This window comes from Chionomys nivalis, chromosome 22 (genome assembly GCF_950005125.1).
Source record: "Chionomys nivalis chromosome 22, mChiNiv1.1, whole genome shotgun sequence".
NCBI lineage: Eukaryota > Metazoa > Chordata > Mammalia > Rodentia > Cricetidae > Chionomys > Chionomys nivalis.
Genome location: NC_080107.1, coordinates 21582193 through 21654281, shown reverse-complemented (window position 1 = coordinate 21654281; position 72089 = coordinate 21582193). Strand labels below are relative to the sequence as shown.

At 44.3% G+C, this 72089-nt stretch overlaps 1 protein-coding gene across 1 annotated transcript; it reads left to right on the top strand.

Annotated features, from left to right (window-relative positions):
- The first annotated feature begins 20416 nt into the window (after positions 1-20416).
- Dapl1 (death associated protein like 1) lies at positions 20417-40834 on the top strand. The gene is made up of 4 exons (XM_057755774.1): positions 20417-20511; positions 30623-30710; positions 34151-34211; positions 40562-40834. The coding sequence occupies exons 1-4, from the start codon at positions 20454-20456 to the stop codon at positions 40673-40675; spliced, it is 321 nt and encodes a 106-aa protein (XP_057611757.1). The 5' UTR covers positions 20417-20453; the 3' UTR covers positions 40676-40834.
- The last annotated feature ends 31255 nt before the right edge of the window (positions 40835-72089 follow it).

The following is a 72089-nucleotide window of genomic DNA, read 5'->3' as shown; positions in this document are numbered from 1 at the left end:
TGGCAGATGCTGGTCGGGCTGGTCTTGCTGAGGCTGGCATCCCCATCCTGACTAAACCACTGAGATGCTGTTCATGTTTGCCAGATCCCAGAATTAGAAAGCTCGGCCTGGGCTCTGGCTGTCCAGTGAATTTAATGATTCAAATGCTTAGATTCAAATGCCTCAGCACTCAAGAATGCCGTGGGGAGAAGAGGCTCTCACTGTCAGAGATGGGATTTCCCATTTTCATTACAAGCTGTAGGTGAAATGTATTTACCCTCTTGCAAATGATTAACAAATTTAGATCTTAATTTTCATTCTACAATGGGATGCAGGTGAGAACTGGGATAACTGGTCCTCCCAGATTGTCACATTTGCATCTTTGAAGTGCTCCTGGGGTCCGGAGGCCAGAAGCCAGAATCACTTCTCAGGACGGCTATTCATTTGATACATGGTATTCATTTGCTATATTTATTCATATATAAAATTCTTGAAATTTTACAGAAAATGACCTTTGAATTGATCATAAAAAATAATGGCAGCCAGGCTATGTCTAATACAACAGAAGCTGAACACATTTTACAAACCAAACAAGCTGCAGCTTATTCATGAACACAAATACAAAAATGCCTGCATTGGGAAAAAAAAGATCTCTGTCCAATACACCTAAGGCTCATGAATAAATCAGATGTTGACCTCACAGTACACAGTTGGCATGGCAAGCACTTCGGTGTAACTCAGAAAGAGGGAAAGGAGAGAGTGACAGTGGGGGCATTATTTTGCCAAGGTCTCAGGAAAAACATTTCCTTATTGGGAAAAAGGCAACTCAAGGCATATGGCTTGCTGTGGTGCCTCTTCTACCCTCAGCCAACCACAGGCTCAGCCCATGGATGAGCCTGCAGTTTTTCTCTTTCTCTCTCTCTCTTTCTCTCTCCCTCTCTCTCTTCTTTCCTTTTTCTTTCCTTCTTTTCTTTCTTCCTAAGATTCATTTTTATTTTATGTATATGAGTGTCTGATGTAGACCCATATTTCTACATGCTGTGACAGCCAGGCTCTCAGGCCATAGTTCATACCTGAAATGGTCACATACCCTTCCAGACAGGCTGTCGCTAACCTAACAAACAGTCAGGATGTTGTTTTGCTCCTCCTCTGTAATTTGGAGGATGCCTGAATAAAGATGCTAATTCAAGCCTACGTGACTGAGCCCACATACAGACCAGGAAGACGTGACAGAGGAGACATAGGTAGATGTGGGTGTGTCTAGAGCCATTCACCTGGTTACCTAGGAAACAGAATGCTAATGTATTTCCCCCTTCAATTTACATCTTGGTATAAAAGCTGTTTGGAGAATAAACGAGAGAAATTTCTCAGGATGTGAACTCAGGATTTCATGAGGGATCACAGAGAATCTCCCTCCCAATAAAGCCATGTGAGTTGTGTCTTTATTCCTGTGCTTCCACACTGGTCCAGAGAAATAATTTAGGGTCGGGGCTGCCACCAGACCATCACAATTTGCCCCCATTTGAATATGCCTGCATCCACCACATGCATCATTGGTACCCATGGAGGCCAGATGATATTGTCAGATCCCCTGGAAACAGAGTTATAAATGGTTATGAGTCACCCTGTGGTTGCTGGAAAACAGAACCTGGTCCTCTGCAAAGAGCAGCCAGTGCTCTTAACTACTGAGCCATCTCTCCAGGCCAAGATCAGTCTCCTGATGAGATTTTCTTGTTCTTTTCTGGCAGATGAGTGTGAAGATTGAAGACCACGGAACTATTTGGGTTTGAATTGTGTTGCCAGCACCTACAGATGTGACCTAAGTTGATAATAATGAGAAAATTAAGATGAGCTCCAACCCTCTCTGCCTGCATCCTCAAACAAAGGGAATTTGGACACAGAGGGAGATGCACAGAGAAAGTGGATGATACAAGGACATTCAGGAAATGGCCAACTGCAAGCCAAGAACTCTTGATGTCCCCAGAAGCTAGGAGAGCACTTGGAGCAAACCATTCTCTCTCCCCATCAGAGAGATCACAGCTCTACTGCCAGGCTGGGTTCACACTTCTAGCCTCAGGAGACAACAGATTTCTATTGTATAAGCCATTCGGTGTGTGACACTTTCTTAGGGAAGCTTCAGAAAAAATAATATGGCAAGTAACACTAGGGTCCAGCCGAAGGCAATACCTCCAGGCACTACCTTGGCCAGAAGGTCAGGATTCAACAAAGGTCGCCATTGGTCCAGAGCTGTGGCCATAGAAACTGCGAGCTGAGGCAAAAAGTAGCGTAGGGAAGGGCTTAGGCCGTCAGAGTTGTGAAGTTCACATTGGAGGAAGGTGAAGGATACAAAAAGAACTGATACAAAAAGAAGGGCTGGAGAGATGGCTCAGTGGTTAAGAGCACAGGCTGCTCTTTCAGAGGTCCTGAGTTCAATTCCCATCAACCACATGGTGGCTCACAACCATCCGTAATGAGATCTGGTACTCTATTCTGGCCTTGTAGGGATATATACAGGCAGAACACTGTCTAAATAAATCTTTAAAAATAGGAAAAGGAAAGATACAAAAAGAACTGATGGAAAGAATTGATGGGAGTTGGGGTCTGCAGGCTTGAAGCCTTTGAAGAGAGCATTAAGAAGACACTGCACTAACACCATGAAACCTTTACAGAATAAAAGGGACAGGGTCTAAAGATAAGGATCAGAGTTAAGAAAACCATGTTTAGAGCCAATGGGAGTGAGCCAGTAAGAGATGAAAAAGATGGCAATGGCACTAAAGGAAAGCAGAAACATAGTTCTTCAAACATTAAAATATATTAATTTATATATAAGTATATATAAATTATATATTATATAATAATTATAAAAATAATTATATATTATTTATTATATATAAATATATAAACATTAAAATATATTAATGCTATATTAACTTTATTGTGCAAAAATAAGCAAAAGGCAGAAAACTAAAAAGCTGCAGGCTGGAGAGAGAGTTTCGGGGTGAAGAGAACTGGCTACTCTGTCAGAAGACTCAGGTTCCGTGTCCAGCACCCACATGGCCGCTCACAACTGTCTGTAACTCCAGTTCCAGGGGATCTGATTCCTTCTTCCGACTTCCATAGGATCTGGACAGACATATGATTCATAGACATACACGCAGGCAAAACTTTCATATACATTAATTAGAAAAAAAAAAACCTGCAAAAGTGTTACTGGCCATTCCAGTAGGGGAATAGTTTCTTTACTATGTACAGAAACCAGCAGAATGTTGGAGGCCACTGGAGGATCTCCAACGCAAGGCAGATGGATACAGGGACATGGTGTTTTTATATATTGTGTAACACAAAGATTTAATTGGCTCCTTTGGGCAACATTACCGAATGTTTTCTAGTTCCTCTGGATAAACCAAACCATAAACCCCATGCTTGATGTGAACTACCCAGGCCATTGCTGGCTGAGGAAGAATCGTCAGATGGCCTAAGAGTGAATACATTGAGTCTTATGTTTGTGGAAGAAGAAATGAACTGAGCCTACAAGTGAAACGGAAATAGGTTTCAGAACAGAAAAGGAACCATGATGCAGGGGCTCTGCCCACCGCTATCACATCCGTGGAGAAGCAGAGGCTCTGGGTATATTTCTGTTTGTCATTCTTGACTCCCCATGCATAAATAACTGGCTAACTGAGCTATAACCACAGAGTCCCAAGTGGGTCCATTTTCCTAGACAGCTTCAAATCTTCTCATAACCGCATTAGGTTGAAATGGGCTTTTCCTAAAACCCATGAAAGGGATGTCACATTCCTCTGTCACACAGAAGGTGAATATTACCCAGGCCTCTGCATGCTCAGCACTGCCCAGCTGTTTATCATTCCAAATTCTCCACGTCGAGGCAACATGGTCTTCTTTGTCTTTTAGAGAAAAATCGACTCTGACTATTCAAAGGGAGGATTATAAATACACCACACGCTCTAACAACACCACCTACAAAATCACCGCCAAAGCAGAGAAAGACAAGAAAAGCTATTTTTCAGCATCGCTTTTGACCACAGTAGAGATCTGACGGGCATGCAACATTTATCTTCTCCTCTGTGGTACATAGGAAATATGTCTCGTCGCTACACGCCAAGAGTCTCTGAAGGGTTTTACCTGGGATTTTTATTATTTCTCAGGAATCTTAAGTAGGAAACCAAGGTCACTAAAACCTATGGAGGATGGTAAATACCTTGTCATGTTGTTTTGGTAGATAAAAAGTGCTTTACAAATCACGCCATGACTGTGTTGGAATACCAAATCATTCAGCTGGGGAACATTTTAAATACTAACCAAAATCAGCTAGGGGACAAGTTTGACCTTGGTAATGAAAATAATAGAACTGTTTAATTGAACATTTTTTTTATCTGTTAATTCTCTACCATGTAGACATGAAAAGAGTTGCACAAACCACACACACACACACACAACCTAACCGAACCAGTGAGACAATGGGATCAAAAGACCTCTGTCTAATAAAGAATACAGGGACATGGTGACAGCTTCCAGCGAGATGTAGAGAACAGGATCAGGCATTTGGGTTCACAGCCACCATTTCTTTCTGCCCCCAGACTCTGAAGGGTGGATGTTCTTTGTGCTTTACAGTTCAAGGAATGAAAATGTCTACCACACTGCTCTCCGACAGAACTGCGAGGGGTCCGAGGTTTTACCGTAGCACGCTGAGAGTAACCACCTGTGGCTTCATACACGTCTGCAAAAGACATGAGGCTGACTCCGAGATAAAGATGCTCAGCAGCCAATGTGAGCGCTGCACACAAGTCAGTTTCCCAGCCAACCAGTGTGCTCAGGACCTCTTCAGTTGGAACCCTGAAAGGCCTCAGCATTCTACAGCATCCTACAGCAGCTAATCATTTGAGTGTGTCTCACGAAGGAACCAGGGAGCAACTCTAGAGGATGATGCTCGCACAGCAGGCCTGGCTCACAGCTTAGACATCTGAGATTAGGGGACCCCAACTTTATAAAGTTTTGCAAATAAACACAAGCAGTTTTTGCCCCAAAGAGGACCCTAAAAATTTATTTATTAATCCATCCATTCATTCATTTACGCAGTACTTGTTCTTGTCCCTGTTGTTGTTGTTTGTGAGTGTGTGTGTGTGTGTGTGTGTGTGTGTGTGTACTTGGATGTCAGAGGACAACTTTTGGAGCTGGTTCTCTCCTTCTGGCTTAAGTTCCAGGAACTGGACTCAAGGCATCGGTCTTGGTGGAAAGTTCTCTTACTTAGTGAGCCATCTCACAGGCATGGGAGATATTATCTGTAATGTCTTGACTCACAAAGAAATCTTCCCGCTGCTATGAAACAAGATGCTCTACCTCCTAAGACTGTCTACGCTGCAAGCACACGTGAACAGACACAACTGTGACAAGAAGGGACAGAATGGGGGCCTCATGGAGAGTTTACTCCCAACACTTCCGCCAGTTAATCAGTGATGAAGACCGTGTGTCATTCAAAATTCTTCAGCTTCGTAATCACACTTGCTACTCCACCTTTTAAATTATGCGTGGGATTTATGACATCAAAGTCAGATAAAGAAGGCTTCCGTTTTTGTTGTTTATTTTTTGAGGAAGGTCTTTTTATTTTCATTCTAACTTTGAACTTTTAGTCGTATGTTTGATGTATAATACTGTCTGTATCATCTGTGCTTATGGAATAAAAGTTTGAAAGTTTGGCAGGATAGTACTATAAAATAAAATAAAGATGGGTCAGGCTAATTGACTCCTAAATGTCCTACCATTCTCCTTTAGCCTTGTTACTACCTGGAATTTGATTTCTATTTGAGTTGAAATGGTAATGTGTGGTCGTGCGTGTGGTGTGTATGTGTGTGTGGTGTGTATGTGTGTGTGGTGTGTATGTGTATGTGTGGTGTGTGTATGGTGTGTTTGTGTGTGTGGTGTGTATTTGTGTGTGTGGTGTGTGTTTGTATGGTGTGTGGTGTGTATATGTGTATGTGTGTGGTATGTGTGTGGTATATATGTGTATGTGTGTGTGTGATGTGTATGTATGTGTGTGTGGTGTGTGTGTGGTATATGTGTGTGTATGTGTATGTGGTGTGTGTGTGGTATATGTATGTGTGTGTGATGTGTGTGTATGTGTATGGTGTGTGTATGTATGTGTGGTGTGTGTGTATGTGTGTATGGTGTGTGTATGTATGTGTGGTGTGTGTGTGGTGTGTATGTGTGTATGTGTGTGGTGTGTGTGTGGTGTGTGTGTATGTGAGTGCGTGTGTGTGTTTGTGTGTGACTTGAAACTGGAGTGCTGTACATACTAAGCGAGTACTTTAACCCTGAATGGTAGCCCTGGCCATCCTGACTCATTTTTTAATCCAGGCAAAATTCCAAAAGCAAACCTGGGGTATGAATTTTAGTACTATGTTTATTTTTTTAAAACATGTTCCATCATTTAAAAAGAAAGTAGCTAAGATTGTTGCACAGAAACCCTATTTTTCACAAATTTTCACAATTTTGCACAGTTGTTGACCACAGAATCAAATGTATATGATTATTTTAGGCAGATTTTTAAAGTCTTTTTTTTCCCCCTGTAGTATTCAGATCAAATTTCCTTTTCCTTTTTCTGTTTAACACAAGATGCCAGCAGGGGCGGATATAACAGCATGTTTTTAAAAAATTTATTTTAATTTCCTTTTGGGTGGAACTAGTTCTTTTTATCTGTTGCTCTCTAAAGACCAAAAGGACAATGAACTGAAAAAAGAAATGAGCATCCAGAGACAGAAGGTGAATAATGAGTTTCTATACGGACTGGGTGAAAGTTGCCTTTAAGAACATCGTGGCCCAAATAACTGTCCAGGAGTCAGAACAAAGTATAAAAACATGATTGACACAGTTGACCCTCTGAGAGACGTTTGGTGTTGAGATGCCCTTTGGACCTGAACACTCTGACAGAAGCCACATGGAGATGCTCTTGTGACCCCGCCTCCCATCCTGAAGCTACCAGACTGATATGAGAAGTGATTCAGAGGTGTGGAAACACAAACTCTCTCCTCCAGTGGATGCCTTTAGGAGCCCTTCATCTCAGTGCAGGAAGTAGAAAGAGCTCTACAGGAGACAATGACCTTTGACAAGCGACAGCACAAATATCCCACCTAAACATGATCAAACTCAGTTTCAGCAAAAGATTGTGACCTGAGGTGGCCCCCAGATTACCTCAGACTCCAAGCTGCTGGCTGGAATTCTATCAGAAGTCAGGAAATCCCCAGGCAAACTTGACTTTAGATATTTGATTAAGAAGCGTGGAAAAAATTTCTTGATCTCCGGTGCAGTTGAGCTGACAGAATCTTTCAAAACGGGGACTCTGTGGAATAGCAAACAGTGGGAAAGATGCTTAGCATGGCGCTGTTTTTCTCTCCAAATGAGTCAGAACCTGGCATGCGAGGAGAAAAACCAGAATGCATTTGGATCAGGCAAGAATTTAATAAAACCTGATTTTCAGCAGGCTATTTTCTTTTAGAAGAAATGTTCCTTTGAGGCTTGGAGGCTCTGTTTTCTACTGCCTGACTCAAAGCAAGACGTTCCCCTGCCTTGGAAGCACAGACACACAAGGGTTATTGACATTTCCAGTTTAAACTGAAAGGGTGCAGACATTGCACGACACAGGCCATGGCCGCCTTTTAAAAATTTCCCACTGGCTCCGAAGCACAGGAAGCTGTGATTTCCAGAGGGCCCACCGTTCTGGGCAGTTTGTTCTTGAAACCAGCTCGCCTCTCCTCCCCATTCTGTGCTCCTCCCAATCTCCACATTCTATAAAGTGTTCTTAGTTGCTGTTGCTTCTTCCGACTCCCTTTTCTCCTGCCCAGTTTCTGACATTTCCATTCTTTGCTTTCCACCCTATAGCCAACCTTTTCCATGGTTTGCAAACTGAATATTCCTTTTCTCGGCATTTCTATTTCCTTGGAATACATTCTGACGGCAACAAACCCTTAAAATGATTGTCAATCACAACCGGTTGCCATTGGGCCTTTCACTGCCCTCAGTAAGACTGGTCAGTGACCAGCATGGGTCACCCTCCCTTTCTCAAGGGGATTTCAGAAGTGGGTGCAGCTGGCTGTCCTGCTGACTGCTGCTTCTCCCACACAGCTAAGATTGGGATGCTTCCCATGACTGTCTATCCTGGAATTCTCGGCACTGTCAATGACACACATTGATTTTGGGCCAACCACGTGCCCTGTGCTCTGAATAGAAAACATCCTGCTCCCATGAGTCCCAGTCCTGGAAGACAGAAACGGACATGCTGACATGGCAGGCTAGCTGGCGCTGAGTCCATTGAGGGGCTGACAGAGCAGAGCTGAAACTCTTTTCATGATTGTCATACATCTTAAGACCCGTGGCTTCTGATTTCTGCCCATAGACCAGGAAAATCCAAGTCCCCTCTTGGGGTTCTTAGTCTCATTAATAGAAGAATTTAAGAATGGACTCAAATGGAAACGAGAGGACAATTTTATTAGCGTTTAAAAGAAAAAGAATCCCAGGTCAGACAAGCTGTGAATCTCAGCAGCTGCCCAGAGGAGGAAGACGTGATCAGACACATGGTGGACAAGCAGCCATGGGGAAGGGAGGGGAGCCCTAAGAAAACCTAAAGTACCAGGAAAAGGCACACTGAGGCTCCAGCAGCATCCAGAAGATGGCAGAACAGAAGAGAATACACATCTTTGTGAGTCAGGAAGGCAAGCTGACCAACCCAATCGAACCTTATAACAACAGTTGGGACCTCGCAAAGAAGCAGGAATTCTGGGAAAAAATATGTAGTATCTCATTAAAAGTATACTTATTCCCACCTATGTCTTTAACATGGCTTAGGTAAGCCTGCCTCCCAAAATCTCAAGAGCAGAGAAAATAGCCCAGAGTGTCAGGGAAAACTTAAACTTCTGGTATCAGGCAAAAGGAAAAACAGGAACAAATTAATGAGTTTCTTCAAGCCGTGGAATCTGAGTTCACAAGGCACCCACATCCAGGCTCCTCTGTCTCAGGACAAAGGATTGCACCAGGGAAACATGGTTAGAAATAAGGACATCCTATAAAGCCAGGCAAACACTCCCAAGAGTGAGTGAGCTAAGGAAGAACCCTGAATGCACTAAGCTCCCAGCAGCTGGACCTGGTAGGACGTTTATAGAGCACCCTGCTCTCCCAAGCTTGTATAACTCTGGCTTTCCTTATGCATATTGCATTCGTTAGAAGCTCAAGGCTTCCGGTCTTCCTTTGCAAACTAGCCCGTGCAAGCTGCATTTGTCCTATGAAGCCCAGATGGGGAAAGGTTTCCAGTCTTTCTCTGCCACCTGGATTCTTGCATATGGTAACTCTGAGGTAGCTTTCGTTGCAAAAAAGGGCACTGAGTAAAAAGACTGTTTACTCATCTCTGTTCAGCTGGTGGTTGTGACCGTACGAGAAAGAAGGCAACGTTTGATCATTATCTATGTTTGAAAGCTTTTGTTTTTTTAATCCCAGAAATCAGATTCTTGGGTGGTAGACTTCAGTAGCTTTATTAATAATGGGATATAAAAACTTAAAGCTGGGAGGCGGGAGAAGCGGCTCCATGGTTACGACCACCGGCTCTTTTCCCAGAAGACCCAGCTTCGACTCCCTGTCATGCACCTGATAGCACACATCTGTAACTCCGGTTTCCTTTTCTGACCTCCACGGGCACCAGGCATGCACGGGTTCATAGACATGCATGCAAGCAAATACACATACACACACTTAATATTAATTAATTGCTTAATAATACTTAATTCTGAGCCACATGTCTGCAATTCCAGCGCTCAGAAAGAAGATCTCAAGTTTTAGGCCAACCACAGATATTTAGTGTATATTATAAAATCCTGTCGCAAAATAATTTTTTAAAATGTTTTATAGCATTTTTTAAAGCCTCCAACCAATGCTGCTGACACACAGTTTGAGGAAGTGAATATTTTCTTTTAAGTTCTCCACACAGCACTACTGAAATTAAAGCAATCTGAATCTTTACTCGTTCAGTTTTTTTCTGACCAATGAAGACATATTGTTCATTTGTGTAGCCAGAACCACATGCATCCACAGAACAATCTACGAGAGAGAACAGGGTATGTTGCTTCCTCTCCACGCCCGACCACTTCCCAGCCCACGCAAGAATGGGCTCACAGTAGATAACAAACCGTTGCAGTTTCTTTTATACCCACAGGAAAGGGAGGGAGGCCCAGAGAGGGCCATTTGTGGAAACTTTCCAAGGAAAGAATTCTGTAGTTTTGCCACATTATCTTTAGAGATCACCAGGAGGACAAAGACGGGAATGGGATGAACTCAGGATTGACGGAATTTTAAAAACCATTTACCAGATAGAGTTATTCATAGCTGTGCCTCTCCTTTATTTGAAAAGCAGGAAATGATCTCTTACCCAAGACATCTGCTCAGTTGTATTCATTTCACTGAAATGGACAAGCAATTGCAGCAACTCTACGGCGGCTTAGGGAAAGCAATTTTCCATTGAGAAGCCACTTGGCCTACTTGTCTAAGAAACATTGTTGTAAAGTTACACGAAACAAGTGAGCTCTTCTGGTAGGCGTACTGCTGATTCAGACCCCAAGGCCTGTGAGCTCATCCAGCTCCTGGCTGTGTGGGGCCACCCCACGGACTGATGGCACGTGGGAGCCGGGGACTTGATCAGCGGCTAGAGAGGATGGAGGGAAGAGAAACAAAGAAACAAAGACACGAAAACACAGAGAGCCACAGTCATTAGGAAACCCCAAATCCACCAAGAGCACAGCCACAGCCTCCTAGGGGCTGCTGTCCACGACCCGAAACTCTCACTGACCTTAGAAAGGCAGCAGCAGGAACACTTTAAAATGTGATACATAAGATGCGAAAAACCTTTACTTATTCCAAGGGGAAGGAAAAGCCAGGTGGGGAGGGAAATGCCTGAAACCTGAACACGTTTTGTCATCATGAGTCAGCAAACTACTCAAGACACCTGACAGCAAGATTCAGGAGACAAAGGAACTCAGAGGAGAAGAGCATCTTCGTCCTGTGAATCTTCCACTGGGTTAAACACAGAAGTCGAGCTTGGGCTCTCCTCCCCAAAGCAAAGCTATGGTTTTCCTCTTTGGCACTTTGTTTTCTACTCTGAGACAAATATCATTTCCCATAGCTAGTATCGTTCCTTCAAAACAGTATGTAAACTGCAAAGACAGATCAGTCACAACAGCACACGAAGACAACCAGGCGTCATGGGCCTCTTGATGAGATTCGACAGGAAGTGAACAATAACACTGCTGAAATATGCCTGAAAAAGAACAAAGAGAGGGGGGGGGGGGGGAAACAAACATGAAACCTATCCGGCCTCTAGATTTAACTACCAGCTTGCATGAAATAGAACAGGAAAATATACTCAAACAAATGCCACTAACCCATCAAGATCTGAATGTGGCAATTACTGGACTAAATATCCGGGACCTTCAATGAGTAACGGCAAAAATATTTTCTAAAAAATAAAGTGAAGGGCCATAGCTCACTGTGGCTTAACAGCAGCAGCTGATGTTATTAACTGAGCAACTGTTGCATTTAGGAGCCCCAGAGTACAATCTGGAACACCCCAAAACAAGAATAAACAAGCTGACAGTGGTTGCACATACCTTAATCCCAGCACTCGGGAGGCAGAGATGGGGGAATCTCTAAGTACAGGACCAACCTGGTCTACAGACCCAGTTCCAGGATGACAGCCAGGGCTACACAGAGAAACCCTGTCTCAAAACAAACAAATAAATCAACAGCAATAAGAATAAACGGATTCATCAAAGAAATGTATTGTATACAACTGTTTGGTTTCCGGTGTGAACAAGCCATCTATAACCAAAAATTTATGAACAATCAGACAAATCCAAATACTGGCTGAATATTCAGTGATGTTAAATAAGGGCTTCTAGGGACCCAGGGGACAGCTCAGTTGTAAAGAGCAAGTTTGGTTCTGAACATCCAGGTCGGGCATCTCACAGACCCCTGTGGCTCTGGGTGCCTGGGGATCTGATGCCTCTGGCTTACATAGGCACCTGCAGTTACATGCCACAGTCTCACCCACACACACACATCTAAAAATACATTTCAAAAACACTTTTTAAGGATAACTCATTTTTTTAATAAAGTTATAGTAAGACTTTTAAAATAATGGTAATTATCATTATTGAAAGGATATAAATGCATAGATCTTTGCAAACAAGGACAGAAGAAAAAATTATGTGGAGTCTGGGATCCAGGCAGGAAGACAGTTGTGGATATTAGGATGTTTGGAAAGAGGGAAGGCAAAAAAAAAAAAGAAAAAAGAAAAGAAAAAAGAAAAGAAAAGAAAAAGAGAAACCCACCCCTAGCCGAGAAGATCCTGGCAATTGACGACTGCCGGCGGAAAATCGGTTTGCTTTAGCCATGTGATTCCAGAGAGGCTCCCCCTACTCCAGTAGAAGGCCCTACACACATCTCTACAGACAGCACTAAGTGGGCTCAGTGGGTTTAAAAACAAAACCCATGAAGTTGGGAGGGGAAAGTGGCAGGAGGAGGGAGGAGGGTAGGAAGGAACTGGAAGGGAGGGATGGAAGGGTGGATTTGATCAAAACACGCTATATGGACCGAGCATAGTGGCCTTTCATCCAGCACTCAGGAAGCAAAAGAAGGTGGGTTTCTGTGAGCTTGAGGCCAACCTGGTTTCCATAGTGAGTTTTAGACTAGCTGGGGCTATAAAATAAACAAATAAAACAAACAAATGAAAACCCACATTATATGCATACATGAAAGTCTCAAACAATAAAAAGAAAAAATTTAAAGATATAAAAGCTCACTCATACAAAGAGAAATCCAACTTGGGAATAAATTTAAATTGTTTATCTTTCGTTTAGCTTTACCGAGAACAAAGGCGGCACATAGGCAAAGCACTAAGGGAAAAGATACTCACTGGTTTCTGTGCTATGGAGGGCAACTCAGTAATGTTAATGGGATCACACACATGTCTAGAACTAAAAATCTACTCCTAGGGATTTTTCTTGTAGATGATATGCAATGTCTAATTTGTGCTTATAAGGAATTCTTCACGGCAACAGTTTTTGGAATATAAAATGCTACAGACAAATCTTCAACAGAAAGACACTGGGGAATTTTCTTCCATCCATGAAGCAGAAGGCTGGGGAGTTACCCAGGCAGGGAAGCTGTTGTCTGCTGAGAGCTATCTTCAGGATACTCTGACAACAGAAAGAAGTTAGGTACACAAAAATAAATGTAGGGACACCTGGGGTATTCATTGTGAACCCCATTTTATGCTCTGAGTTTTAAATTATACAAATACCTTACCTGCTTGTGGTGGTTTGAATGAGAATGCCCTCCAAAGGTTTCTTATGGATTTGAATGCCTGATTACCAGTTAGTGGAACTCTTTGCGAGCGATTAGGGTGTGTGGCCTTGTTGGAGGAAGTGAAGCCTCAACAGAGGAGGCGTGTCACTGGCGGTGGGCTTTGAGGCTTCAAAAGCCCATGCCCTGTACCCCCTCTCTGCCTACTGCCTGTAGATCAGGATGCAAACCTCTCCATTACTGTCCCAGCACCGTGCCTTCTACTTCCTGCCATGATGATCATGGACCAACCCTCTACAACGGTAAGCAAATCCCCACTTAAATGCTTTCTTTTGTAAGAGTTGCCTTGGGACATGGTGTCTTGTCACAACAACAGAACAATAGTTAAGACACTGTTCAATAAGTAAAGATGTAAAAATCTTGGAGATGCTCAGTTGGATGACTAATTTGCTGGAGGCTTAATTGGGGATTTGCTAATAAATAGACAGAAGTATAGAAAACAGTGATGTTCCTACTGTTTGCTTGCCCAACAGGAGAAAGGGATCCAATCGTAAGTGAAGATCCCAGGCTCAGAAATCCACACTGGACTTTCTGTAATCCAGAAAACCCTCACAGTCTCCTTAACCAAGGACTAGGAGAATGATTTCTCCATAAAATCGCTCCCTGCAGCCCACCACCCAAAGCATGCACAAAGAAGAAACAGTAGAGAAAGTCTAAAAACAAAGCCCAAATTTCTACACAGACTTATCCACTTCCAGCTGGAGAGTTTCTTTTAACAGGGAGGGCAGGCTGCCTCCCCAAGGGTTGGGGGAAGCCACCAGTGGAGCAGATAAGGAGGCCACAACAAAATCCAACATTGGCCTTTCAAGCTCTCCCTCCCCTCATCCTCTCCCCCAACTCCTCCATCTCCTGACTCCTCTCTCGTCCCTCTCTCCTCCCCAATCTGTGTCATTCAACAACTTCTCTTCTTCTTCTTCTTCTTCTTCTTCTTCTTCTTCTTCTTCTTCTTCTTCTTCTTCTTCTTCTTCTTCTTCTTCTTCTTCTTCTTCTTCTTCTCCCTCTTCTTCCTCCTCCTCCTCTTCCTCCTCCTCCTCCTTCTTCTTTTTCGGCTTTTCAAGACAGGATTTCTCTGTAGCTTTGGAGCCTGTCCTGGAACTAGCTCTTGTAGACCAGGCTAGCCCTGAACTCACAGAGATTCACCTGCCTCTGCCTCCCGAATGCTGGGGTTAAAGGCGTGCGCCACCACCTGGCTTAGCCTTTCCAGACCACGGGAGAGGCAGGTGTCCCTTGGACATGTCAATCTTACCATCCACTACTTGGTGTGTGCCCTTCCTTGGCTGTCTGGTCTGGGTGCACAGTAGTCCCAGTATTACTTCTCAAACTCTTGATGGATGTCTCAAATGCTTGCACAATGATGAAGACTGAGCCAGTAAGAAGCTAATCCCAAGCTTTCAACCGTGTCTCTGCCACCCAGCTTTGTTTTTCCCTGACTACGAAGTGGAATAAGGATATTTTGTCTTCAGGGACATGGAAAACATAAGGTGACTGAAGATAGTAATGTTTTCATATATTTTCTATGACAATTTTGTTGTTTTGTTTTTTCAAGACAGGGTTTCTCTATGTAGCCCTGGCTGATCTGGAGCTTGCTCTGTGGAACATATTGGCAGCAAACTCACAGAGATTCACCTGCCTCTGCCTCCTGAGTCCTGGGATTAAATGTTGTGTGCCACCCACCACCCAACTCTATGATGAATTTCTACAAATAATTATTATCTTCTAACTAAAGATGTCTGTTGGACCCAAGGCCTCAAGGCAAGAAAACATATATACTCTTCATTGTTTCCTTAAAAGGTTGCCTGACTCGTAGCAGGCTTTCTCTCTGGGCCATCAGCTCACAAAAATGACATGGAGACTTATTAATTATGAAAACTTGTCCTATAGCTAAGGCCTATAGCTTAGACTTGTCCCACTAGCTCTTATAACTTAAACATTTCTTTTCATCTATGTGTGACTGTGACTATGGCTTTTACCTCTCCTCCTGCACATTTTGCTTCCTCTGCATCCTGCTCATGACTCCGTCTTTCTTCTTCCCAGAACTCTCTCTGTCCAGAACTTCTGCCTATACCTCCTGCCTAGCTGTTGGCCACTTAGCTTTTTATTAAACCGACCACAGTGACATAAGTTCACAGTGTTAAAAAAAAAATCCCCCAACACTAACTTTAAACTATATTCAGATGCCTTTCCTGAACAGAGATGAGACTTGCTTTATTGCTGGGAAAATCCCCTGTCTGCAAATGTTTATGACAGGATAATGAATGCAGGAAGAGTGGTACACACACATCAATAGTGGGCTCTTGATCAGGTCCAGCTAATGGAGAAAATGACTTTTTTTTTTTTTTTTTTTTTGCTTAAGAGTGCTAGAAATTAAACTGGGCATTCAGCTTATGCCTTATAATTTCAGTACCTTTGAGACTGAGATAGGAGGATTGACAAATATTTGATGCTCCTCGGAGGCATATATAATGAGTTCCATGCTAGCATGAGCTACAGAATAAAACTGTCTCAAAAAAAAGTGTGTGTATATGGTAGGGTGGGATGGGCTGGAGTGGTGTCAGGCTGGGGAGGTGGCTCAGACAGTCAGTTCCATGCTGTGCAAGCAGAAGGTCTTGAATAGCATCCCCAGTACTAACGTAGAAAGCTGGGTTTCACAGCATGATCTGTAACCATGGCATTGGGGGGGGGGTAGGGTAGAGAAAAGCTCATTGGCCAGCCAACTAATCAAGTGATGAGCTCTAGGTTCAGCGAGACACCCGTTCTCACAAAACTAAGGTGTTTCTGGGGATGGAGGGTAGAACCATGGTCAAGATACATTATAGGCATGCGTGGAATGAATTGTCAAAGAATAAGCATTCTTAATTTTAAGAACAAAATAAACAGTGTGAAGAATAACTGTGGAAGACACTGTACACCAACCTCTGGCCTCCACTCCTAGCCACACAAGTGTATTCACGCATAAACACACATACCCCGGGCACAAATACACACCAACTAATAAGTAAAAAAAGATTATTTGGAATTAAAAGTCTCTCTGGGGGTAGGCACAGTGTCTCAGTGAGCACAAGTCAATCACTTTCGACAATCTGAGTTCATTGCCTGGGATTCACAGGGCGGAAGGTGCGGTAGGAAGTCTTACAGCCAGTGGTTACCCACCTACTGGGGCGTGGCCTCATATACTATGCCAATGTAGAACATGCATCTGCGCTCTTTCCAGTTGCTGGATTCAGTTCTCTGTTCTCTGTTCAAGCAGAGGATTCTGATTTGTGAGTTTACCCCTTAATAAATAACCATCTATTTCTCAATTCTGAGCTTGTGTGGGATTTCTTTTAAGCGTCCTTCCACAGGAAGGAGGGAACTGACTCCCATAGGCAATCCTATGATCTCTGCACACACACACACACACACACACACACACACTGCACCATGCACACTCGTGTGTACTACTCCTTGCACACACAAAAATAAATAATAACCACAGTCAACCTACATTTTCAATTCATTATTTTTTAAAAAAAATATGTCTGGAAAGAAGGAAAAGCCTAGTGTTTAGGAGAAGGAGAGACATCTAAACACAGATAGGTGCTGGGAGCCCTGAAACTTTATTCACAGGAGGCAGGATCTGCAGAAGGCTTCCCTGTACTCTACCCTGGCGTGAATCACTACCCTGTCGGGTATAGTATTGCTTGCCTATGGTTTCTGACATAGATTGTTCATACACTCAGAACTTGGCGTTAGATTACACCACGTAACGAACATTAGGGAGGAGAAAGCAAAATATAAAAATGAGACGCACACTGCCAAAAAGTAAAAGCGGATGAGGGGTGTAATCACACCACCACGCACACAGATGAAGAGAAGAGAGTGCCTCTTGAAAGTGGAGGCTGATTAATGTCATTAATGTTATATAGGCCTTTCATTTAGGAGTCAGAGGCTGTCTGGAATCCTCCGGGTCGTGAGAATCTACTTTACTAGGCTTTTAACATTACTAAGCACAATTCCAAAGGCCTGAGTCCTAGCAGGACCACTCCCCGACTGGAGTCGCTCACACCGATGCCTCCTTTAAAGAGAGGTTTATAAGCCCACTCCAGGGGTAATAACATGTTGCTCTTCTTTGGAAAGACTTTCATCCTTATAGAAGCCCTAGTAGCACTTTCAAAAGCCAATAATGCTGACTCCAGTTAATTCATGGTCTGCAAAACAGACCTAGGCTTCTGATGACCGACTTAAAACAGGCGTTGAGAGCTCTCCACCTCTGGGCTAACTGCACGCCAAGGTGATCAGAATGGACTCTTGACTCCTACTACTCCAGGAGGTAAGGGAGTGGGAAGAGACCACCCGGAAGGCAAAACCCAGTGACCGCATCCCCCTTCCCTCCTACGGTTAAGCAGGTGGTTTGTCTCTTCACGGGTGATGACACCCTTTTATAGGTCACTTTTACAGTCCTGCTATAAACTCGTAGTTTATTTTCTCTGTAGGGGTAAAGAGCAAAGCAAATGGTCGTATTACCCATTACAAGCTGAGCATCCTTTATCAGACATGCTCGGAACCAAAGTGTCCAGCTTCGGCTTTTTCAAGACTTGGAATCCACACATGAGATCTCTTCAAGATGGGGCCCAAGTCTAAACATGAAGTTCATTGTGTATCACAAGTACTTGAGGGCAGAATCAAGTCTGCACATGGTGTTTCAATAAGTTTATGCCCACGAACACACACACACACACACACACACACACCTATGTGTGAGCACCTGAACACAAGTTAATAAAAATAAACTCAAGAAGATTTTTTAAAAAAAAAAAAAAACAACAGGTGATATACTGCTTATAAACAACCCCTCCACATTTTACAGTACACATCCATCAATTTGTTTAGTAAGCAGATAGTCGGATTATTTATTAAGATGCATTTTCACATACAGTAATATCCACCACTTTTATAGATGGTACGCCTGTTATTCATGTAACCACCCTATAGCAAGAAACGGAATAGATCCATCGCCTCCAAAAGTCCCTTTCCGATCCTTCATAATTCGACCTCTCTCCTCTCCTCTGCAATCATCACTGATTAGATCACTGTTGCTGTCCTTTTCACCTGCTCCTTCTCTTCTCCCTCACGCTGGGGATTCAGTAGGTCTACCTATATGCTATGTGAGTGCTCTTACACTGAGCCCTTCTGTTATTTTTTTTTTTAATTTAAGCATGTGAGAGAGTGTACAGGCACGTGGGTTTCCAAAGAGACCAGAATAAGACAGGAGATCACTTGGAGCTAGAGTTACAGGAGGCGTGAGTTCTGGGAACAGAACTCCTATCCTCTACAGGGCAGCCTTCTTAACGACTGAGCTACTTCCCAGCCCTTTTGATACTTATTTGAGACAGGGTCCTATTACATTTCTCTGGCTGGCCCCATACAATCTTCTTGTCTCGACCTCCTCAGTGTTAGGATTCTAGGTATGCATTATCACATCTAGCTTGTGTTATATATGAAATTATACTGCAAGCAACTTGTTTTATACTTTGATTTTTTTTTTAGTCTAGTGTATTTCATTTAGAATAATGATTTTGTGTCCCTCTGTGCTGTGCTTTTTTTGTGACTGAGTTGTATTCTGCCATGAGCATGTAGCACAACTTGTTTGTTCCCTCCACAGTTAATTAGTTAATGGGCTTTGGGGTTGTTTTTAACTTTTGTCAATTCTGAGTAGAACTGTTATAGACATCTATACACAGGTTTCTATGTATACAAAAGCTTTTATTTCTCTTAGGAGAATTCCCAGCAGTTGGATTATTGTCCCCACGATATATGCTAAGTATATCAAATTGACTTATAACATTTTTGCTTCTCTTATATTCTCATAACATCGTGGAAGGAGCTCCTTTTGCTCCAGCATCTTCACTGATAATTTTTTTTTCTGTTGTTGTGGCCTTCTAGTACATAGGCAGAGATATTTCAACAGAGCTCCAGTTTGCATTTCCCTAACTATTAAAAATGTTGGACATCTTCTCAGGGGCTTGTGAACCTCTATACTGTGGACTGTGTTGTAAAGATTCTTTACATAGTGGCTTACATAGTCTTATATATCCTAGATAGTGATACTTCATCCAAATTGTATTCTATAAATACTTTCTCCCTTTTCATGGTTTTCTTCAATTTCTTCTGAGTTCTTGCTTGCTTGTTTCATTTTTGTTTTTGAGACAGAGTCTCTCTGCATAGCCCTGACTGTAGAACTCACTCTGTAGAGCAGGCTGACCTTGAACTCACAGAGATCCATCTGCCTCTGCTTACCAAGTGCTGGGATTAAAGGCCTGTGCCATCGCACCTGGCCGAAAAGCAGTTTGGGGTTGAAGAACAGTTTATCTGAGCGTCATCTGCAAATGTTGACCCTGGAGATGCAGCAATAAGTATTAATATATACATTGCATCTATCCGTTTATAGACTACTATTTTATTGTATATATTTTCCATCACTAAATATCACTTGAAGCAGGATTTGGAAAATGCACTACATAGCATTCTCTTAGCCACATCTTAGTTTAGCTAAGCCTCTGTTTGGGGGATATTTATATTAATTCCCTTCAAAGCAAAACAAAATAAGAAAGAAAAGAAATGCATGATCAATATACTTGCACAGAAGCCTCTTCTGTGCAATTATTTTCTTGGTATGAATGCTCACCACTGGGAAGGCCTCCAAAAGACATAGTGCTTACTTGCGATTGTCTCTTGGAAAGACCACCCGTGTCTTGAAGCAAAGACTCTGTCTTGTCCGCTGTGTCACACCTGTATGTGTGACAAAGAGCCTCACACTTACTGGAGAGAACTGTTGATGTTACTCCACTTCCTCTGTCCTGCAGACATCCATCTCCTTTGCTTTCCCAGATCAAAGAGGAGAAGACCTGCCAAGGAGATTCAGTCCAGGGCAGCTGAGTGGCAAGCCCAGTTGTTGCTCAACAATACCCTCAAGGGGCCCCACCCCCCTGCAGTTATAAAGCCCTAGTGAGGTGAGGTGGGGCAACCACAACTGGCACTCAGCCTCCAGAGCACCATCAAGGCACTGGCACACAGGCGCTATGGCAAACGACGTGCAAGTCCCGCTGTCCCCGCTGAAAGGGCGGCACGCTCCTGCAGGTAGGTCCCCCGCACCCACGTGGCTCCGGCAGCGGCAGGGGCTATCATCCTCCCAGAAGCAGCTCAGCAGAGCCAAGGTTGGCAGTCCACAACTGTCCCAGCAGCCTGAGCTCCTCTCTGGCTGTAGATGAGCTGGGACATACCCTCACCTGCATGAGTTACCTCCGTGGGGATAATACCCTACTCAGTGTTCGACCTCTCACGCTGCTTCTGTAAGATACCCGTGGTTAGGACGTCATACTAGCCCCGTGCAGAGAACAGTGCCCCTTTCCTGCTTCTGGAGTCTTTGGGGTTGGGCAAAGCTATCAGCACCTTGTAATAAGCACCCAGGGACTGGAGGGGCTCTGACATCTAGAGTGTCTCCTGTTGTTCAATGCATGCTCTTCGCATTGACTCTGTGGACTATAGACCGCGGTTCTCCTGTAACTACGTATATGTTTATATAGCTTGGCTAGCATGCACAGGCCTATTTTTAGTCAGCTTTACATTCTTCCAACTGCTGTCCTTGTCTCCTGACATCTCAAAAACTTGGCTGCTTTGTGCTGGCCTGTCTCCATCTACAAATCCTGTTGTTTTTATAATGCTTTGGTACCTCTCAGAGAAGGCTGAGGCCTCTGAGCCTCAGGCCCGCATGACAGACACAGGCTGTGCAGAGGATAGGGGATCTGATGGAGACCCAGTGCATTCTGGAAGGCAGCCCCGTAGACTAGACTTTTCTGACGTCTTCTAGACACAATGTCCAATCTCCTTTGTCAGTCTACTGACATGCTACCCTTGTACTTGTACTTAGCAATTTTTAACATTAAAAATGGAAAGGTATTGATGCGAACAAATGGGGGGGGCTGTGTTAGGGGGACTCGTATATTGGATAGAGGTAAAGAAATACGCCATTCCCTTCATGCCACCTCCACCCCAAGCCTTCAGATAATGAGCCAACTAAAAAAAAAAAAATCTTTTTGCTATAGTACGTTTATGCACAAAGTTAAACTTAAACACGTGGTTCCTTTGGCTTAAGTCAATTTCAAAAGTGCAAGTTTGAACACCACCACCGGGAACTGCCTGTCCCCGGCACTAATGGTTGCTAATTACTCTGTGTACATAGCGCACCATGACTCCATCAAGCATGTCACAATGCCTCCGGCATGACAATGAATTATTATGAACTGTGACACTGCAGATAAGAGGTTCTGGATGATTGGAACGGAGAGGCAGGCCGACCTGCATCCCCACTGAGCTCAAGAAAACAAAGGAGAGTCACCCTTCAGCTGGTTCCCCATATTTTTTTTTTAAGTCTGAGCCAGTTTGCAGTATTGCGAGTTGTTATTTATGGAACAAAACTCGTAAGATGCCAAGAATTCTATTAAATTTTCACCTGATATTTAGAAGCAAAATACAGATGTCTGGCAGTAGGAAGCTAACGTCATGCAGTGGGGAGGTAAGGCATGGCAGTCTAAATCTGACAGAGTAGGGTTTGAGCTTCACTTGTAATTTGTATCTCGGAGTCTCAGATTTTTTACCTATGGAAAGGGATAATAAGTAACAGCAATCTGGTAAAGCTATTGTGTGATGAGAAAGGACAGTGAGCATAAGTAAGGGATGTGACACTTGAATGTTGACCCCTTTAAAACGCAGGCCTCGCAAGAACCACTGTGGTCAGCAGAATGCAGAATGATCCTTCTGGACTCCAAGGCTCCCAGATGTGGGAGCCTCGCTGGCACCTGCTGCAGGACTCCGGGCAGAAAACAATTGCACTGGGGAAAGACACTAGCGATTGCCAGCATAGCTATGAATGAAGTCACTCGGAAATCAGCTAGCCATAACTCTCCGCCCCCTTGCATGTGTGCTGGGCACTTCCTTTATGTGTATTAATGTAACATGATATTAGCCTTGATTTTACATGTATGCCCTGGAACAAGACAATGTCAGCCATGAAGTAGCCTGGGCTCTAGGAAGCATAACTGACTTCCCCGCTGTTTTGGTTTACCTTTATCTTAGTGTTATAATAACCCCATTGCGTGAATGGCAGTACCAAAGTGTTGTGAGCAGAAGACGGTCCAGGGACGCCAAATGTGTGATGGATAGGAAGACAAACAGTGGCTCCTCAGGTCATCTCCAGTCCTGCACGTTTTAAATTGACTTAAGTCAAAAAATTCAGAAATGTGCTGTGGGTCAGCTGTGAACTGCCAGAGGCATTTTCAGGCTGTGAAGAAAACAGGAAAGGTTATGAGGAAAGGTTATCCTGAAGAATCCCAGAGGTGACCGTAAGCGCCTAAGGACCAGTGTCTTTTAAAACAAGCAAAATGGAGGGCGGGGTGGGGATGGCATAGGTCAGTGTGCATGCGTGCATACATCAAAGAATACATAAAAGATATTCTGTTAAAACAATAAAAATAGGCCAGGCTCATGCCTTTAATTCCAGCACTCAGGAGGCAGAGGCAGGAAGATCTCTGTGTATTCAATGACAGCCTGGACTACAAAGAAAATTCCTGGTCAGCTGTGAATCTACACAGTGAGATTCTATCCCCCCCACAAAAAAAATTAATTTTAAAAAGACATGAAAACTAAACAAAATGAAGGCTTGGTTTTTCTCAGTCCAGCTGGTAAAGTCGTGAAGAATAGGGTTGAACAGATCTGGGGGTTGAAAGAGAAGTGTATGAGATCCACTGCCCAAAACATCACGGAGAGGGGGGCTGATGACTGCAAGGGCAGCCACCAGTCGCTCAGAGTCAGTCTTACACCTGCATAACATAGAAACTCTTAGACACAGCAGCCGAGCTCCAGATAAATGCCGGTCTGCAGAGAAGCCACACAAAGGAGCACACTAAAAGTCAGAGAGGCCAAGAGACCCTGCTAACACCACACATCCCTGAGACTAGAAGGTAATTGGCTTTGTGATAAAATTTTCTTGCTCCAAAAAAGCCTCTTCTCTTGAGAATTTTTCAGGGGTCTTGATTGGCCACCAAAATTCACTGACAAGTCAACCCTGACTGTCCACTGAGTAGCCTGTAAGCATTGGCCTCTTCCTGAGGTCTTCAAGTAAGTTTTTAGCCATAAAGCAGAGTGTGGGCAAACTTCGTGTTTTCTTGCTTCCTTTAACACATTCCCCACAGTCTAGGGAGGGAAAGGGGCCAGTTTCTCTTACAGGCTGGTTTGGGGCTTATCTATTCACTGCCAAATACTGGGAAAAACCTTAACTAGAAACTGCATAATTTGAGACTATAGGATCGACCTTTGAAAAACTGCAAACCACAAACTCTACCACAAGAAGTCAGCTCTAACCCAAGACAGTAAGGGAAAGTGTCAGTCCTGCACCAACAAAGGTTTTCTAGCGAAACAACCCAAAAAAAACATCACTTTGTACTTCTGCAGATTCTAGTTCATTTTACTCGCCAAAAGTACTGACAATCTTATTGTATTTATATTCAAATTTGTATTTATGGCCCATTAAGATAGTAAACATATTCATATATTACTGTGTCTAATTGCAGTTGGTTTTACACAAATATTCTAGAGAAAATGCAGTCCAAATATGAAGCGGAAGGGGGGTGCATGTAAGTTTGAAAGGGTTGGTTTAGACACAGTGGCTCCTTAGAAAGACCTTCCAATCATATGTGGGGTCAAGAAAACAGGCCAGGGTGATTGTCGTAGGTTATAGTGGCAGTTTGTCTAGATCCTGTGAGACCAGTGTTCCCAGCAGAGCTTTGAAGATGACCCTCCCATAAACTGGTTCCAACTGGTTCACTCACCCCAAGTTTGTGAGAGCCTTATTCTATAAACCAGGGCATCCACCCACTGAACAGGGATATCTTCTGTCTTGCCAAATGAAATCGTCTGTTCTAAAAGTCTTTGCTTTACCCTTAAGAAGGAAGAACTCCTGCAGTGTGGGTTTCTAAAATATCCCTTCGTGTTTGGTTCCCTGTTAAGTGTGTACGCCCTTCCCAACGTGAGGCAAGTGATGGATTTTTTTTTTTTTTTTTTTTAGCAGCAGATTAGGAAGGTTAGGAAGACAGTAAGAACCTCATTGACAATGACCACGTGACCCGATTTCTGCTAAGTTCCCCAGGATTCTCCTAGGGTGCCCATGACAGACGAACCTCTTTCCCTTGTTCTAATGGGTCGTGACCATTGTACCAGCAATGTACTTCACACTGACTCACGTAGCTATTCTGAAACTTTTCTTATGTGAGATTCACTCTGCCCTCCCCTTCTGGACCAACCTGAAATAAACCTAAAGAATAGTAACTACTAGTTATCCAGCGCCTGCCATGCACCAAAGGGCTGTGCATCTTGTTTTAAGGAGTCCCCATTTTTTAAATTCGGTATTTATTTATATGTGTGAGCGGTGGTCTCCCCACTGCCAGCACGCACGCACGGAGGCGAGAAGACAACCACAAGAGTCAGATCTCATCTTCCGTCACGTAGGTCCTGGTGACCGAACTCAAGTTAGCAGGCTTGGCGTCAAGCATCCTTACCCACTGCTGTTTGGCCAGTCTGATTTACGTATCTTTATCCTCACAAATACCTCTGAACAGCGGGACTTACTCCCTTTTGAGGGATGCGGAAACCAAGTCTGAAAGAAAACTAGATATTTAGCTCACAGCCACTTTATGAGTCTGTTCTTTGTTAGCATGAAATACCGCAGACAGGCTAACTTTCTCAATAAAACGGGCTTATTTAGCTCCCGGTTCTGGAAATTGGCTCTCTGGTGAGACTTTATGGTAGAGGCAGGACTACTTGCACGAGAGAGCTAGAATCACCCACAGACGGCAAGAGGAAGATTGACAGGGGCCCCTCTATCACTCCCAAGGGCCATTCCCAACTGACGTAGGGATCTCCCAGGAGGCCCCACCACTTATCATCTCCTCTCCCTTTATCACCACCCTGAGGGCCAGCTTCCCACCTGTCAGCCCTTGGAGGACAAATTCAAACCACAGGCCAATCAATCACAGCAGTCTCGTGGCTTCGGGGAGTGAAGAGGCCTTACTTCACACAGTGTTTCCTCAAGACTCCTATGACTATGACATGACACCTGGCCCTGCAGAACTTCGGTGACCCTCACCTGCCTCAAGTGGTCCTACTGGATTGCACAGCTTCCTCCTTGTGACCCCCCCCTTTTCTCTCTCTAATTGCTCTCCTTCAGAAACTCTCAGAGTCCTTCCAAATGGACTAAACATTGCCGAAAACAAAGATCTAATGAACCACTTTAAGGAAAAAAACTCATATGATCATATCCATAAATGTTTTTTAAAAATTGCTGAAATCTAATATCTCTTCAAATAATAGAATAATATGGAATGATAACAGAAGGATAGTCCCTAAATGTGATGAAAATTCATAATGTGTGTATTATAGGAATAGATATGTAGGAATAGAAGGCCACACAAAGAATGTATTACATTTAATAAGGAAACACAAGCTTTAAAAATCAGAAAGACAAAAATGTCCACAATCACCACTATTTCACATTTTTCGAAAGGAGGCATATTATTCTTTGTAAATTATATTTTTCACCTAGAAAACCTATAGAAAGCTATAATAAGCAATAATAGAATTTGCTACAACTTAAGTATAAAATTAATTACAATAAATTTATTGTAATTAGATATTGTAATTTAGATATTCAGCTAAATTTTTCAGGTTCAAGTCTGTAGTTTGGGCATGAAGAGTAGACCTGATTTACAATAGCAATATCAACAAAGATAAAATGCTTACTAAAGGGGAACTTAAGCATAAGCCTACAAAATTAATCTGGACAAATTTCCAAGGGGCTCAGAAGAGGTAAACAATAGAAAACCACACATATTCTCAAATACAGAGCCACCAGGAGTATAATGACATGAATTTTCCTCTTTAACAATATCCATAAATTTACCCAAGTGAGGTAGTATAATCTCAGTTCTCAGGAGGTTAATGTAGGAAAGCCACAAGTTCAAGGCAACCCTGGAAAACACAGTAATACTGTATCTCAAAAGAAAAATCTTATCAATTAAAAATAATCAAAAATATATCAACAAGAATTTATAGGAAATTAGCTGAGCAGTGGTGGTGCATGCCTTTAATTCCAGCACTTGGGAGGCAGAGGCAGGTAATTCTCTGTGAGTTCAAGGTCAGCCTGGTCTACAAGAGCTAGCTCCAGGAAAGGTTCCAAAGTCACAGAGAAACCCTGTCTCAAAAGAATTTGTAGGGAACTGACAAATTTTTAAAGTTCTTAGAAAAAAGCCAATAGATTGTAAAATTCTTTAAATAAAATGTAACAAGATGAACTGTCAAGTATTATAGTATACTATACTTTAACTACAAATATAGTGATATCTGTACAAATTAATTGAACAGAAAGTTCAGAAATACTCATAGATGTACATGTTTTGACACACTCTTATATACTCCCATATATCTGTATATGTGGTGGTTTGAAAAAAATGGCCCCAAAGAGAATGACACTTTTAGGAGGTATGGCCTTGTTGTAGAAAGTATATCACCATTGGGGCGGCTTTGAGGTCTCTTGCTCAAGCTTCCCTCAGTGTGACAGTCAGTTCACTTCCTGCTGCCTACAAGATGTAGGACTCTCAGCTTCAGCACACCGCCATGCTCCCTGTCATGATGATAATGGACAAAACCTCTGAAAGTGTAAGCGAGCTATTGTGGGATATTTGTACACTGTATGATATAAAGAGGTATTGCTGTGATTGGGATAATAAAATCCTGAATGGCTAATAGTTAGGCAGGAGAGTAGAGTTAGGACTTCTGGGAAGAGAGAGAACTCTGGGAAGAAGAAAGGAAGATTACCCAGCAAGATATGGAGAAGAAACAGGAGATACAAGAGGGAAGAAAGGTAACGCCACGTGGCAGAACGTAGATTAATATAAATGGGTTAACTTAAGTTATAAGAGCTAGCAGGATAAGCCTAAGCTAAGGGCAAGCTTTTGTAATTAATAACAAGTCTCCATGTTGTTGTGAGCTGGAGGTCCCAACGAAAAAGCTTGCTACAGCGAGCCATCCCAATAAAATGTTTTATTTATAAGAGTTGCCATGGTCATGGTGTCCCTTCACAGCAACAGAAACCTTCCCAAGATAATAATTTTTGTGTACATATATATGTGTATGTGTGTGTGTACATATATGTCTAAGAACTTAGTGTACAATAAAGGTGCATTTCAAATTGACAGGGAAAAGATTAATTTGCAGTATGTGGACCAACTAAAACAATCTTACATCAAACCAGTTGTGTGGTGCGTGCCCCTAACTGTAGCCCACAGGTGGTAGAAGCATGAGGACTTGGGGTCTGAGGGCAGCTTGGGCTACACAGGGAGTCCTGGGTTCATAGCAAAATCCAGTCTCAACAGCCTCAAAACAAAGAAAGACAAAGTTGCCTCTTCTTTTGACTTGCATCAACTGTATCATTGAAGGACCAAGGATATATGGGTGTAGCCGGAGCCTGGCTTCACAAGATGAAGCCACTGCATGTCTAGAAGACAGCAGAGAATGGTCAGCAAAAATCCCATTTCCTTACAAATCCAACAGGGTCTGACAAGTCTACATAAGAATAATAAAGGTTTGCAATGGGCAGACATTATCAATAAGGAAAAAAGCAGTAATTGGTACAATTAATCACTTTGCATTTCACAAACTGCTCCTAAAATTCAGTAAGAGATGAAAGACTAGTAATCCAGTTGTGGGGGGGGGGGGGACAAAAGTCACGGAAAAGAAAATACAAACACCCTTCTAAAACAAGCTTGAACTGTAATAACGAAAAGGAAATGCAAATTAAAGCAACGAGATACTGTAACTTGGAGTTTGGGGACAAAAGCCTTGGCTCTGGCAGCCCCAAGTAGCTAAGTTTGGCCATTGTCCCCAACATGCCAGTTAAAGACATGAGCGGTGATCAAAAGCAGAGAAGAGATTTGATCTGTGTGCTTCGGGAAAAGGAACAGATGAAGAGATCCAGGGACCCCAACGTCATCTTCCAGGCCCTGGCATGAGCCTGAGGCTTATGATTTATTATTTTTTATATTAATGTATGTATGTGTGAGTCCAGAAAAGGTTATGAGCGACCCAGGTGACTGAGCTAGTGTGGATGCTGGGACGGAACCAGTTCTCCCCAAGATTGCAAGCACTCTTAGTGCGGATCCGTGTCTCTAGTCCCAGGCAAAGCTTTAGGTTTAAATACAAGGAGAATCAGGAAGGATCATGTGAAGCCATTTTCTTTCCCCAACCAAGTCATCTGACTCCTCCCACTTTCTAACACCTAGGCATAAGGCAGGTGACCCAGATGAAGGCAACAACACAAAATGAAGGCTGGGATGCTGGGCTTCCATCCTGCTTTCAGTTACTTACTTACAGAACCCAAGACAGCTTCTCCGTGTCCCTTACAATTCTAATCTTTAGCTTATTAGTTGATAAAACACAACCTTGTCTAGCTCATTGTCTGGAGAAACAATTGCTACCATAGTAGCTGGTGAGACTGTAAACTAGTGTAACCTCTGAGAGGGCCAGTTCAGCCAGATTTAAGAAAATTCCAAATACACGAAGCAAAGTCACTTCTAGAAATAGAACGCACAGATAGCCGTGTGCTAGTACAAAGCCATGTATAAAAAGGATGCTCATCGCAGCTGCTCTGTCTATGAATTAGAAAGAAGCGAGACACTTAGCATTAGCAAAGTGGCTAAGTCAACACAGAAGCTTTTCATATGGAATTGCAAAACAGATATTAAGAAGAAAGACACACTGGGCGGTGGTGGCGCATGCCTTTAATCCAACACTCTGAAGGCAGAGGCAAGAGGATCTCTGTGAGTTTGGGACCAGCCTGGTCTACAGAGCAAGTTCCAGGACAGCCAGAGCTACACAGAGAAACCCTGTCTTGGGGTCAGGGAGAAGAAGGGAAAGGAGAAGAGGAGGAGAAGAAGAAGGATGGAGATATGTAGAATAAAGAGAGAAATGCGGAACATTCTATAAAATGTGTGGTTAAGGCAGGGGGAAGGGAGAGGATAAATCAGATAATAGAACAGTTAGTATCTTATTCTACCATTTAAAACAAAGAATGTGTCTAATAACATCTGTTGGTGAAAACTAGGATCTCAGAACTTGGAATTTAGCAGTGTCCAGGGAGACTGTCTGCAGGCTGGGAAGAGATGGTGGCAGAGAGTCACAAATCTTTTCCTGTTTCCTTATCTGTGCACCTTCTGCACTTAAATATTAATATTTATAAGAAGAGTGATAAAGTCAGCTTGAGACACAGGTTTTCTTTATTTTCCACACTGGAATTAGTTTTAGAGAATTGCCCAAGTGGCGTTTCCATGAAGAGAATTTATCAGGTTCAAACAAATCAACGTCCCCGTAGCCACTTTTCATTTGAGCGTGTCAGATTTTAGATGTGTGATTTTTCTGAGAAAGGAGGGAAGTATTTTGCAATCTGAAGCGGGCTGTTCCTTTTCCAACGCTGATTTCAGCTGACACCGTTAAACACTTGAATTGCTTTTAGGTCGTCTGTAGCCTAATTAACACTAATTGAACTCTTGAATGGCGTGACTATTAATACAATTTAATTACTCATTAGAACCTCAGAGCTTAGCCAACATGGAGGTTTGGGGTCTGAGATGAAGGTGGCTATCCCCTGGAATTCAGAGCCCTTCGTTTGAGTTAAATGTCTGTTAACACCCTGAAATTTGGCTCATCTCTCAGAATCTGACATTTGAAAGCTTCCGTTGAAAAAAACAAAAGTGCAAGCCATGCAAAAGCTTTAATCTTGTGGGAAAACAGAGGGGTCACATTGTAATTATGGGTTGCTATCTTGAAGAATGTAATTGGTTTGATAACAAAGGACAAAAAAAACCTGTTTTTCAGCTAAATGCCTAAGGGAGTGTGTTGTTATTCTTCCTAAGTCTAAGGCGTGACCTTCTGCCTTTTCAACCTCGTTTCCACCTCTCTGAGCAGAATAAAGCAAACCCCAGACCTTCCCTGCTCCCTGCCCTGGTTTCCTTAGATTTTCTTTTTCTTTAATTCTGTTGTTTAGATAGAAGTGTTTTTTCTATGTCAATCTGGAAACTCATGTTAGATGGGAGTCCTGTCTGAAAAACAAAGCTGTTCTCACGTGCACGCCTGCTTATTGTTCCAGTGAAAGCTGGAGGCATGCGGATTTCCAAGAAACAAGAGATGGGCGTTTTGGAAAGACACACCAAAAAAACAGGACTGGAGAAAACAAGGTAGGGACTGCTTATAGTTCTGCTCCCAGAAGTTATTCGGGGACAAACCAAGGCCCCCAAGAATTTCGGGGGAGGCAGCCAGGCTTGGGTAGAGGCAAGCATCACAATGAGTATTGGTTCTGGGGTACCAGCTGGAGGGTTTCCCCCTTACACCCTACCCATGCTCCTCTCTGCAGCCTCCCAGCTGCCTCCTAAAGTGGTCCTAAATGCATCCAACCCCAAAGATCATTCATTCATCTTATTTTCTTTAAAATACTGCACCTCCTCTGGCCTTTCTCATAACGTGCTCTATGATATGAATAAAGAATAACTGCCTCTAAAATTTTGAAATCGCCATTCACTTATTTAAGAAAATAGTCACTGCACCCTGGCTAGTTTTATGTCAACTTGACACAGGCACAACACAAATGACACAGTCACTTGGGAAGAGGAAAGCGCAGTAGAGAAGATGCCCCCACCAGATAGGCCTGTAAGCAAGCCTGTGGGAACATTCTCTTGCTTGATGACTGATACGGGATGGCCCAGCTTCCTAAGAGAAGCTAGCCAGTACACAGCATCCCTCCATGGCCTCTGCTTCAGTACCTGTCTCCAGGTCCCTGTCCTGCTTGAGTTTCTTTTTTTTTTTTTATTTTATTTATTTATGTTTGTTTGTTTTTGGAATAAGTTTCTCCATCTGCATGTATCCCTGCACACCAGAAGAGGGCATCAGGGCATCAGATCCCATTATAGATGGTTGTGAGCCACCATATGGTTGCTAGGAATTGAACTCAGGACCTCCGGAAAAGCAGTCAGTGCTCTTAACCACTGAGCCAGTCCAGAGTTCCCTCAGTGATGAATTGTTACCTGGAAATGAAAGAGGAACCAACCCTTTCCTTCCCACACTGCTTATGGCCATGGTGTTTATCACAATGATTGACACTGTGACTATGACCAAGCTTGAAGGCATACCAACACTGGGGGTGTTTCCCTCCCTCCTTCTTCTACCATGACCTTGACATTATAAAGTTAGAGGTCAGAGCTGGTGTATCCTATACACACATGGGCTGATGACTTGCTTAAGGAAAATGAGTGTATTTAGAAAAGAAATGAACACACTGACCCAATTCCTCCAAGTAGCACAATGAGGGATGATGCTTCAGAGATTGGTTTCCATGGAGCACTAGGGAGTGATTCAAAAGGAATTGTTTAAAAGATGCTCAGAAAACCTGATTAAGTCTCACAGAGAGAATGTGGAGGGAAACAGACGTAATTTCTTTGTCCCTTTCATACCAAATTATTGGTCGTGTGTGTGTGTGCGTGCGTGTGTGTGTGTGTGTAGTGTTTAAGCACATGTATGCTCACACATGTGGAGACCCAAAGTTTCCATCAGGTGTTTCTCAACCGTTCTCCACTTTATTGAGCTCACTGCTTTGGCTGGTATAGACAGCCAGTTTGCCCCCAGGGTTCTCCTGCCTCTGTGTCTTAAGTGCTGAGGTTATAGTCAGGCTCCTCTGTCTACCTGGATGTTTGTGGGCTCTAGAGATCCAAACTCAGGTCCTCGGGCTTGTATGGCACGCATTTTCTCCACTGAACCATCTTCCCAGCCCCCTAGTAAAGTTATTTTTAAATTACTTTTCAAAGTTTTTTTTTCCAATATGCGGTAAGGATTTTTGTAAAGGATTTCACACCCGAATGAAAGAATGAACGTGGAACTTTAAATTTTCAAGAGTGAGACCCACACAGTGCTTATCTTCTCACCCAGCATCCAGGGCAGCTCCCAGGGTAATAAGTACACACGCTGGAAATGGTATCAGACTGCAGTGACTCGGAAGATGGTTAAGTCAGGGAGCCTGCCTTGTTCTTAAGAGTGCCAAGCAGAAGCCCAGTTTACCTTTATACCAGTTCTTTAAGCCTGGGGCTCTGAAGAATTAAAATGGTCAAGCAATAGACAAGTCATTGATTTCTCTGCACTTCAGAGAAGCAGGGCCTTACTATTAGCTCTCAGTTCAGCTGGGCAGGAGTTGGCTAAAGAGTAGCGAGGTGGTGCTCAGATGACCAGAGCGTGTTTGCTAATGGTCACAGGTGACTACAGAATTTAAACAATGGCACCTCTCGCCCTGATGCCCACCTGCCAGGGTCAGATTCAGGTTTCAAAAAACCTGTCAACTTATAGAATGGCTGGGAGTCACTACCAATGAGTTGGAAAAAGTTAGTGTCTGAGAAGACATGACAGGTCAGTAGATTCTCCTTCACTGTGACTACCCTCCCCTCCCCGGCTGAGCATAGAATCCTCGTCTACTTTCCTGACAATCACTCCTTTTAGAGAACAATTTTTATTTTTGTTTGTATGCTTTTTATGTTTCAAGGTAGGGTTTCTCTGTGTAGCCCTGGCTTTCCTGAAACTCTCTCTATAGAGCAGAGATATACCTGCCTGTGCCTCCTGAGTACTGGGAATAAAGGCAGATGCCACCATCATCCGGCTACAGAATGGTTTTTAAAACACAGGAAACACTTCTCTCACAATCATTGGTCTAGATCCCTAATAGCTTCTAGCAACCAACACAAACCATTTAGAAAAAAGATGCACAAAACACAGAATTCGTTTAAGACACTGCACTGTGGACTTGGGCCTGACTGAAACCTTCCTATGACACAGCTTGACCAGAGAGAAAGAAGGTAGACACAAGAGAACACATGCTATCATGGCTCATTGTATGAAATCCAAAGACAGAACTGGTGGTCTTTGCAGGGAACTGATTATTCCTAGAGGTCACTGATTTGACATGTGTTTTAGTTTATGAAACCATGACTAAGACATGTATTTTATGTATGCATAGTATATGCCAATGAAAAGATAAAAATCAATTATAGTAGGAACTTGGTTTACAAAGTGTGGTGTGGCACATGCGGACTTGGAGGCAGAATGTTGTTCTCTAGGTGTTGCTGAGCACAGTAAAAACCTGCAGGAATCATTTAACCTCTTCAGCAGCGGTATTTTGAAAAATACAAAACTTGGGTGTGTGTGTGTGTGTGTATAATTTGTGTGTGTGTGCATGTGTTTGTGTGCATGCATACACAGAGAGCAGATGACAGCTCCAGGTATTGTTCCTCAGAAACAATTTGCCTTTTTTAATAACAGGTTTTCTCACTGGCCTGGGCCACCAAATAGGCAGGGCTGGCTGGCCAGCAAGTCCCTTTCTTTACCTCCCCAGTGCTGGGATGACACCTCCATACCTGGCTTTTCTTTTTTCTTCCCTGTGGGTTTTATAGATCAAACGCAGGTCTATCAAGCACTTTACGGACTGTAACTTCTCCCCACCCCAATAAGTCACTTTGTGGGAGTGGTGCTGGGGGCTGAATCTAGAGTCTGTATAAACCGGGGCCACACTCTACCAACCACTGAGCTACATCCCCAGTCCCAAGCTTTGGCTCTTATTTAAAGACCCTTTTCATCTTCACAGTGCCATCGCAAACGCTGCCAAAATCCAGATGCTGGATGCTCTGAACGACACACTGGACAAGGTGAGCCATCCGCGCGGCGACTCACATAAAACTCTGACACTGTATTTGGTGGACCCAGTGGATCAGGTGGCTCCTGTGAGCCGGCAGATGACTAACAGATATTTTCCAGCCCCTGAGTTTGATGTCCTTGTGGAAGAAATCGATCTGTTCTCCGTTAGAGACACATAAAATAGTTTAAATGAGAAAAACTGTTTCATTTAGAGATTCTCTCGAATCCCTGAAGTGTCTATTAATAAATCACTTCTAAACAAGGTAGGGAATGATGAAGTGAGAGCCATGATTCTGAGTCTATAGAACTTTTCGTTTGTCCTCCCAGATATTTCTCAGGGACTGGCTTGTTTTTTACAAAGGCAGCATGGTATACTGGGACCCTTCTCCTGTACCTCAGCATCTCCACAGGAAATATTTGATTTGTGGCCATGGTGGGTAATGGTGTTTAAGGGCTGAAGGCAGTCAGACACCAGCTGGGTTTGTCTAGTAAAACACGTGTAAAGAGGGTGACCATTACTATTTTTCCTTCTAGATCTTGAATTTATCCCAAGTAGCTCAAATAGCACAAAAAAAAAAAAAGTCATATTGAGCAAACAGCAATTTGGGGTTTGGGCTCTGCAGTTGGTCCCATCCCCAACCCCATGCACCCATCTTTCATCCATCTGTCTGTCCCCCCATCTTCACTCCCCATCCCTATTCCTACCAAACTCTGTAGGTAAACTTTATGTTCCCTTGTTCTATTTTCTCAAAGCAAGTGCATGGATCCTAAGGGTAATAAAGAGGACCACCCTCTTTCTTCTGCTCACCCACTGACTGAACAAACAGGATGGTGTTGCCTCTGTTTAGCAAGGACTTGAAGTCGTAAGGGCATTTCCGACTTCTCTCCCACACTACTGAGAATCAGCAATTATTCTGAAATAAACCAGTAGACAGATCAGCAGGGAAAGGCCTAGAAGTTTATTGCATGCCCAGGAGCTAAACAGAAGAGTGAATGTCCAAGAGCCCAGCACAGAGTAGGAGCATACACCCTTGCAGCATAAAGGAAAAGGACGTGGAGAACGTGAGCGATGCAGAATATGAATCACTTTTAGGGGACTGAGTGGCTAGAAGAACAGCCGACAGCCTGCTACCAAGTCTGCTCTGCTCTGTGTGTGTGGGTCAGCTCTTGCCTCCCTTCCTGAGGTCTGCATCTGTTTCTTGGCTCTCAGATATCTGGGACAGAGATTCACAGCAGCGGAGAATGTCCTGGAGGGTCTGGCCTTTGGGTAGAAAGAGGGCTTCAGTGGGAGCCCCTCCTGCACCTGTCGCCTACTAGGCTTTCTCAGTGTGTGGTATCAGTGTGCCAAGGGGCCATACTTTGAAGTATTGTGTTGCCAAAATCAGGATCTGAGGAGCAGCAACTCAGCTCTAGAAAGAGTCATGCCCCCCCCTTTCTCTGTGATATTTATCTGTCTGTCTCTGTGACTGTGTCTGTGTGTCTGTCTGTGTGTCTGTGTGGTCTTATGTGTGTACACAGAGACCAGAAGAGGGTACCAGGTATCCTCTATCAGAATCCACCCATCCCTTTTTGAGGCAACTACCTTTTTTTGTCTTCCATTGCACTTGTATATACACAGGGTACATAAGAATAAAAATTAATCTGTAGGATAGGTGTTATAAAACTTTTATTCCTAACACTTGGGAGGCAGAGGCAGATGGATCTCCATGAGTTCAAGGCCAGTCTGGTCTACATAGCCAGTTCCAGGACAGTTAGGACTACATAGATAGACCCTGTCCTAAGCCAAAAATAAAAAAGAGATCTGTATCTTTTTTGATGTTGTCCTCTTGTATTAAGGTGGTTCCTCCCCCATACTACACATTATCATGAAGACCTAACTATTGGTCAGAAGAAATGTAGTAGTATAATTGAGGAGCATATTTTTTATATTTGCTAATATTCTTTCTCACTTTCGGCTAGTTAGTTTGAGTCCCAAGAGCCCACGATGTTCCTGACCTTGATTTTGTAATTGTCTAAGATGACTATTTCCTATAAGGCTTCACCAATCATTCAGTCATTTGTCTACCAACCTGGGGTTTAAGACTTGGGAGATTGGAAGCACCCCCCACCCCAAAGGGCTGGAACTGGATTAATCTAGGTGAGGAGCAGCCTGAGCATTCTCCTCCCACTGTTTTTCCACATAGACTTGTTTCTCTCACCCCACCCTGCTGTTGCTGCTTCTCTGCCTCTCCCATCAGCTCTCCCCACCCACCTCGCCACCCCTACACAGAATATTTCCACTGTGCAGTGGCCGCACACATTGCCTGATGTCACTGTAGAAAAGGCGTTGTGTGACCCAGATGCTTTCTGTGCTAGCATCTGGGAGACCTGGTCGTGGCTAACTTCTGCCAGTCACTTTCAAAGGCAAGTTGACTTTCAAGATGTCATATCGTTCCTCAAAGATTTATGGCTCCTTAACTTTTCTTTTTAAGACAGAGGGGGGAAAAGATACATTTTTGAGTTGTGTTCTCAGCACACAAAGGTATCTGATTAAACATTAACAATTTTTATGTTATGTAGATGTGTGTGACATTGGAGTCTGATTAAACTTCAGTGACATTTTCCAAATCACCAGGCGTTGGGTCATCCACTGGCCAAAGTTGCCCAGCTGCCTGTGAAATGGGATCCTAGGAAGGAAAACTATCAAAGGCGTCTGTGAAATTAGGAGAGTTCCTCTCATTCCACAGATTAACATCTCCCTCGGAGTGTCCTTGAAGGTCACTGATGTGGACTGTGTGTGTCGCTTTAAGTGCTTTGCTTAATAGGCTGTGGAAATGTAAGCGCCAACCCTGGAGTCAGAACTTAACAGCCAGGGAAGATGAATGGACGAGCTGGCATGCGCTCAGACCACCACACTTCAGCCTCAGAAGCAGAACCTGCCCTGGGTCTCCTTCCCTCTCGGGTTTACTTCAGAGCTCCAGGCAGACACGCTTTGAGCAGACCTCCATGCTGGTTGTCTTCCCTGAAACTAAAAATAGGGGTTTTGAACTCACAGGTGTCTACAAGGAAGGAAAATTCTCAACACAGAATCTCTCTCGTGTATTCATGTTCAGTGTCACCCCTGTAATGAAGCCAGGAGGCAGAATACACACACACACACACACACACACACACACACACACACCTCAACCTTGAATTCTTCCTCTTGTGTTCTATTAGGTGTTGTTACCTTGGTGGCTCGGACAAGAAGCAAGTTTTATTCTACTAACACTGTCCCTTTATGCTGACCATTGATTAAAACTCTAGAACTTTCCCAAGATGCTAGACTAAATATAGATGGTTGTAGACTGTATTCTAGAAACTGACTTCTATTTGTTTCCAGTTCGGTTTTGATAATCTAATCTCTGTACCTTCAAAGACAAATAATCCATAGCAAAGAACCTGATCTCAGGTAGCCCAGGCTAGCCTCAGACTCCTGGTCCTCCTGACACCACCTCCCAAATGCTGGGTTTACAGGTGTGCCCCAGAACATCTGGCTAGAAGACTATTTAAGACGCTCTGTCTGTAACCATGACACTTCTCCATCAGAATGTTCCTGCTGACTGGGACAGGGATATGTCAACTTAACTATACTGTCATTGTAGTATTGTCATGAATCTCTGGTGCTGACCCCACCCCCAAAACCTACACACTTTTAGTTTAACACTTGTTTTGTGTTGTTTTTGTTTTTAATACTATTTGTGTTCATTCTTTGAAAATTTCACACAGTGCGTTTGGATCGTGTCCACCCTTCCTCCCCAGCTCCTCTCAGATCTTCCCCCACCTACCAACCTACCCAATTTTGTGTCTTTGTTTTTAAACCCATCGAGTCCAATTTGTGCCGCCCAGATGCTCTTGAGCATAAACCGTCCCTTAGACGGTGGCTGGCCTACCAGAGATGACATCCCTAAGAAAACCGACTCTCCTTCTAGATAGGTGTCTGATGTGTTTTCTTAATTGATGATTAATGCAGGAGGACCCAGTTCACTGTGGACAGAGCCGTCTCTAGCCTGGTGGTCCTGGGTGCTATAATATAGCAGGTTGAGCAATCCATAGGGAGCAAGCCAGTGAAAACATCCCTTTAATGCCTCTGCATCAGTTCCTGCTTCCCTGTTCCTGCCCTGCTTGGGTTCCTGTCTTGACTTCCTTCAGTGACAGACTTAGCCGGAAGCAGATGATGAAATAAACCCTTTACTCCCCAAGCCGCTTTTGGTGAACTAAGACAAAGAGTGTTGTTTAATGGATACCATGTTTCGGTTGGGAGATCAAGTTCCATAGATTAGTAGCAGTGGGGATGATACAGCAATATGAACATATTTAATGTTACTGAACTGCAAAATACTTTTATAAATAGGTAAAATGATCAATTTTATATCCTATGTTACCACGATTTTTAAAACAACCCCCAGAAATGAAGCCCTTAAGTTGTTTAAGATGATCCACGACAGGGCCGCTAACAAATCCATGCTTACGGGAGAGACAAGGGGCTCTGGCGCTGTCCCTCTCTCCTGGTTTCCTAGCTCTGCCCATTGTCTCTCACACCTAAAGGACGATGACAAGTGTGGCGTTCTCCTTCCTGTCCCAACTTCCTGTCTTGGCCCTCCTCATCCCAACTGATCACCCAGACCGCAGTACTAGTAGAGGCTCCCTTTGTTTTCCTGCTCCCTTTACCTCACATTTGACCTTCGCTAACTTGCCAGGTGTCCTTCCTGCCTGTGATGTTTTTTATGGGATTTAAAGTCAACCTGAAATAACCCATCTGTTTTAAATGAAGCTAAAAACACCCACTCTGGAACAAACCACTAAAGTCAGTGACCCCCGAAATTTCTTTTAGGTTCTAATGTTAAAAGAAAAAGAAGACACAATACTCTCCCTTACCATACTGCAAAACACATATACACTAATGATAATTGCTCTGACTTAAAAAATAAATAAGTCCCCCATTCGTTTTCAAACTTTAAAGCAACATTTATAGCTGATATTAAATTATTTTGATCCCTTCTGCTGGAAAGCCAGCAGGGGTCCATCCTTGGGGTTAATTAGTATATACTGTATCTACTCACTGTAAAAGACAAAGTAGAAAAATACTTATAAGTAAAGCACTAAGAATTTCCCATGATCCTATTCTCTGTGTATTCAAAATCCCATTCTGTGTGTGTGTGTGTGTGCGTGCATGCATGTATATTCACATGTGCATTTAATGATCGAAAAAAGACTTCTCAGAGTCAAATTTCATATGAAAGTCAATGCCCTTTGCAATAGCTCGGCCAGAGGTACTTGAGAAGAGATGGGAGGCACACGCTCTCCCTAGTTTAGAAGACCCCATCAAACAATGTGCTACTTTGAGTTCTAACAGTCTATCTCCCCCTTTATTTAGCTTGAGTGTCAAAACAAGGACAAATTCAATAGTGATATATTAAGCGCCCAGCAAGCCAAGGCCCCACTTCCTGACTGGCTAACAGCCATGTCTTGCTTGAGGTACTTTGGGACAATATTGATGAGCTTGGAAACCCAAAACTGAACAGACACAAAGGTCACTGAGTCCAGATTCTTCTTAGGAATAATGCGCAAATCACTCAGCAGCTCTGAAACCCTCCCCGTCTTAATCTGCGCTGAGTGTAAATCCCAGGGGATCTTTGGTCGATGGGAAATTCCTCTGACTGTCAGAAAGTTTCACGGTCTGTGTTCATCTGAATGCACTTCCTCACAGCCGACTAATGAGAATCGTTTTCACCTAAAACTAGTAAGCTGCTCCTCAGTGTTCCTTCATCAGGCTGTGTAGTTTGAACCAGGTGGAAGGGCCACTCCTTACATTGATGTTTTCTAACTTCTTTCAGAGGGTCTTTTTCCTCGTAGTTTGATAATTAAATAAATAATTGTCCCATCCTCAGAACCTCTCCATTAAGGTCGCCACATCCTTCTTAGAATATAATGCTCTGTGTTTGTTACACACACTAGTGCTCAAGTCACCTGCTGCCACAGATGGGGGTCGCCATTTCTGCTTTTCAAGATGGAACCTCAAAAACAAATATACAGCCTGGTGTGGTGGTGCATGCTTCTGATCCTAGCCCATTGAAGGCTGAGGCCGGAGGATCATGAGTTCAAGACTTTGACTTATATATGTCATATGTCCTTGTGATAAAAGTTAAAGACATGCTAAGAAGGAAACAACAGTGTAGCACATACACTCCTGTGGGCTGAAGACTGGAAGTGCTGTGAAAGGAAGGTCTTGACAAAGCAAAGAAAACTGTGACTTGACCAACTGTATGGATTTTTTTTTACTGTAATATTGTATAACCCAATGGATCCAATGTGTAATTTCTTCTTTCCTTCTCATTCTTAGCTCAACCATAAATTTCCAGCAGCAGTTCACACAGCACATCAAAAGCCCACACCTGCTCTGGAGAAGGCCACTCCCCTGAAACGGGCCTACATTATCCAGCAGCCTCGAAAATGACAGGCCGGGATGTAAAACTCAGCCATCTGGTCAACCTTCCTGTTATCTGACAGCTCAAGAGAAATGACCAACACTTCCTGTAGGCCTGCTGCCCTTACTTGGTAAATAAAACAGCTTTTGTATCTTCCCTTTTTACTTTGGATAATAAAGTTCCCAAAATTATAAATCCAACACATTCCTGGGCTCCTCCTGAATACTGACTCCGAGTTATTACACACAGGTTCAGTTCTCCTTGCAGACAAAGGTGGGGGTGGGGGGAGAACACACTGAGTTTTTGCAAAAACTAAAATTCTATGCAGACAAAGGAATACATCTTTCAGTTTGTTTGTCTTAGGATGGTGACGTTTTCACTTAAACTGAAATGATTGTCTCAATTTCCTACATAAATACATAGTTTGTTTTAGAGGTTTGGTGAAGAAAGACAAAAATAATTAAACTGATTACACGGTTCCTTATGCCAAGGAATCAAAGATGGAAGGTAAATTGATCACAAGCATATTTTCCCCCAAATATTATTTTGGTAGAAAGTCGTTGATAAACTCCCAGAAGGTGGATGCTCTAGCCTGAGGAGATTGTGAGACTATGGTGTACTAGTCTGGGCCCCTTTAGAGGCATGGTGCAAAGTAAGGGTTGTCCTAACTAAGCCTGCTCCAGCTTCCCTACGACCCTACCACATGGCTAGCTCCTTCTTATGCTTGGGTGACAGTAGGGGACAGTCACATTCCTGCTTCACAGCAGTGGCTATCACTCACTGTCGCACCATTCTGCACCTCATACTCTCCAACAATCAACTCTTCTCTTTACTTAGGGAAGTAGATCCCCACTTTGCCCACCACCACCTATCATCTTTCCAGTTAGCTTCCCCGAGGGCAGCGATTCTCAACCTTCCTAATGCTATGAGCCTTTACTATAATTCCTCATGTTGTGGTGACCCCCGGCCATAAAATAACTTTTGTTGTTATTTCATATTGATATTGCTATGAATTGTAATAGAAATATCTAATATGCAGAATATCTCAGATGTGACTCCTATGAAAGGGACATTTGACACCCCCTCCCAGGGTCCCAAGCCAACCCATAATGCCCTGCTACTATGTACCCTACTATTGAGTCTTATCTGGGAAGCCTAAGGCACCTGGTAAACTCTGGTGGGGTGATGGGACAGATCAGCTACTTCCTCCTCTGGATTGTTAGGATTTTTTTCAGAAATAAGAAAATTTGTTGGGGAGAATATCAATGTTTCAGTCAATATCAGCATGAGTCCAAAAAATAATCCTAACCACTCCACCTCGGCTTAACCCAGGTCCCAGTACTCTGAGCTATTGTCAGAAAATTCTAAGGTTTAGGGGGCAGGGTCCTACTTCTGTCTCTCACCGATTCTGAAACCTTAAATAAACCACTTACCCTCTGTGACCCTTGTCAAATGGATGCAATTATACATGTCTCCCCAGCTGAAACCACGAAGTCAAAGTGACCCCTAAGATTCATAAAAGCTATATTAAGGTCGTGAGAGTAAGGTAGAAGCTGCCAGAATGAAAACAGTAAGAGACGAACAACTATTGGGAGCAAACCACGAAGGCCTTGAGCCCACAGATCTCCAGGAAAACCAGGAATGTTAAACACACGGGGTTGTCTTTCCAAAGGGAAAGATGAAAAACCTGTTCTTCCACCCAGAAAGTTGAGAATTAGGAGAGATTAACAGCCTGTTGGTCTAGGTCATATCAACTTCTTACAACCAAGACTAGAGGTGGCTAGTAATTCAAATGACCCTTATAGCCAGAGGCTCCCACAAGCTCCAGCAACCAGGACCGAAGGTGGCTAATAGTCCAAATGACCTCTGTGCTATCTGTATGGCCAATACCAGGCAATACCCTTTGGCCCTATGCTAGTACAGACAGTGGTATTTCTAGAACCCATCTTCTTAGAAGAAATGACATGTACCCTGAGTTGAGGTTCAATGTAATCATGCTTCCTTGTGCAGTAGGGATTATTTTTCCAAACTTTTTCCAAATTATCCTGGGCTTCAATACATCGGGAGTAAACTGCCTGTTATTAGACTCCCCACAGTCTCATCCAAGGTGACCAAGTCAATCAGTGTGAGGTTTTCATTCGTATCTTTTCATGCAGTTCACTTTCCTGTATGCCACCTGCAGGGACCCCCATCAAACAAGGGATGGATCCCAACATAAAGAGTTCAGGAGGATGCCATGGATTTGGGTTTGAAGGGAGAAACATTAGGAGCAAAAGAGAAATGACAAAGATGGGATGAGATAGGTCTAGTGTCCCAACGGATGTGAGAAGAGAAAGGAATGAAGGATGTACTGAGATAGAAAATGCTCAAAGGCACACTATACAGTGAAGGCCCTAATTTACATCCACACCTGAGTTATTAACTACATACAAGTCACTGGAAGCAGCAAGTCTAGTGTTACCTTTAGATCTGAAAGGAAACTGGAATTGTCAGAAGAAAAAGGACCAGATAGATGAGAAAATCCCATAGTCATATGGCCATATGTACAGAAAGCCACGGGAACTTCTCTCACACTCAGGAAGGAAAACCCTGCACAGATATGCCGGGACTCCACTCAGGAGCTCCTGCTGTCACAGTTCCAGAAAGAGTTGTGCTGATGGGGAAGGAGCATCCCTGGGCTGGGGATTTCCTTCAGCTCATTTCAAGTCGATAAAAATGCTAGGTACTGTGCTCCAAAGATGAGGAAGACACTGTCCCTGCCAGCAGTGACAAAGGCATGACAGTCAGTCAATGGAAAGGAAGAAACGAGAAGTCATCTGAGGGTCGCATGCAGTCAAGAAACCTGAGGTGACTGTGGGAACCAATGACCCATGTCCCGAAATGTTAAACACACACACACACACACACACTTAAGTTACACCTTTGTTAACAAAATGTCAAACATCCTCAAAGCTTGGGTCAATATAGCTATTGAACCTTCATGTGTTTGTTATAGAACTTGACAATGTGACCAATACTGTTCAACCATGGCATCTAGTTCCTTCCTTGCCTCCCCCTCTCCTCCTGGGTTATTTTGGAGCATGGTCCAAATACATAATTTTCTCTAGAAATGTTTCAGTGCATTCTTCCTAAAAGATGGGTGCCTCCTCCTTTCTTTCTTCCTCTCTCACTCTCTCCCCATTTCTTTGTCTCTTCCCCTATACTTAAACAAACTCTTCACCAATACTGTGGAACAAAAGGCAGCATTTTTGCTAAGCCACCAGGAATCTTTGACTGTAAAATGGAGATTGTCATTAGCACACTACTTACAAGAGCCAAAGCAAACAAACAAAAGACACAGAGCTGAAACCCATGAAACCGGAGCTGCAAAGAGGGGAACACACATTAGAAGACGACTTTCAGGCAGAAGGAGAGAGTGAATTAAACAAGAGGCTGCAGTGGGTTAGCTAGAGGGATGGAAAGAAAGCGCCGGAGAACATGGATCCTTGCTGAACACGGTGTATAAAGAACCATCTCTGGGGCTGCTCAAAAACCTAGGCTAGCCGGGCGGTGGTGGTGCACGCCTTTAATCCCAGCACTCGGGAGGCAGAGGCAGGCGGATCTCTGTGAGTTCGAGGCCAGCCTGGTCTACAAGAGCTAGTACCAGGACAGGAACCAAAAAGCTACGGAGAAACCCTGTCTCGAAAATCAAAAAAAAAAAAAAAAAAACCTAGGCTAGAGCAAAAACCAAAGTAAATAGATGAATGACAGACAAAACTGTCTTTACTCCACAGACAGCTGCAAGGCTTTCTGTATGAGCGGCATTCTTCAGAAGGACCCGCAAACCAGCCTTGCATTTGGTGCATACGGTGCATATAGTGTCAGCTGGGGTCACCATTCCTCTCTGACTAGATAAGATTACCTTAAATTCACCCCATGACCCCCCCCCCACACACACACCCATCCCATCTGCAGCGGAAGCTCAAAACGTCCTCAAGATGGCTGGGAATTCCCGGTAGTTCCACTGTCATAGTAGCCTCTGATTTCTGATAAATTCATTGGTTGCTTCCTGTCCTTGTCCGCCACCTTGATCTGAACACCCATCTTTTCATGCTGGCTGTCCCCCACTCTTCCTTTTCTTTTTCTTCTCCTCTCCTTGACTTCAGTCAAACCAGTCATTCAGCTTTTTCTTAAATACCCCCAAACAGCTTCCCAACCCCAACAAGTTTGACATGGACTGCCAGCGCTGCATCCGAATAGGATAGAATGGCTGAAGGGTGAAGACTTCATTAGAAAAAGTGAAGTGTGAGGCCCTGAGCGGTCAGAGAAAAGGCAGAGAACACTCAAGGAGACATCAAAGGCCTGAAAGAAAACCAAGCCTTGGAAGGCCAAGCGTGTCTCTGAGGTTAGGTGGGGGCAGTTTCTCTGGGAATGCCTTGGTCCTAGGTCTACAGCAGCCTCTTCCATCCCACAGGAACAAAGGCTGGAGAGGAAGCTGAGAATCTCCGAATACACAGGCTCTGGTGTAATTTTGACAAGAAACAGAACTGAATTTGAAGAGAGAAATCTTTGAGTGAAGAGATGGGGTGGGACAGGGGTAACCAAATCCCCCCCAAGGGCAAGAGCCATGTAAGTTCAGGCTTTTGTTTAAAAAGAGCAGGGTGGGAGTTGAAAGGTTATGAAAGGGACCCGGAGAGGGAAAAGAGATCAATGCATTGATGTGAGCCCTCAAAGGGGCACTGGAAAGATAAAGGAGAGATCGGAACAGGATTCCTTGCCTGTGTACAGCCAAAGGCATGGGCTGGGGAGAAGGGGACTTGGAGATGGCGGGCAAAAGGCGGCCTCTGCAGTAAAGTGTGTAGCATCAGACGGCCAGGTATTAGCGGCAGACGGCAGTGTTATCCAAACAATCAGATTATAGCAGCATAATTTGGGGTGAGCGGGATGCCCATCCAGTAAGCCAGCATGACACTGGATCTCAGGTACAAATTGGCCCTGGAGCTATCAAGCCCACTGGGTACGATATGCCACTGCTGAAATTATCAGACGCTGAAGAGAAAGGACCCAACGCATCTTCCTCGTGAGCAAATTTTTCAAGACTTGGGAAGTGAAACATGATGTGAGTCATTATAACCTTGTGAGAGTCAGGAAACGACCCACATTAGCCAGCACCTTATCTATAGTTTTTATTATCAATAAAATTTCTTCAGCAATTCTTAGCTCTTAGCACTTAATTCCTTTGCTTTTCTTCTTTCAGAAGGGTCTGTTAGTTACTCAAGGATAGAATAGCTAGAAAAGGCAGGTGTAGTCAGGCACCCGTCTGTAATCACCAGACTCAGGAGGCTGGAGGAGGAGCAAATTCAAAGCCAGCCTGTGCTACAGGGCAAGACTTTTGCTCAAAAAGTCAAAGACAAAATAACCACAAAAAGTAGCATTTAAGAGAGGAGATGTAAAAAAAAAAAGATTGTGTCACTTCTGTTCATGCAAGAGCAGAGGGTGAAATAAATTCCTTAAAGCATAGAAAACTGAGAAAAAAAGTGGAGAAAGGGAGTCCTTCTCCCCTTTAAAGACTGCAGAATAATGAAACATTTTCAGTGTCATAGAGGGAGCTTTCCAAAGGAATAGACCCAGGGGCTTTCAAGAATGAAACAGATATTGCTGCAAATGCATCCAAGGGAAAGTGTGGAGAAAGAAGATGGAGATGAGGACCCGGGGACAGAAATCGCAAAATCAAAGAACGGATGCAAACCGGATGGGGGAGATGAGAGTAGAGAAAGGTCACTCAAGACCAAAACCATCCCCTCCGGCAGCTGAGGTCCAGGAGACGGCTGCATGAATCCAGCAGGCAGAATAAGAAGGCATCCATAGGGATAATGGAGGGTTTAGCTGAATGCATCGAGAGCCAGGAGCCGAGTGCTGAGCTCGGCTGTGGACTGACAGCTGGTCAGGCAGTTCTGATCCAGCTGGCTTTCAAAGCAGGGAGGTTCTCTCGGGTCTACAGGTGGAGTGTGTGGCTGAATGTAGGCACCAAAAGGAAGACAAGGTGTCCCGGTGAGAGACGTGTAGAGCTGGTGATAATATTTCCAAAGTGAAGATAGCCCCACGCTGCCCTTTTCAAAGAGTATTATTTATTGATCTATTGATAATTTCAAACATGTAGACATATCCATATCTTCCCCTACTCCCTTGTCCCACTCCCCAGTCTCCCCCAAAATATCCCCCTCCTGCCTTCATATCCTAAATCAGATTCATGCTGGCTGCATGTGCAGGAGACTGCAGGCCATCCTACAGCACCCACACCTCCAGAAGAAAACACCTCCCTCTCCTAGCGAACACTAACTGCCAAAGGGGGAGTGGCCTCGGGAGCCCCTCCTACGCCCCATGGAATGGTGATGGGCCCTACCTTGTGCAGATAACCACAGCGGCTGTGAGCTTTTGAGTGCAACGGCCAAGGAATGTCTGCCAACAGTACTTCACGGCATTCCTCCCCACCTGGCTCTTCTTTCCACCCCTTCTTGCCCTGAGCCCTGGAGGACTTGATGGAGGTGCCCCAATTTAGGGCTGAGCCGCCAACCGTCACACTTATTCTCACACGCTAACCAATCTCCACATTAACTGTTGCCCACTACACCAAAAAACTTTTCCCATCCACCCCTTTATCTCCCTCCCTCCCTCCCTCCCTCCCTCCCTCCCTCTCTCTCTCTCTCTCTCTCTCTCTGGTTTGAAGGATACACGATGACAGACAGCTAAGACGTGTTGAAAAATTACTGTGTGCCAGAGACTGCTAACATCTCCCAGCTCCCATTTTACAAATGCTGAAGGATTATTCGAAGGACCTAAGGCTTAAAACACCCACACCGGTGGGCTTTTATTTATGTTCTGTTAATGGAAATCTTTCCATTACTTTTCTAAATTACTTTTTCACCAAGATAGTCATGGCAACATTACATATAATATTAAAAAAAAAAAAAAAACAAGAAATGACAAGTGCTATTCCTAATAATCCCAAATTGGAAACAGCTCATGTGTCCATCAAGAAATGAGTATGTAAACAAACAGTAGTCTCTCCTTGCAGGGGAATGTTATTTGACAACGAAGCAAATGAAGAGTTTGGGATATAGGATATACCTGTTTAGTAAACACGGGGCCTACGTAGGATTCCAGCACCAAATGAGCAAACAGAAAACAAAACGGAAGAACCGGCATGTGCTGTACACTGATGACCCTTTTGCCCAAAGGATGCCAGTCACAAGGAGCCATGCATCGCATCCAAACCAAACATCCCCAACAGACAGATCCACAGAAGCAGGAAACAAGCGAGTAGTTCTGAGTGGAGGTTGTCGGTACCATTTTTTTAACCTAAGCAGCAAGGGGTGTCTTTGGGGAAGGCCAGGATACTCTCAAATTGATAGGATGTACAGATATACAAGTCTGTGAAAACACTAAAATTATATTATATTCTTTTTTTAAAAAAGTTACATTTATTTATTTATTCATTTACTTGTGTGGGGGGAGGAGGGGGAACATGTTCCAGCACACATGGAAGTCAGAAGACAACTTTCAGAAGTCGGTGCTCTCCTTCCTTTGGTTCCAAGGATCAAGCTCACACTGTCAGGCTTGGCAACAGGCTCTTTCACCCACTCAATCGTCTCCTCAGCCCTAAAATTATTTGGTTTTGATTTTGGTTTGAGAGGAAGATGCCGAGGTCAACTCCCAGCACCCACCTGGTGCCTCACAACCGTCTCTAACTCCACTTCCAGGGATGTGGCTCCCTCTTCTGGCCGCTACAGGCACTGCATGATGTTGTGTGTTGCATGCACGCAGACAAACCATTCATGCTCATATACAAATAAATGTTTTGTTTAATTAGAGAGGGACCGCAGTGCAGATGTGAGACTCTGGGTTTGTCGCGAAACAGGGTTTGCCTATAATCCCAGTTACTTGGGAGACCTAAAGGTCAAGTGTAACCTGGGTACTTAGTGAGATTCTGCCTCAAAATTAATGGTTTTGTTTGTTTTTTTTTTTTTTTTTTTTTTTTTTTTTTGGTTTTTCGAGACAGGGTTTCTCTGTGGAAGGTAGGGATATGGCTTACTTTCAGAGTTCTTGCCTCAGATACTTTAAGGCCCAGAGTTTAATCTTCAGTGTCTTTTTAAAAAACAAAAGAATGTTGAACAAGTAAACATCATGATTTTCACCCAAGTATCGAAATTAGTTCAAAATTCTAATTCCTATTCACAACTAACTGACCAATGAGGGCAAAACACATCATCTCCCACCAGTGCGGCTAAGGTCAGCTATGTTCTGAGAGGAACAACAGAAGAGCAGAGGGAGCCGACAGAAACAGAATCAGAAGGGAAAGCCCAAACCAGGCCACAAGTCCAGTCCGCTTGATTTACGTCACTCCGCCCACCACCCAAGTCTCCACCGGATTGTGGAACAGAATCCGTTAATGACAGAGCCGTTTTTCCCTTCATTTAGCCAAATGGCATCTGGCACTAAAGCATCTGTGGAATGCTTCTGAAATTGTGTTGTAAACACTAGACGGCACAGCCCTGTCTCCAGGAGTCAGAGCAACTGTGTCTGAGCTCGGGGTCTTTGACGCAGCCGCAGAAGGAAAGGTTCCCCCCCCTTCACCGCTCCTCCAACTTAACAGCTTCCGCCATTATCCAGCTGCGCTTGTCCCCTCTTTCTCAAGCTCAGCTACAGTGGGTAAAACCAGGGTCCAGACCCTGACCCCAGTGACCACGGCAGTCAGTGGAAGGAAACAAATGCCCTTGGAATAATGCACCGTTTATTTTTTAAAATTACTTTTAAACAAAGTGTAATTGAAGAATCTTCTCTCAGTTCCTCTGCAGAACTATGATATGAATGAATCTGTGTGTCTTTTCCATGTAGAACTTTAGGGGAGCTGCTGGCTTTTGGAGATAAATGGCTTGGTTTGGAGCAAAGGCGAGAAAGAGAAAGCCACCTACTAGAAATGAACGGACTTATTTGACGATGTCGTCCTTCCTTTCCTTCAGAAACCGAGCACGCTGTACACAGAGCTCCGCATAGCTTGGTTGTACAAAAGAACTGTGTTGCAGCCGTGACATTCATTGTGCTGAGGCCAACTAGGATGCTGTCCCTGACAGTCGCATGCAGAAATGAGCACACACGCGGCTTCTTTTGTGACTTAGCTGTGAATTAAATAAATTACACATTGTCCTTACACTAACGATTAGAAAAGTCACCTTTTAAGATTGCCAGAGGTCAAGTTCAAAATGTCTAAACAGCTTTAAAAAATATTCTGACTCGTTTTGAACATCAAGGAAGCATTAAACTTCAAATGCTCTTCACAAAAACACATGGAGAAGATAAGTTGACCGTGGTATTTATTAACATTTTCATTATTTTTTTCTTAAAATTCTATACAATATTTGCCTGGGGTTTCTGTTCATCCTTATTCTTGGCGACAGCCTAGTACTGCCAGAGGAGATTACATTTACAAAAGAAAGGTTTCTAAATGTCAAAAATATTATGACCAAAGGAAACACGTCTATGCTGTCTGTAATACAATCTAGTTCAATTCGCAGACTCTCGGGAGGCCTTGTGCAAAGCACTGAGCTTTCACAGGCATTGATTCTGGCCTCCAGATGCTCAGACAAATACATCTTTCAATGTGGATTGCATTGTATAACCTGCGTTGGAGCTTAGATTTCCTGTGAAAAGTGGCTGCAGGAAGGATCTTGGTCTGCTGTGCCTTCTAGAAGGTTCGTGTAGGCTTGGATGTGGCGAACTTGGTGAAAGGGTAAATCGGTAAGAGGAGAGCCATAGGGGTGACAGGGACAGTGAGGCTTATTGGAGGAGGCATTGGGCAGTCAGCATCCAGGACTCATGACAATTGGCTGTGGACCAGTGGAGGTCAGGAACATCCTGGTTCTCACTTGAGACGCATGAGACGGTGGTTCCATAAAGCACAGAAACGCACAAGGATGAGGGAGATGGTCCTGAGCTCTGTTCTGGTCTCACCGGACCCAAGAACGAGCAGGTGCACACATGGCTCTGACACAGAGGAGAGGTCTTGTCTGGTGGATGGACATGTGAGCACAGTGGTCACGTCCTGCTGCCGCAATGACAAATGACTTCAAGCTTAGCGTGCTCAGATTTATTCTCTTAAAGTTCCGGATCAGACGTCTAAAATCAGTCTCCCTGAGCTACAGTTGGGGAATCAGCAGGACTAGCCCCTTCCGGAGGCTGGTGGGGAGAAATCTCTTTTTGCTTTACTCCTTCTAGAGGTCACCTGCATCCCGTCTCCCCTGCCCCTCTTCCATCTTCAAAGCCAGCCGTGTAGTTTCTTATCCCAGCTTCACATTGCTTTCTTCCTTTGTAGTCAAGTCTCCCTCTGCCGTATAAATATTTTGAGTTCAAGCCAATAATCCTGGGCTTATTCTAATCCAAAGTCCTTAACTTAGTCACATCTGAAAGTTCCCATCTATCATAGAAGGCAACATCACAATCCTGGGTCTATTAGAGCCTAGGCAGGAAGGACACTGTGAGTTTGAGGCCAGTCTAGTATATACACAAATTCCAGGTCTGCCAGGACTACATACTGAAACCCTGCATCAAAAAACAAAAATAACAGGACAAGGCACTGCACACCTTTAATCCCAGCACATGGGAGACAGAGGCAGGTGGATCTCTGAGTTCAAATCCAGTCTGGTCTACATGGTAAGTTCCAGGAAAGCCAGAGTTACACAGGAAAACCCTGTCTTTGAAAAAAAAAATGAAAAGAGAAGTTTGAAATAAAAAGGTCTCCAAACATAATACATAAAGAAAACACAAAGCCTCTGAGAGTCTGCACACAAGAGGAAGGGAAAGGTGTTTCTGGTTGTCTAATGTATGAACTCCTTCCAATCCCTGTTCATAAGGAAGAGCTTAATGGGTAAAAGCTAAAACTGGCACTCACAGAAGACAAACGGCCAATGGCTAATGCATAGTTTTAGGAGAGCCCATCATTCTGGTGGTAAGACCAATGGGAATTAGGAAGATTGGCATCAGCTGGGGTAAGGCTATGCAGAAAAAGACACAGGTTGGTGGAGGGTAAACATGTGCACTCTCCGAGAGCAGTTTGGAAGTACCTGTCACAGTGTCTGGTGTACCATCTGATCCAGAAGGTCTTCTAAGAATCTATCTCATCACACTCATGATGCTATCAGTGGCCCCTGTCTCACTTGTCTGTGCATTTCTGCTCCCCTAGAATGGTGGGAAGCTGGTCACGGCCTGAAGAGCCACTAAGAGAAAAGCATCATGAAAAAATTGGGCCATTGTTTATGAAAAAGAATTAGATCTAGACGTAAGAATCTACGTGAAAGTAAGCTTATGATATTTAAGTTTGCAAATGAAATAGCTAAGCAGCCAGTCTCAGGGGAATAAAGGCTGTGTCCATGTGCTAGGTAAGACAAGAATTTGGTAAGTCACCAGCGTGAACGGATCTCAGGTGCGCTGTGTTAAGTAAGAGAAGCCACACTCCAAAGGTTCCAGACTGTAAAATTCTACTAATGTGACCTTTCCCTCACTGAGACAAAATATCTGAGCAAATGAAGTTGTGAAGAGGCCAGATGCACTTTGGCTCACGGTTTCAGAGGGCTTAGATCACTTAGATCTGTTGCCTTAGGGCCTGTGGCAGAACAATTCATATATATGACAGGGTGTGTTGATCTAGGAAACTGCTCATCTCCTGACCTCTGGGGAAGGCAAATGGAGAGAAAGAGGAAGGGCGGAGGTCCCAATGGCCACTTCAAGAACACACCTCCAATCCTATGAAATCTAGACCAGGATAGTCAGGGACTCACTAGAGAGGAAACAACAACAATAACAACAACAAAAAAATCTATACGACAGCAAGCAGATAAATAGTTTCCAGGGCCACCATCCAGGTAGGAAGAACCAGAAGGGGTCACAAACAAGGAAGCTTGAGGGAGTGACAGAAACAGCCCATCTCTGAATTGTGATGGTGGTCATGAAACTGCATGGATTTTACAAATTCACAGACTGTACGCTACAAAGGTTGAGTGCCACTAATAAGAATTTTACTTCTTTTTTTTGGTTTTTCGAGACAGGGTTTCTCCGTGGCTTTGGAGCCTGTCCTGGAACTAGCTCTTGTAGACCAGGCTGGTCTCGAACTCACAGAGATCCGCCTGCCTCTGCCTCCCAAGTGCTGGGATTAAAGGCATGCGCCACCACCGCCCGGCTAGAATTTTACTTCTATAGACCTTAATTTTTTAAAACGTTCACAGTCAGGTATGGTGGCACTCAGTTGCAATCCTGGCTATGTGGGAGACTGAGGCTGGACTGTTGAGAATTCAGGCCTGGGCTGCAAGGCAATGGGAGTTGATCTCGAAAGTCAAAAAGGGTGTGAGGAGGGCAACCGGGAAACAGCAAGAATTTCCACGTTTCTCTTCTGCGTGGCTTAATAAGTTACTTCTAGTAAGAATACGCTACTTAGCAATATTTTTAAGGTTTTAATAAGCAAATTAAACTTGAATTACAGTAAAAAGAATGTACTAAGACAAAAAGCACTCAGCTACCATTCAGTAGAAAAAGAAAAGTTACACAACTGTTGAGTTTACTTTTAAACAACCAGTAATCTCAAATATTTTATGTTGGTATAGATTTTTGTATATTGATACAGATAAAGTTATATTTATTATACTGCATATATGTTTCTACTCTTATATAAGAAGTTTTTGTATGTTGATACAAATTTATATTCATGAAGAGAGGATAGATAATGGAGTATTTTTTTTTCTAAATTTGCCAAATACAAATAGACTGGACATTGTAAATACAATTCTTATTTGACAGTTATTCATACTGTATATAGTTTCATTTGTTAAAGTTAACACCTTTCCTTTCTATTTAGATAATATCTGATAATTGTTCTTATTGCATATAGTTTTACTATGTTAGGGTTAAAACCTTTCCTTTTTATTGAGACAAAAGAGGGGAAATGTTATGGAATAATCTTTTAAATGCTGTGAATACGTGTTACTCTGATTAGGTTTGATAAAAAGCTGAATGGTCAATAGCAAGGCAGGATTTTCAGGGCAGAGTCGCCAGTCAGGCACAGAGGAAGCAGAATGTGCAGGAGATGAGGTGACAAGCCATGCGCCAAGTGGCAGCATGTAAATTAATAGAAATTGGTCAATTTAAGATATAAGAGCTAGTTTTTAAAAGCCTAAGCCATCAGCTGAGCATTCATAATTAATAATAAGTCTCGATGTCATGATTTGGGAGCTGGCTGGTGGGACAAAGAAAGGCTTGTCACATACAATAGCATGTAGCATGCAATCCCCCCTTTTTTGTGATTTTTCAAGACAGGCTTTCTCTGTGTAACAGTCCTGGCTGTCCTGGAACTCACTCTCACTCTGTAGACCAGGCTGGCTTTGAACTCACAGAGATCCTCCTGCCTCTGCCTCCAGAGTGCTGGAATTAGAGTCATACACCACCACCACCCGGTACAATCTTAATTTTAGAAAAACACAATAAAATTTTGTGTACAAAAATCTGTTTAGTATGTGTGTCTTGTAGAAACAGAGAAGGAATTTATCTATGAAATATTTATCAGAAATTTAATCGTGTTAGCTTTGGGACAGTGGTATCGTGGTAGGTTTGTGCAGGAAGGGACTTATTTTTAGCTTTTGTTAAATGATTTGAAGTGATGTTATTTCTGCAATTATATTTTATAAAGGATTTTTAAAATAATGCGACGGAAGAGGTTCCTTTGACTAAAAGCTGGGGGGCATCCCATTCCCTGAGAAGGCAAGAATTGTACATATAGATACAAGGGTCAATTTTGGAGAGTCGATGAAACATTCAGGAACCAGGGCCACACGTTTCACAGTGAGATTGATTATCTGCTGAGAGAGAAATGAACTGGTGTCAGACAGGGTGAGGACATAAAAAAGGAGCAAAGGGTACCTTGTAAACGGAAGGACACAATTCTTCCGGAGGCATCACAGAGCCAAGCGGCTATGTGTAGAATGACCAGCAGGGGGCACCAGCAAACTGGGTAGAGAATTACTCGACATGGTCTTGGTGATTGTCATGGCCCAGTGCCAAGCTTTAAGAAGGTTTTTTAAATAAAATCGTCTCGTTAAAAGCATTGGTAACCAGTTGAATGCTGTTTCGCTTACAGCCAAACCAAATGACCCCTGTCAGCCTGTGGCAGAGGAGGCCGATGAGGGACCTGAGAGGTGGCACACACTTATTTTCCTAAAACTACTCTGTAACCACAGGGCTTTGTTTTGTTGTTGTTTTGTTGCTGTTGCTGTTGACAGGGTCTCCCATGTAGCCCAGGTTGTCCTAGAATTTGCGACCCTCCTTCCTCACCTCCGGAGCGCTAGAGTACAGGTGTGTCACCACCTCCGGCTCTTCCTCCCCATTTCCAGCATCTTTCAACTCACTGCAGCTTGTTTCACGGGAAAACGAGATACAGTTCAGAACTGGGAGGAAAGTCCCTGCCCAGATGTGGTGTACAAAATGGGGTTCTAAAGAAGCACCAGGCAGAAGCGAGGTTTGGAAACCCGGGCTTCCAACAGTATGCGCTTAGGTTCTTAAGAGGTAAAGGTCTGTGGAGTTCTCACAATGTCTAGTACAGTACCCATCTCCATTGGAGCCTGCAGAAGCAGGGCTTCTGTGAGACACAGCACAGGGTTCCCCGGAGGAAAGTCTGAGCTGTGCCTTTGGAAGGGGAAAGCTGGGAGAGAAAGGGTGGCCAATCAGAGAATAGCAAAAAGCAGACCAAGAAGCTGCATTCAAATACCAACTGCAATGGGTCAGTCCCCACAGAGAGCAGGCCTGGGCCAGCTTCTTCCCTCAGGGGCTTCTCAGAGTCTGAGAGAGACCTTGAGGGTTCCAGAATTTCCCACAGGCATAGGAGAAATAGAAGTGAGCTGAGAAAACAGGCCTAAAATTCCAAGAGCCAATATGGGGTGGGGGGAGCAGTGACCATGTCACCAAGGTTTATATGATCTCACCAAAGGCCTCAGATAAGCCTGGGGGCTGAACGGGTCTGAGAAAGTCTTGGGCCCCACTGCACTGGACCAAACAGTGAGCACAAGTATTTCAGGCGCACAAGTACTTCAGGCGCACAAGTACTTGAGGCGATTCTGAGACCAATAAATTTAGAGCACAGCTAAAGCTACGCTGGGCTTTGCCGGACTGGAGGGGCAGGGCGGGGGTGGGGGTAGAGTTCAGGGACAATGAGCATCCTGTGAAAGAACAGTTCCAGGGCTGGTGACAGAGCTTCAGGGAGTGCTTGTCCCTTGGGAACAAGGCCAAGGCTGGGGTTCAGTCCCCAGCACTGCAGGAACTGGATGTGATGGCACACGCCTATAATCCTAACGCTTGAGAGGTGGAGGCAAGAGGTTCAGAAGTGTAAGGTTATCCTTGGTCACAAAGCAAGTTCAAGACCAGCCTAGAATATGCGAGACCCTGTCTAAAATGGAAGGGGGAACTGGGAAGATTCCAGATACCCAAAGAACAATCCAAACCCATACATGGGGTGTAAAGAATGTCAGGCACCAAAAAATAAAATAAAGCATATCACATTCTCCCTCTTCTAGCTCCCAGCCCTCTCTTTTAGAAACACTCAGCAGACACCACAAGCCACAGAGAGTAGTAGAGATAGGGGCACAGAACGTCAGGGCCTAACCCAAGAAACAGAAAGGGAATGGAGGCATCAGGGCTGGGATGGGCACTCTCTGGGACCTGACAGAGGTCTGTCACAGAGCCGGGGATGGCATAAAAGGCTAGGGTCAGAGATTCCTAGAGATGGGCTCTGTGCCGTGGCCTTGTGTTGTAGAGATGGGCAGATGAATGAATGGAAAAAGAAGGACACGAGATTGTTGCAAAGTTCACACAGAACGCAGTGGGTCGCAGGATGAAGTGAGGACTAGCCGGTCAGACACCGAAGCTGAATGTGGAAGCCACAGAACCAACGGTTCAGCGCCAGACATGCCGGGTTACAAAACCCACGGTCCAGCACCAGCCACGCCATGTTACAGAACCAACCGTTCAGCGCTAGCCACGCGTGTTACAGAACCAACCATTCAGCGCCAGGCACGCAGTGTTACTTATTCAGTCCACTGACTGTCTCACACTCAAGGCTAGCCTTCGTAATGTAGCCTGATAGTCATGTTATATTGAGCTCCAAGTTTATGCTTTTTAATGTAGGGAAGCTTTGCAAAGTGTACTGGGAATCACGCATTAGCTGTTTCTTTCCACACGTGCTGCAGCCAAAGCAGGGGCTGCACGGACTGTGCCCTTTCCTGTAGAACACGCTATAGACTTCTTTCGAGTCGTTCATCTGACAAAAGGAGGCGAGTCGTGTATGGAAGGTTGTGTTCTCAGCTAGCGGAAGGTAGACACGAGCTGCTGGCCAGCCCACGCTGGCCATATTCCCCTGACATCCCGAATGAGGCTGCAGACAAGGCTTTTCTTCAACACAAACGTCTTTTTTAGCTTTCCAGAGCGCATGAAGCCAGGAATGATTGTTTTTTAATCTTGCTTTCATTTTCCATGTGCCAAACTCAGTATTCCTGAGGGAAAACAGACCTTTTCAGGGAGCTGTTCTCACTGCTCCATATATCTAATTCTGAGTGATTGCTGTTTTTCCTACGGGGGCTGGGGGGGGGGACCAGGCTCGGAGAGAATTCATGTTGACTCCTAGCTAATCTTCAGTTTTACAACTAGCTCCACTGGTTTTTCTCTTTAATGAGCTAAGCATCTGCTATAAAATTTTCCTCCCAAATGAACTGAAGATCTGGCTTTATTCTAGTCTTAGGTTTGCAGCTAAATATTTATGTACGTTCTGAGGGAAGAAGGCAAGGCGGCGCTGCCTGTGGCAGAGCGCCTCGGGCAGCGTTGAGAACGGCCATCGGAGGTCCTGTCGGGTAGATGCCCCCGTCTGCTTCAGTGATGGAGGTGGTGTTCCTCGGTGGCATCCGTTTCACTGTCTCCGGTTTTTAACTTTGCTAGTCACGGTTTCTGCAAGATCTGAGGTGGCATTGGATCATTTAGGACTTTAAGGTGAGTGAAACCCTTGAAAGCCTGCAGCTGATGTAACAGAAGAGGCACTTAATTCTCCATGCGGTCAGCGAAGCCATATTGTGTGTGAGAATCGTGGATGGTGCCGGAGTCCTTCCCCGCTCTTTTGGAGTCTTGTCCTCCACAACATACATTTCTGTCACGACGTCCTGGGCTATGGCTGCAGATTGGTGAGAGCTGAGGAAGGAATTTTGCCAAGCCTACTGCACTGTCTCCATGGAAACTTCAAAATTGGTCTGCTGTGACTTGGAGATTTCTCAGGTAACACTGAGACCCTCTAGGGCCTTGGAGATTCCTCAGGTAACACACTGAGACCCTCTAGGGCCTTGGAGATTCCTCAGGTAACACAATGAGACCCTCTAGGGCCTTGGAGATTCCTCAGGTAACACAATGAGACCCTCTAGGGCCTCTGAGGAAGAAGACTTCTGATACACTTCAAACCAGGAATGTGCTTCTAGTACTTTCCTAGTGCTGCTAAGGCAGATTATCACAAATATAGTGTCTTAACACACACACAAACACACACATATGCACATGCATGCACACACACACACACCCACTGGAGATCAGAAGCCCCCAACTGATCTCAGAAACTAAAGCCAAAATGTTGGCAGACCAGTTTCCTTGGTGAAGGGTCTTGGTTTTTTCCAGTTTCCAGAAGTCATGTACACCTTTAAAACACGCCTCTCCCATTTTTTCTTCTGCCCTTGAATGCCCTTTTCTGGACTCCCAGCCTCTCCACTCCCTGTAATAAGGGTCGCTGTGGATGTCCTTGGCCCACCTGCCATCTCAGGTATCAGTCTGTTCCAGTATCTTAAATTAGCCACATAGATAATAGCTACCTTGGTATGAGAGCTAGCTCATTCAGAGACCTCCAAGACTAGAAACAGAGGTGGTTCAGTTGACCATACCAATACCCAGGCCAGTCCTAGATTCAGTCACCACCAGCAGGCTTAAGCCTGGCCAGTCTTTCAGGACTCCAGCTCCTTGATTGGCTTCCACAGCTTCTGCCTCTGCCTCGTCCCCACAGCCTGGAAAACTGAGCATCAGAATGAGTTCATAGGTCAGCCCAGGAATTCCTACCTGTGTCGTGGACACGGTAGATAAGCACAAATGGTCAAAACAATCAAAACATGCTTTCACTTTGGTCCGACATCATCATTTCCAAGGCCTGGCCCCTGAGGGTGCAACTTCATAGGGGTGGGGCGGTTCAAATCTCAGGCAGGACAATGCTGGGGATGCTAGGATGCTTAGCATCGCAGAGCTTCACTCTCTAACGGCTTGCCGCATCCTCCCCACCAACCATTGTGACAATGAAAACACACTCCCACACATTTCCTAATGACCCCTAGGGAGGTGGTATTGCCAGGAACCTCCGGCAGGACTATGCTTATCTGTGCACTCAGGTCCTCCGGGAGAAATTGTTTCTTAGGTCACAAGCAAACACTAGTTCAGGTATTAAATGCTAGGTCCTAAGTAAAACCCTAAACTCTAAGAGAGCTGCTCCCTAGGAGATTCGTGGTGGGGAAAGGGAACTGTCAATTTCTCCATGACCTCACTCCCAGCTTGATTGCCTGAGCTGATGAATACTGGAGGGGGCGGGAGGAGTCTAACCGTACTTGGGAGCTGGAGGCAAGAGGATCAATTCAGGGTCATCCCCAGCTACCCAGTGAGTTCAAGACCAGCCTGGGCTACATAAGACCTGATTCCAGAATTTAAAAAAAAAAAAAAAAAAAGAGGTGTGCTCTATACCGCTTGCTGGTGGGTTGATGTTATGATTTCAACACGGTTTCAGAGTCCATTTGGAAACTCCTGTTGGAAGTTTGGTTGCTGCTGTGGATGTCTTAGGAGGTGAAGGTTTTGGTGTGGTAGATACTGAGGAGAATTGCAGCCTTTCTTGGAGGACGGAGAATATTTCTGAGTGGGCAGCTTGTGACAAAGTGCCCACCCTTTGTGCTATGTCCCACACAGGCTTCCGTTTACCCTTCAGTTTTCTGCCACGGTGCCAGACCCGCCTGACCCAGCTACCTGGCCATGGATTCCAGAGCCGTGAGCCAGAACCATCACTAGACTTCTGAAGTTACTGGGTCTCAGATATTTTGTTAGAGCAGCAGAAAATGGACTAAGACATTGAGGGCAACTGATTTTCTTTTCCCTGAGGGGGCTTCTGTGGGTTTTTCAGAGCTTCCACTGTGGGAATCCCTGTCACAGCTCACAGGAAGTAAGGATGTATTACGTGCCCAACGTCACAGCCCTGCATCCCTACTTCCCTGGCAACCCACACATGCACTGTGTACCTACACAGAGGACACCCCTTTCCAGAGTGAAGAAGACAAACAGCAGACCTTCATCTTTATTCTATAGGTGGTATCTACAGTCTAACTCTGGAATATTATTTTTTTTTAATTTAAGATCTATGTTATGTATATGGTATTCTATCTGCATATACACCTGCATGCCAGAAGAGGGCATCAGATTCCATTATAGATGGCTGTGAGCCACCATGTGGTTGCTGGGAATTGAACTCAGGACCTCTAGAAGAGCTGCCAATGCTCTTAACCTATGCAACATCTCTCCAGCCCCAAATATTGTTTCTATGGCAGCACTTAGCTGAGCCTTTTGTTGTAACATTCTGCTGTAGTTATAAATTCAGAGAGCATTTACTTTTCTTTCTTTTTTGTTTTGTTTTGTTTTGATTTTTTTGGTTGGTTGGTTGGTTGTTTTTGGTTTTTTATTTGTTTGCTTCTTTGTTTATTTTTGTTTGTTTGCTTGCTTGTTTTTTTTTTGTTGTTGTTGTTTGTTTTTCAAGATAGGATTCTGTGTGTAGCGTGGGAGCCTGTCCTGGAACTGGCTCTGTAGACCAGGTTGGCCTTGAACTCACAGAAATCAACCTGCCTCTGCCTCCTGGGATTAAAGGCGCATAACACTACTACCAGGCTTCAGAGAGCATTTTCAAAGCAAGTACCATAAGAGTTGGCGATCAATGGCTGGGGACGCTGTGTCCCTGAGCTTTCACAGCTTTGACAAGAACATTTAACCAATTTTTTAATTAACCAATACATTTTCAAGCTGAATGCTAGAGCTAGCACTTCAGATTTCCCGTTCTGTGGTAGAGGGGTTAACAAGGGCTTTTTGTTCCAGTCAAAACTCTGGGGAGCTAGGCATGGCAGTACATGTCCATAACCCCAGAATCCAAGAGGCTGAGGCAGGAGGATGGTGACTTCTGTTCCAACCAGAGCTACACAGAAAACCTATTACATTGTGCTCCTCTTACACAAAAGGCCTTTGGGGCCCAAAGTGGCTTACCATTCACGCTGTGTATAGACTTCACGGAACGTCTGGAGCAAAGAGGAGCGACTAACTCAAATGTTTACCAATGCAGTGTCTACAGCAGCGCTTCACGCTTACCAAACATCCACTCATGTAGTTTCTCCTTGCAGCCCTGCGAGGTCAGCCCCTTCCCACGAGAAGTGGAGCTAAGACAGAAAGGAAAAGCCTAACTCTTAGTGGGAACTAGGAGATGCCATGTGGGATTCCATATAAATACTCCTGTTGTCTTGCTTACAATCAGCAGTGAATAGAAAGGGCAGACATTGTTAGCATCCCAGTTGACCGGGCCCTCCTAAAGTCACACAGCAGCTAAGTGTCTCTCAGATGCACGCCTCTTTTTTTTTTTTTTTCTGTAGCACCCATTTAGCTTTCTCTCCTGAACTAGAGTTTGGTCAGTTAATCATAAAATGTTCATGATTCACTCTGTGCCAGGGTGGGGGGAAAAAAGATTTAGGAGTATTTTTACCCGTCTATTTTATTGAATTATAATGCCAGATGGCCAAAAAGAGTAGACGTTTATGGTTCCCAACATTGGGATTTAAGGATGAGTGAAAGGAATGAGGATTTGAAGGAAAAACAGCTCAAGGCATTTGTAAAGTTAGTGCTTCAGGACTGATTGAGCCAAGATAAACATCAAGTCATGTCAAGTGAGACAAACATGTCTCCTAGCGTCTATACATCACTCCTTAGGAGCCCAGAGCACAAAAACCCCACAGAAAGGCTGGTGGTGTCAGGTTTTATGCTGGCACCGTCCCGGCAACACTTCCAGAACCTTCCCTTTGCCAATTACACATTAAACAAGTTCCTCAGCCCAGGGCTCTTGCAACTCTCCTGCTGCCCAGGGCCTCCTAACCCCTGAGTTCTCCCTTGAGTTTTAGGGAAACTCACTTCCCTCCTTTTGTTTGCTTGCATTTATGCCCCACCCCCACCCCCACCCCCACAGACTCAGGCTTCCCTAGGCCCTTTGCATCCTCAACTTCAATAGCTCATGTACCAGGGTAGCCATGGAAACATTCTTTGTCGCCCTTCTGCACATTCAAGTATTCCCACTTGTGGTAGTTTGAATGTGATTGGCCCCCATAATCCCATAATCTCATAGGGAGCAGCATGATTAGGAGGTGTGGCCTTCTCGGAGTGAGTATGGCCTTGTTGGAGGAAGTGTGTCTCTGTGGGAGCGGGCTCTGAGGTTTCACATACTCAGGATACTGCCCAGTATGTCCGTTGATTCCCTGTTGCCAGCAAGATGGAGAAGTCTCACTACAGCGCCGTGTCTGCCTGCACGCTGCCTTGCTCCCTGCCATGATGATAATGGACTGAACCTGGGAAACTGCAAGCAAGCCCCCTTAATTAAATGTTTTCCTTATGAGAGTTGTCGTGGTCCTGGTGTCTCTTCTCAGCAAGAGAAACCCTAAAACACCACTATCGGGCTTTTCAAATCACTGGGTACAGCACAGGACCATAGAGCACAAGTTCAGAGACTGTTTTTCTGGGCGTGGTACATTCTTAAGAGCACAAGGAGTGTGAATTCTTAGCGGGGGGGGGGGGGGGGGGCGGGAAGAATGCCCAGACCCAGGGAGGGAAAGGATGGCAAGCACTGCTCAGAGGATCCTACGAGAAGGCAAGAGGGTGGGTTTACCGGTGGTGGCGCACGCCTTTAATCCCAGCACCTGGGAGGCAGAGGCAGGTGGATCTTTGTGAGTTCGAGGCCAGCCTGGTCTACAAGAGCTAGTTCCAGGACAGGCTCCAAAGCAACAGAGAAACCCTGTCTCAAAAAACAAAAAAACAAAAAAAAAAAAGAAAATGATAGGAGGCTCGACATCCCAGCAGAGGCAGTAAGTTCGACGCCAGCTAGTCAACATAATGAGTTCCAAGGCAGCCAAAGCTATATAGTAAAACTCTGTCTCAAAACAAACAAAAAAACAAAAGGATGGGTCAAGCTTCATATCTGAATACCTTTCCAGAAGGAAACCTGACCCACCCTGTGCTGTGCCTGAAGCTTCCAGACACCCCATGGCTCAGGATTTCACGTCATGCATTCCTACCCCACGGATCTCCCTGTCTCCTCGCATCCGCCTTCTGCTTTTGCAACCTTCCCCAACCCCATCAAAACCAAATTTAAAATAATAATAATAAAAACAAAAAAGAATCTTGTCATGGAAGCTGTAGTGTGGCCCATTGAGTCCGTTCATCTTCCCTCGCAAGTGTTCATGGCCGTGAGTGTCTGGCTCAAGCCCTCTGGTTTCTGCTACACTACTGATAATGGACTCTAATCGCCTTATTCTTAAAAGCTCTAAAGTTGAAATAACCCAAATAGCCATCAGCAGATGAAAGACAAATCGAAACCATCCCTACAATGGAGCAGCAACAGTAAAAAAAACCGTAACCATCACGCTGAACAAAAGCAGTCGGATTTGAAAGGACATTGTATACAAAGGTAAGAATAAGCACACTAATTTGGCAAGGAATGTAGCATAATTTTCCGAGGTGTTGAAAATGATTTCTCATGTCTTATATGCTCTTCAAAATTCATAGAACATTTCACTCAAGATCCATGCAGGACGGAGAGCATACTTCATTGGAACAGTAGTTTCCTAGCATGCCCAAGGTCCTGGGTGTGAGCCCAGCACTTTAGGAACAAAATGTAGACAGAGTTTTATGTCATGATGCATATCAACATGAAATTACACGCTTTATATTTTTACATTATCATCATCGTCATCCTCACCTCACAGTGAGTCACTGGCCTCAACGAGAACTGGAACAGGTTTCCTGGCTGTGCAGAACGCATCAGTTGCTCTCTGACTCCAGCATTTCATGGTGCCCATGAGAACTGAACATCTGCGGCTTCTGGTCTAATGGCTGCACCCTCGTGACTCAGATTCCCTCTCCGCTTGCCAACTCTTTCTCCCGCTGTTTCTGTCTTTACTCTTGGTTGCCATTTCGATGTTCCTTCCTTCTCTGATCCCTGGAGGACATGAAGTTGAATGAGTTAGCTAGCACTTTCCAAAGGCATAGTCTCTGTAGGTACCAAATTTCTGTTCTCCCAAACCCAACAAGGTCAAAAGCCTCTGGTCTACTTTCTTACGTGAAGAGTTGCCTTTATCAGTAAAATTTTTCTGTTCTGTTCATTTGACCAGAATGACGGGGGTTCATGATACACTTCATGGTAACATGGTAGAATCAGGAACCTGTGGGACTGTGTGGGTTTCTGAGTACTTGAAGGTCCCTGCCTCCGTCATTGTAGGTATCCATGACTCTGCCGCAGGGAAACAGCACCCTTGCCTGGCCCTTGTTCCTTTGTAAATCCTGTCTACAGCAGGAATGGATCCTGTGTACATACAATGCTTCCCCAGCACTTGACTGTCTCACTGATAATACCACAATATTACCAAAACTACAGTTCAATATATACTTAATGTCACAGTTAACTCCCCAAAGACCAAAAGAAAATTTCATTGATGAAGCAAAGCTAGAAGAAGGCATTGCCTCGACACGCTCCACCACAGTTCAGGTAGGCTTTGCAAGAGGAGGAGCTGGTTGAAATGAGGAGGCAATGAGGTCTGTGTTAGTGGGTTCAGTGACTTGGGGGTCTAGGAACACTTGATAAACAAGATGGGATAGTTTTGACAAAATGCTCAGTTGGCTCACGTTCTTCCAGGGGCAAGAATTTTTCTGCAGTAAATGATGAACTTACTTCTGCTTTATCCCAACATTAGCCCATACTGGGCCCAAAAAACTCTGCTTCTTAGCTCCCAGCAACGAGTTTGTGAGCTCTTTTTTTTTTTTTTTTTTTGGTTTTTCGAGACAGGGTTTCTCTGTGGTTTTGGAGTCTGTCCTGGAACTAGCTCTTGTAGACCAGGCTGGACTCGAACTCACAGAGATCCACCTGCCCCTGCCTCCCAAGTGCTGGGATTAAAGGCGTGCGCCACCACCGCCCGGCTTGTGAGCTCTTAAGGTCGCTTCTCACACACTTTGCTTGAATCCTCATACCTCTTCGTCAATCACAAAGCCATTTGGAAGGTCTTGCACAGGTTATAATAGACTGGCAATTGTTTTGTTTTGTTTAATTCCCAAGAGACAGTGGGATGCCATATATAATTTTCATTTTCTTGCTTTTGTGACATAATGAACTTCTCAATTTAATCACTTGTAAAATGGGGATAATTCTACCTCATAGAATTGGGATGAAGATTAAATGATTTATATAAGAAACTTGGAATAATAATCATTATTCTATTTAATTATTCAATTATATGCTATATATTATTTAAATAATTATTAATTATATTATATGTAATATAAATTATATTATTTGATTATATTATTATTATTATTGCTCCTGTAACCTAGACATAACATTACAGTAATCTGCTGTGTCACATTATGCCACTTTTTTTTTTTTGGTGGGGAGAGTTGAACCATCCAAGAATGTCAATGTGGGAGATCTGGCCCAGCACCTCATCTACCATACGGTGGCATTGAAGATACCTGCCCTCCCCCCACCCCGCCCCTCTTCACCTGTGGCAGTTAGGCTGGCACTGAGGTCTTAAGAGTAAGAGAGCTGTTCCTGCCCCTCACTAGCAGCAGCACTCGAGAAAGCGGCCCCTGCACCTCACTTGGGCAGCACTGAGAGCTGGCCTTGAAGGTGTAGGTGTAAGTCCAGGTGAAAGCAGGAGAACCGGTCCCACCCCTTGCTCCTTGCTGTGCAGGGTGAACTAGCCAGGGCAATGCTGGAGAGCTCCCCCTGGTGGTGGAGACAAAGGAGAACTGGAGGGCTGAGCAACCCAGGCCCAGAACGAGGACTATGAGTTGGTCCAGCCCAATATCAATCCCATCTATAACCCGAGCACGTGAACGGGGCACGTCGTGCAGACCCAAGGCTGCAAGATACTTATGATACCCAAGAGAAACGCCACTGAAGGACCAGTATCAATGATGTAGCAGAAACCAGAGGCCTCAAACCAGACTGTGCAATGAACACTTCAAGAAAGGCTACATGGACAAAAGGAAATATTGTGTGACTCGCTGTCACCACGGCTCCCATGGTGAGATTTTTATTTTTCTTTCTTTTTTTTTCTTTTCACTTTTCTCTTAAATTATTTTATTTTATTTTGTGGGGGAGGTTGCAAGGTCAGAGGATGGATTCAAAGGGACAGGGAGATAAATAGAGTCAATGTGCATGATGTGAAAGACATAGAAAAATAAATAAAAAGTTAAAAAGAAAAAAACCTCATGTGGAACTTTGATTCTCCATTTAGTGGCATTGAGAAGAAGTGGACCCTAAGTGGTGACTCCGGCCATGGGGTCTCCACCCTTCTAACAGATGAATGCAATCTAATAAGAGTCTCTATTTGGTTGACTGGTTATTTTCATTTCCTGGGACAGTGTCTTCACTATGTATCCAAGGCTGGCATTGAAACTGTGACCCTCCTGTATCAATCCCTTGAGGGCTGGGAACACAAACATATGTCACCATGATGGGTGTGACAATGCAGGCCTGATCCTGACCCCCCATCTCCCCCTGTGTTCTCCTATACATGTTCCCCCTATTGGCACAAAGCCATTGATTCTTCCATTTATTTCTTTTCTAGGAGGTGAGGTGGCATGTAGCCGATACGGTCACAATATCTTGCATTTGACAACCTCAAAACCATGAGTCCAAATAAGTCTCTGTCCATCATAAGTTATATGATGTTACATTTATAACATTATAAGTTATAAATTATACCTAACTTTAGGTATTTTTAGTTGATTTTTCTTTTTACATTTACCGTGTGTGTGTGTGTGTTTATGTGAAAAGGAGTGCATGGGGCGTGGTGCACACTTGGAGGTCAGAGGATGACCTGCTAAAGTCGGCTCTCACTTTCTGTCATATGGAACCAGGATAGGACTCAGCTGTCAGGCTTGGCCATTGGGCACCTTTACCTATGAGCCATCTGCTTTGCCAACTTCTAAAAGTTATAGAGCATGTGAGAAAACTTTTTTAAAAGCACCAAATAATGCTCAGCTTAGAAAATCAAAAGTTATTGGGATGGCTAATATCGTCAACTTGACAAGATCTAGAATCAGAGTCACCTAGGAGACAAATCTCTGGGCAAGTCTGCGAGGGAGTTTCTACACTGGTCAACGGAAATGGGAAGTCTGACCCCAAATACAGGTGGCACCATTCCGTGGGCTGGGGTGCGGGGTTAAAAGGGAGGGGACTGTAAAGTGTCAGCATCATTCACTGCTGTGTGCAGATGCAAGGTGACCAGCCGCCTCAAGCTCTTCTCATCATGACTTCCCCACCATGAAGGACAGAACTGGCCAGAAGCTCATAGGCCAGCTAGCCCGGAGGACACTGTGCAGCAGAACCATGGGAGACCTGGCATCAACAAATGGAAGAGCCAACTTCTAAAGGGTGTCCACACACAAGCCCCAACACACACACACACACACACACACACACAATAAGTAAATAAAATTTGTATAACACCCTGAGACTTTAAAATATGAAAACAAAATATATAAGCCCTATAGAACTCTTTATAATAAAAATGTGATTGGCATCTCAATATGTAAACAAATGGAAAATATTTTTGGAGTAATAAATACTGTGGATCTAGTGTGTTGGCTGCTTGAGTTTGATACCATTTAGCAATCACTGACTGAGCCCAGCATTATGCCAAGATGGGCACCTAGAAGAAAGATTTCTCATTCCTCTGTTGCTTAAGTCACTGACTGGTCCGTTAGCCCAAAACCAAGAGCCAGGAGCCAGGGCTGTTCTCCAGCCACAAGTCCTTTGCCGCACCTAGAAAGGTCAGACTCGGCTTCGCCTCACTCTGATATGCTTATCAGCACAGGCTGTCATAGAGGTAGGCACCTTGGGGCGGGGGGCGGGGGGGGCGGGGATTCCTATATTAATGCAACTTTAGAGTATCCTTTTTATTTATGCCCAGTTAGAACTTCAGGATGCAAACTGAGCATACCCAGAAGTATTTCTGCCGACTCTTAACCTTTGACCATGTGCTCCATGCCCCAAAAAAGTATCTACTAATTTTCCATCTCTTTTTTAAGATTGTATGTGTGTGTGTGTGTGTGTGTGTGTGTGTGTATACCTACACACAAGAGCAGGTGCCCATGGATGCCAGAGGCTTCTGGTCCCCCTGGAGCTTGAGTTGTAGGCTCTTGTGGGTCACATGACATAGGTCCTGGGAAACAAACTCAGGAAGAGCAGTACTTGCTCTTAACCGCTGAGCCGTCTCTCCAGCCACTACCTATCCTTCCTTCTTCACTGAGCACGTTCAGGAACGGGCCTGCACCTAAGTCACACATACAGACTCCTCTGTAAAAGCTGTGTGCTTTCGTGTGTCAGGAGAGCTCTGCTCTGGACACCACCCCGGCTCTCCTGGCCTGTGGCCGTAATTTCCTTTCCCTGTTTTTACAGCTTCCCTGTTTGGTCCTTGTACTCACCGAGATGTGAACCCACTGCCTTTGGTTACACCAACAGCTACCAAATCCAAGCCGCTTTCTCTTCACTACGTGCTTTTCTTTGCCATGTATCAGCTGTTCAGCTTTTCTCTGGATTAGAGGCAGCTGGTTTCCCTGGAAGCCGTAAAGCGACATTCCTTGCCTGCCTCCTTCCTGCTAGAGTAAAGAACTCTTACAGAGAGCCATACACACACATCGCACTCAGACCCACAGTCGGGAGGACATTGGTGACACACACCATAGGCCTTTCTGAGCCTTGGCCGTGGCTGTAAATATCACAGCACAAGTTCTGCGACAGGCTTGGAGGAGGAGGCACCTCTGTGAGGGAAGGAACAGATGGGGTGCAGGGGGTGAGGCTGAGCATCCCCACCCCCTGCCGGCTCGTCCTGGCATAGCCTGGGGATTGCAACAGCCACCTACTTCCCTGGTGTCCCCACCTCCCTCCCTCTGCTGTTTGCCCTCCGTGAGGCTTATCCCCCTCAACACAGAAGCCTTACTGCCCGTGGTGGCCACATTCACTGCAGGATGCAATGCCAACTCTTTAGCCTGCCCTAGGTCACCTCCCATAGAATACCAGACACACGTCCTCATCACTCTTAAAATCACCCCCTCTCTCTTCCTTGAGCACCCAGAATTTCAGACTTTTCCTCCCATTCTTCCCTTCAAGACCTGCTCTAGCGACCTTCCCTCTAAGATTTCCCCAAGTCCTTCATAGGAAGATCTTGTCACCTGCTCAAGGTCCCCTCAGCACTGCATTTGTAAGTCTAGTACAGTGCGTTCTTCACTATAAGTCACAGGCTCTGTATCTGTTTCCTCATCTGATAGACGATCCTCAAGCACATTCTGTTTAGTGGATTAATGAGTGAAAAGCCAAATCTTCTACAATAGCTCTGGTTTCTTATTAAACTTTAATAAGATCTCGGTACTCTGGCGCTTCTCCCCCTGCCTTTCCTGGGTCACGGAGCTTGTGGGAAAGGAGAAATGACATTAACTTGGATTGTGGGCCCTCTTGCCTCTGTAATCTTCTGCCTTCCCGTTCAGATGCCCTTTCGACTGCATGTGGCTTCTGGCAACTTTTCCCTGCTGTTGTCTAACGTGACACCTGAGGGCTGGAACCCAGTGACAGGTCCCAGATTCTCTGTACTTCTACTTGTCTCTAAGTGATTCTAGAAGTAATTAGAAACTTAGGTATTCCCAGCCAATAGGAAAGTTACTTCTGAGTAGAGGCCCACTTGACAACCTGTTTCTCTGTGGCCACAGCCTGCCAGTTCGCCTGTCCTTCCTGACACAGTGCTCCCACCACTTGGGACTCAAAGCTCCCTTCAGAGTTGCCAGCTGGGCGCCACGGAGCGTGTGTGTGGAGCCCATGTGTGGAGCCGTGTGTGGAGCCCGTGTGTGGAGCTGTGTGTGGAGCCCGTGTGTGAAGCACATGTGTGGAGCCCATGTGTGGAGCCCGTGTGTGGAGCCCGTGTGTGAGCCCATGTGTGTGTTAGTTTTGATGCCTCCCTGGGTGCTACACCCTGTGTAATCCAAACTCTCTGTGTCATAAATTTCTGGGCCACAGACCTAGAGGCAAAGAAGCTGGGGTCTGTAGTTTTGTGCTGGTCTCCGTTAGGGAGTCAGAGATACCTTGACTGAACTATGTCTCACAACTCCAGAGCCATCCTTTACTCTAGGGTTATCATAGACTTGGCACATGTTAAGATAATTTTCTGGCAGACGGCAATGAAGTTATTCACATATTCACTTATTTGTTTATATACCCATGGATTCTTGGGATGTTTCTAGCTTTCAGATATTATGAATAACACCAGTATGGATATGCTGTGAAGAGACAGCATGAATCTTACTTGCTTTTGTGGGTTTGAGGTCAGGGTCACATGGCTGCACTGATCCCACCCTTAAAAAAAAAGTATTTGTTTGTTTGTTGTAGGGAAGGGAATGGGTGTGTGTGTGGAGGTCAGAGGACAATTTGCAAAAGTCATTTCTCTCCTTTTACCAAATGGGTCTGGGGCTCAAACTCGGGTTGCAGCCTTTACCTCCTGAGCCATCCTGTCAGGTCTTGTTTTTTGTTTGTTTGTTTGGAGGATACATTTTGTTTGTTTTCTAGAAACCCTCTGTAGAATAACCAGGATAAATTAATGCAATTCAAATTATTTTTCAAAACTACCAATGACAAGCTGAAGAGGAACTCAGGGATTGTTTTGCATTGGATTTTGGATGTCTTGGGAACTGATATTGTCACGCAGCTTACTGTCATCTGTCTTAACATGACTTTACCTTTTCAGAAAACGCTTCATTAGGAAGGTGAAGTTGAATATTTAAAAATGTACCTAAATAATAGGCACTCAATTTCTCTCCATCAGAGTGTCTCTGTCGGCTAGAGACGTTGTGACCAAATCCTTTGGACTGGGCGGCTTGAATTACAGATTCCTTCTCACAGTGCTCTGGAGAAGAGCAAGTTCGAGACAAGGTGCCCGTGACTGGTCCCTGCTAAGGGATTTCTTCCTGCCCTGCAGCTGACTACATTCTCACTGTGACCTCAAGTGGCCTTTCTGGGGTCGGGCGCTCTTTTAAGGAGCTAACCACAGGGTGGTGGCTCCAACCACATGACCTCATCTGAACCTAATTCCTTCCGATCCAACCACATGTTAAATAGTAGAGCCTTTGAGGAACATACGCGTTGGGTCTGACACTGGGGAAGTAGCATTCTCCGTGGCAACAGAGAGCTCAACTTCAGCTATCTAATTCCTGTTTACTTGTTGAGTTTTGTTTTGTTTTACATATACAGAGGATGACTTCCTGGGCCTGCTTTTAACAAGCCCCAAAAGTTTTGTTCTCCTGTATTTTCATTTAAGTTCTAGAAACATTTAACCCAGACCCAAAAGATAAAAGCCTTATGTTCTCTCTTGTCTTGAGATCCAAATCCTCACACACAAGGGTAGCTACCATCTATCATCAAAGAAGCCTTTCCTTACAACAAATGGAGACCATCACAGAAACACACAACTGGACATCAAACTGCAGAGAGCCCACGCCAGTGGACACATCTCCATCACTCTTCCTAAGTCTACGAGAAACTCCATGGAAGATGGAGTGGAAAGGTTGTAAGATCCAGGACTCCGGGAAGTCAGCAGTGACACAGTCTTTACGGCTGCATAAGCAAGACAGGAACACTGGTAAAACCGATGGGCATATTAACATAGAAGGGAGGAAATTTCACCCATGTCTCACCTCCTAGACAAAAATAAACAAACAAACAAAAATCTACAGGACCAATGACTGCCAGGAGAAGGAGAATTATCCTCTCCCAGGGCTGTGCCCCCTGATTGGTTGTCCAATGAAGAGTGATCAGTCCACCATCAACAAAAACAGACCTAACAGGTTGTATTTATACATATTTGTATACACACACATAACAGTAATAATAAAAGAAAAAAGGCTATGAACTCTAGAGGACATGGAAAGGGTTGGAGGAATGAAATGTAGGAGGGGCTAGAAAGGGGGAAATGTAATACTATTTCAATTAAAAACATATTGCTAGCCGGGCGGTGGTGGCGCATGCCTTTAATCCCA

Bases quoted from the DNA above. Each gene is read 5' to 3' on its own strand.
- Dapl1 (XM_057755774.1), top strand. From the start codon at position 20,454: ATGGCAAACGACGTGCAAGTCCCGCTGTCCCCGCTGAAAGGGCGGCAC. The intron at 20,512-30,622 runs GTAGGTCCCCCG...TTATTGTTCCAG, and splicing joins AGGGCGGCACGCTCCTGCAG to TGAAAGCTGGAGGCATGCGG. The intron at 34,212-40,561 runs GTGAGCCATCCG...TCTCATTCTTAG, and splicing joins TGAACGACACACTGGACAAG to CTCAACCATAAATTTCCAGC.